Here is a 72,089-nt window from a genome sequence, read left to right as displayed (position 1 = left end):
TTATACTGCATGGATGACTATGGCTGTGCATTATACTACATGGATGACTATGGGGAGTGCATTATACTGCATGTATGACTATGGGGGGTGCATTATACTGCATAGATGACTATGGGCTGTGCATTATACTACATAGATGACTATGGGATGTGCATTATACTGCATGGATGACTATGGCTGTGCATTATACTACATGGATGACTATTGGGATGTGCATTATACTACATGGATGACTATGGGGAGTGCATTATACTGCATGTAGGACTATGGGCTGTGCATTATACTGCATGGATGACTATGGCTGTGCATTATACTACATGGATGACTATGGGGAGTGCATTATACTGCATGTATGACTATGGGGAGTGCATTATACTGCATAGATGACTATGGGCTGTGCATTATACTACATAGATGACTATGGGCTGTGCATTATACTACATGGATGACTATGGGCTGTGCATTATACTACATGGATGACTATGGGATGTGCACTATACTACATGGATGACTATGGGGAGTGCATTATACTGCATGTATGACTATGGGGGGTGCATTATACTGCATAGATGACTATGGGCTGTGCATTATACTACATAGATGACTATGGGATGTGCATTTTACTACATGGATGACTATGGGATGTACATTATACTACATGGATGACTATGGGATGTGCACTATACTACATGGATGACTATGGGGAGTGCATTATACTACATGGATGACTGTGGGCTGTGCATTATACTACATGGATGACTATGGGCTGTGCATTATACTACATGGATGACTATGGGCTGTGCATTATACTACATGGATGACTATGGAGAGTGCATTATACTAAATGGATGACTATGGCCTGTGCATTATACTACATGGATGACTATGGGCTGTGTATTATACTATATGGAGGACTCTGGAGAGTGCATTATACTGCATGGATGACTATGGGCTGTGCATTATACTACATGGATGACTATGGGCTGTGCATTATACTACATGGATGACTATGGGCTGTGCATTATACTACATGGATGACTATGGGCTGTGCATTATACTACATGGATGACTATGGGCTGTGCATTATACTACATGGATGACTATGGGCTGTGCATTATACTACATGGATGACTATGGGGAGTGCATTATACTACATGGATGACTATGGGCTGTGCATTATACTACATGGATGACTATGGGCTGTGCATTATACTACATGGATGATTATGGGCTGTGCATTATACTACATGGATGACTATGGGCTGTGCATTATACTACATGGATAACTATGGGCTGTGCATTATACTACATGGATGACTATGGGCTGTGCATTATACTACATGGATGACTATGGGGAGTGCATTATACTACATGGATGACTATGGGCTGTGCATTATACTACATGGATGACTATGGGCTGTGCATTATACTACATGGATGACTATGGGCTGTGCATTATACTACATGGATGACTATGTGCTGTGCATTATACTACATGGATGACTATGGGCTGTGCATTATACTACATGGATGACTATGGGCTGTGCATTATACTACATGGATGACTATGGGCTGTGCATTATACTACATGAATGACTATGGGCTGTGCATTATACTACATGGATGACTATGGGCTGTGCATTATACTACATGGATGACTATGGGCTGTGCATTATACTACATGGATGACTATGGAGAGTGCATTATACTAAATGGATGACTATGGGCTGTGCATTATACTGCATGGATGACTATGGGCTGTGCATTATACTATATGGAGGACTATGGAGAGTGCATTATACTAAATGAATGACTATGGGCTGTGCATTATACTATATGGAGGACTATGGGCTGTGCATTATGCTACATGAATGACTATGGGCTGTGCATTATACTACATGGATGACTATGGAGAGTGCATTATACTAAATGGATGACTATGGGCTGTGCATTATACTGCATGGATGACTATGGGCTGTGCATTATACTATATGGAGGACTATGGAGAGTGCATTATACTAAATGAATGACTATGGGCTGTGCATTATACTATATGGAGGACTATGAGGAGTGCATTATACTGCATGGATGACTATGGGCTGTGCATTATACTAAATGGATGACTATGGGGAGTGCATTATACTACATGGATGACTATGGGCTGTGCATTATACTACATGGATGACTATGGGCTGTGCATTATACTACATGGATGACTATGGGCTGTGCATTATACTACATGAATGACTATGGGCTGTGCATTATACTACATGGATGACTATGGGCTGTGCATTATACTACATGGATGACTATGGAGAGTGCATTATACTAAATGGAGGACTATGGGGAGTGCATTATACTACATGGATGACTATGGGCTGTGCATTATACTACATGGATGACTATGGGCTGTGCATTATACTACATGGATGACTATGGGCTGTGCATTATACTACATGGATGACTATGGAGAGTGCATTATACTAAATGGAGGACTATGGGGAGTGCATTATACTACATGGATGACTATGGGCTGTGCATTATACTACATGGATGATTATGGGCTGTGCATTATACTACATGGATGACTATGGGCTGTGCATTATACTGCATGGATGACTATGGGCTGTGCATTATACTACATGGATGACTATGGGATGTGCATTATACTACATGGATGACTATGGGGAGTGCATTATACTACATGGATGACTATGAGCTGTGCATTATACTACATGGATGACTATGGGATGTGCATTATACTACATGCATGACTATGGGCTGTGCATTTTACTACATGGATGACTATGGAGAGTGCAATATACTACAAGGATGACTATGGGCTGTGCCTTATACTACATGGATGACTATGGGCTGTGCATTATACTGCATGGATGACTATGGGCTGTGCATTATACTACATGGATGACTATGGGATGTGCATTATACTACATGGATGACTATGGGGAGTGCATTATACTACATGGATGACTATGAGCTGTGCATTATACTGCATGTATGACTATGGCTGTGCATTATACTGCATGTATGACTATGGGCTGTGCATTATACTGCATGTATGACTATGGGCTGTGCATTATACTACATGGATGATTATGGGCTGTGCATTATACTACATGGATGATTATGGGCTGTGCAGTATAATGCATGGATGACTATGGCTGTGCATTATACTACATGGATGACTATGGGCTGTGCAGTATAATGCATGGATGACTATGGCTGTGCATTATACTACATGGATGACTATGGGCTGTGCATTATACTACATCGATGATTATGGGCTGTGCATTATACTACATGGATGATTATGGGCTGTGCATTATACTACATGGATGACTATGGGCTGTGCAATATACTACATGGATGACTATGGAGAGTACAATATACTACATGGATGACTATGGGCTGTGCATTATACTGCATGGATGACTATGGCTGTGCATTATACTACATGGATGACTATGGGGAGTGCATTATACTGCATGGATGACTATGGCTGTGCATTATACTACATGGATGACTATGGGGAGTGCATTATACTGCATGTATGACTATGGGGAGTGCATTATACTGCATAGATGACTATGGGCTGTGCATTATACTACATAGATGACTATGGGCTGTGCATTATACTACATGGATGACTATGGGCTGTGCATTATACTACATGAATGACTATGGGATGTGCACTATACTACATGGATGACTATGGGGAGTGCATTATACTGCATGTATGACTATGGGGGGTGCATTATACTGCATAGATGACTATGGGCTGTGCATTATACTACATGAATGACTATGGGCTATGCATTATACTACATGGATGACTATGCGGAGTGCATTATACTTCATGTATGACTATGGGCTGTGCATTATACTACATGGATGACTATGGGATGTGCATTATACTACATGGAGGACTATGGGCTGTACATTATACTACATGGATGACTATGGGCTGTGCATTATACTAAATGGATGACTATGGGCTGTGCATTATACTGCATGTATGACTATGGGCTGTGCATTATACTATATGGAGGACTATGGAGAGTGCATTATACTAAATGGATGACTATGGACTGTGCATTATACTACATGGATGACTATGGGGAGTGCATTATACTAAATGGATGACTATGGGCTGTGCATTATACTACATGGATGACTATGGGGAGTGCATTATACTACATGGATGACTATGGAGAGTGCATTATACTAAATGGATGACTATGGGCTGTGCATTATACTGCATGGATGACTATGGAGAGTGCAGTATAATGCATGAATGACTATGGCTGTGCATTATACTACATGGATGACTATGGGCTGTGTATTATACTACATGGATGACTATGGGCTGTGCATTATACTAAATGGATGACTATGGGGAGTGCATTATACTATATTGAGGACTATGGAGAGTGCATTATACTAAATGGATGACTATGGGCTGTGTATTATACTACATGCATGACTATGGGCTGTGCATTATACTACATGGATGACTATGGGGAGTGCATTATACTACATGGATGAATATGGGCTGTGCATTATACTACATGGATGACTATGGGCTGTGCATTATACTACATGGATGACTATGGGCTGTGCATTATACTACATGGATGACTATGGGGAGAGCATTATACTACATGGATGACTGTGGGCTGTGCATTATACTACATGGATGACTATGGGCTGCGCATTATACTACATGGATGACTATGGGCTGTGCATTATAGTACATGGATGACTATGGAGAGTGCATTATACTAAATGGATGACTATGGCCTGTGCATTATACTACATGGATGACTATGGGCTGTGTATTATACTATATGGAGGACTATGGAGAGTGCATTATACTGCATGGATGACTATGGGCTGTGCATTATACTACATGGATGATTATGGGCTGTGCATTATACTACATGGATGACTATGGGCTGTGCAATATACTACATGGATGACTATGGAGAGTACAATATACTACATGGATGACTATGGGCTGTGCATTATACTACATGGATGACTATGGGCTGTGCGTTATACTGCATGGATGACTATGGCTGTGCATTATACTACATGGATGACTATGAGGAGTGCATTATACTGCATGGATGACTATGGCTGTGCATTATACTACATGGATGACTATGGGGAGTGCATTATACTGCATGTATGACTATGGGGAGTGCATTATACTGCATAGATGACTATGGGCTGTGCATTATACTACATAGATGACTATGGGCTGTGCATTATACTACATGGATGACTGGGCTGTGCATTATATTACATGGATGACTATGGGATGTGCACTATACTACATGGATGACTATGGGGAGTGCATTATACTGCATGTATGACTATGGGGGGTGCATTATACTGCATAGATGACTATGGGCTGTGCATTATACTACATAGATGACTATGGGATGTGCATTTTACTACATGGATGACTATGGGATGTACATTATACTACATGGATGACTATGGGATGTGCACTATACTACATGGATGACTATGGGGAGTGCATTATACTACATGGATGACTGTGGGCTGTGCATTATACTACATGGATGACTTTGGGCTGTGCATTATACTACATGGATGACTATGGGCTGTGCATTATACTACATGGATGACTATGGGGAGTGCATTATACTACATGGATGACTATGGGCTGTGCATTATACTACATGGATGACTATGGGCTGTGCATTATACTACATGGATGACTATGGGCTGTGCATTATACTACATGGATGACTATGGGCTGTGCATTATACTACATGGATGACTATGGGCTGTGCATTATACTACATGGATGACTATGGGCTGTGCATTATACTACATGGATGACTATGGGCTGTGCATTATACTACATGGATGATTATGGGCTGTGCAGTATAATGCATGGATGACTATGGCTGTGCATTATACTACATGGATGACTATGGGCTGTGCAGTATAATGCATGGATGACTATGGCTGTGCATTATACTACATGGATGACTATGGGCTGTGCATTATACTACATCGATGATTATGGGCTGTGCATTATACTACATGGATGATTATGGGCTGTGCATTATACTACATGGATGACTATGGGCTGTGCAATATACTACATGGATGACTATGGAGAGTACAATATACTACATGGATGACTATGGGCTGTGCATTATACTGCATGGATGACTATGGCTGTGCATTATACTACATGGATGACTATGGGGAGTGCATTATACTGCATGGATGACTATGGCTGTGCATTATACTACATGGATGACTATGGGGAGTGCATTATACTGCATGTATGACTATGGGGAGTGCATTATACTGCATAGATGACTATGGGCTGTGCATTATACTACATAGATGACTATGGGCTGTGCATTATACTACATGGATGACTATGGGCTGTGCATTATACTACATGAATGACTATGGGATGTGCACTATACTACATGGATGACTATGGGGAGTGCATTATACTGCATGTATGACTATGGGGGGTGCATTATACTGCATAGATGACTATGGGCTGTGCATTATACTACATGAATGACTATGGGCTATGCATTATACTACATGGATGACTATGCGGAGTGCATTATACTTCATGTATGACTATGGGCTGTGCATTATACTATATGGATGACTATGGGCTGTGCATTATACTACATGGATGACTATGGGATGTGCATTATACTACATGGAGGACTATGGGATGTGCATTATACTACATGGATGACTATGGGGAGTGCATTATACTACATGGATGACTATGCGGAGTGCATTATACTACATGGATGACTATGGGATGTGCATTATACTACATGGATGACTATGGGATGTGCATTATACTACATGGAGGACTATGGGATGTGCATTATACTACATGGAGGACTATGGGATGTGTATTATACTACATGAATGACTATGGGCTATGCATTATACTACATGGATGACTATGGGATGTGCATTATACTACATGGAGGACTATGGGATGTGTATTATACTACATGAATGACTATGGGCTATGCATTATACTACATGGATGACTATGCGGAGTGCATTATACTACATGGATGACTATGGGCTGTGCATTATACTATATGGATGACTATGGGCTGTGCATTATACTACATGGATGACTATGGGATGTGCATTATACTACATGGATGACTATGGGATGTGCATTATACTACATGGATGACTATGGGGAGTGCATTATACTACATGGATAACTATGCGGAGTGCATTATACTACATGGATGACTATGGGATGTGCATTATACTACATGGATGACTATGGGATGTGCATTATACTACATGGAGGACTATGGGATGTGCATTATACTACATGGATGACTATGGGGAGTGCATTATTCTACATGGATGACTATGGGGAGTGCATTATACTACATGGATGACTATGGGCTGTGCATTATACTACATGGATGACTATGGGCTGTGCATTATACTACATGGATGACTATGGGATGTGCATTATACTACATGGACGACTATGGGCTGTGCATTATACTACATGGATGACTATGGGATGTGCATTATACTACATGCATGACTATGGGATGTGCATTATACTACATGGATGATTACGGGATGTGCATTATACTACATGGATGACTATGGGATGTGCATTATACTACATGGATGACAATGGGGAGTGCATTATACTGCATGTATGACTATGGGCTGTGCATTATACTACATGGATGATTACGGGATGTGCATTATACCACATGTATGACTATGGGCTGTGCATTATACTACATGGATGACTATGGGATGTGCATTATACTACATGGATGACAATGGGGAGTGCATTATACTGCATGTATGACTATGGGCTGTGCATTATACTACATGGATGACTATGGGCTGTGCATTATACTACATGGATGACTATGGAGAGTGCATTATACTACATGGATGATTATGGGATGTGCATTATACTACATGGATGACTATGGGATGTGCATTATACTACATGGATGACTATGGGATGTGCATTATACTACATGGATGACTATGGGATGTGCATTATACTACATGGATGACTATGGGATGTGCATTATACTACATGCATGACTATGGGCTGTGCATTATACTACATGGATGAGTATGGGCTGTGCATTATACTACATGGATGACTATGGGCTGTGCATTATACTACAAGGATGACTATGGGCTGTGCATTATACTACATGGATGACTATGGGCTGTGCATTATACTACAAGGATGACTATGGGCTGTGCATTATACTACATGGATGACTATGGGCTGTGCATTATACTACAAGGATGAATATGGGCGGTGCATTATACTACATGGATGACTATGGGCTGTGCATTATACTACAAGGATGACTATGTACTGTCCATTATACTACATGGATGACTATGTACTGTCCATTATACTACATGGATGACTATGGGCTGTCCATTATACTACATGGATGACTATGGGGAGACCATTATACTACATGGATGACTATGGGCTGTGCATTATACTACAAGGATGACTATGGGCCGAGCATTATACTACATGGATGACTATGGGCTGTGCTTTATACTACATGGACGACTATGGGCTGTGCATTATACTACATGGATGACTATGTGCTGTGTATTATACTACATGGATGACTATGGGCTGTGCATTATACTACATGGATGACTATGGGCTGTGTATTATACTACATGGATGACTATGGGCTGTGCATTATACTACATGGAGGACTATGGGCTGTGCACTATACTACATGGATGACTATGGGCTGTGCATTATACTACATAGATGACTATGGGCTGTGCATTATACTACATGGATGACTGTGGGCTGTGCATTATACTACATGGATGACTATGGGCTGTGCATTATACTACATGGAGTACTATGGGCTGTGCACTATACTACATGGATGACTATGGGCTGTGCATTATACTACATGGATGACTATGGGCTGTGCATTATACTACATGGATGACTATGGGCTGTGCATTATTCTACATGGATGACTATGGGCTGTGCATTATACTACATGGATGACTATGGGCTGTGCATTATACTACATGGATGACTATGGGCTGTGCATTATACTACATGGACGACTATGGGCTGTGCATTATACTACATGGATGACTATGGGCTGTGCATTATACTACATGTAGGACTATGGTCTGTGCACTATACTATATGGATGACTATGGGGAGTGCATTATACTACATGGATGACTATGGGCTGTGAATTATACTACATGTATGACTATGGAGAGTGCATTATACTACAAGGATGACTATGGGCTGTGCACTATACTACATGGATGACTATGGGCTGTGCATTCTACTACATGGATGACTATGGGCTGTGCATTATACTACATGGATGACTATGGGCTGTGCATTATACTACATGGAGGACTATAGGATGTGCATTATACTATATGGATGACTACGGGCTGTGCATTATACTATATGGAGGACAATGGGCTGTGCTTTATACTACATGGAGGACTATGGGCTGTGCATTATACTACATGGATGACTATGGGCTGTGCTTTATACTACATGGAGGACTATGGGCTGTGCATTATACTACATAGATGACTATGGGCTGTGCTTTATACTACATGGAGGACTATGGGCCGCGCATTATACTACATGGAGAACTATGGGCTGTGCATTATACTACAAGAATGATTATGGGCTGTACATTATACTACATGGATGACTATGGGCTGTGCATTATACTACATGGATGACTATGGGCTGTGCACTATACTACATGGATGACTATGGGCTGTGCATTATACTACAAGAATGACTATGGGCTGTGCATTATGCTACATGGATGACTATGGGCTGTGCACTATACTACATGGATGACTATGGGCTGTGCATTATACTACATGGATGACTATGGGCTGTGCATTATACTACATGGATGACTATGGGCTGTGTATTATACTACATGGATGACTATGGGCTGTGTATTATACTACATGGATGACTATGGGCTGTGCATTATGCTACATGGATGACTATGGGCTGTGCACTATACTACATGGATGACTATGGGCTGTGCATTATACTACATGGATGACTATGGGCTGTGCACTATACTACATGGATGACTATGGGCTGTGCATTATACTACATGGAGGACTATGGGCTGTGCATTATACTACATGGAGGACTATGGGCTGTGCATTATACTACATGGATGACTATGGGCTGTGCATTATACCACATGGATGACTATGGGCTGTGCATTATACTACATGGATGACTATGGGCTGTGCATTATACTACATGGAGGACTATGGGCTGTGCACTATACTACATGGATGACTATGGGCTGTGCATTATACTACATAGATGACTATGGGCTGTGCATTATACTACATGGAGGACTATGGGCTGTGCATTATACTACATGGAGGACTATGGGCTGTGCATTATACTACATGGAGGACTATGGGCTGTGCATTATACTACATGGAGGACTATGGGCTGTGCATTATACTACATGGATGACTATGGGCTGTGCATTATACCACATGGATGACTATGGGCTGTGCATTATACTACATGGATGACTATGGGCTGTGCATTATACTACATGGAGGACTATGGGCTGTGCACTATACTACATGGATGACTATGGGCTGTGCATTATACTACATAGATGACTATGGGCTGTGCATTATACTACATGGATGACTATGGGCTGTGCATTATACTACATAGATGACTATGTGCTGTGCATTATACTACATGGATGACTATGGGCTGTGCATTATACTACATGGATGACTATGGGCTGTGCATTATACTACATAGATGACTATGGGCTGTGCATTATACTACATGGATGACTATGGGCTGTGCATTATACTACATGGACGACTATGGGCTGTGCATTATAATACATGGATGACTATGGGCTGTGCATTATACTACATGTAGGACTATGGGCTGTGCATTATACTATATGGAGGGCTATGGGGAGTGCATTATACTACATGGATGACTATGGGCTGTGCATTATACTATATGGAGGGCTATGGGGAGTGCATTATACTACATGGATGACTATGGGCTGTGAATTATACTACATGTATGACTATGGAGAGTGCATTATACTACAAGGATGACTATGGGCTGTGCATTATAATACATGGATGACTATGGGCTGTGCATTATACTACATGTAGGACTATGGGCTGTGCATTATACTACATGTAGGACTATGGGCTGTGCACTATACTACATGGATGACTATGGGCTGTGCATTATACTACATGGATGACTATGGGCTGTGCATTATACTACATGTAGGACTATGGGCTGTGCACTATACTACATGGATGACTATGAGCTGTACATTATACTACATGGATGACTATGGGCTGTGCATTATACTATATGGAGGGCTATGGGGAGTGCATTATACTACATGGATGACTATGGGCTGTGAATTATACTACATGTATGACTATGGAGAGTGCATTATACTAGAAGGATGACTATGGGCTGTGCACTATACTACATGGATGACTATGGGCTGTGCATTATACTACATGGATGACTATGGGCTGTGCATTATACTACATGGATGACTATGGGCTGTGCATTATACTGCATAGAGGACTATGGGGAGTGCATTATACTATATGGATGACTATGGGGAGTGCATTATACTACATGGAGGACTATAGGATGTGCATTATACTATATGGATGACTATGGGGAGTGCATTATACTACATGGATGACTATGGGCTGTGCATTATACTACATAGAGGACTATGGGGAGTGCATTATACTATATGGATGACTATGGGGAGTGCATTATACTACATGGATGAATATGGGCTGTGCTTTATACTACATGGATGACTATGGTCTGTGCATTATACTACAAGGATGACTATGGGCTGTGCATTATACTAATTGGATGACTATGGGCTGTGCATTATACTACAAGAATGATTATGGGCTATACATTATACTACATGGATGACTATGGGCTGTGCATTATACTACATGGAGGACTATGGGCTGTGCATTATACTACAAGGATGACTATGGGCTGTGCATTATACTAAATGGATGACTATGGGCTGTGCATTATACTACAAGAATGATTATGGGCTATACATTATACTACAAGAATGACTATGGGCCGCGCATTATACTACATGGAGAACTATGGGCTGTGCATTATACTACATGGAGGACTATGGGCTGTGCACTATACTACATGGATGACTATGGGCTGTGCATTATACTACATAGAGGACTATGGGGAGTGCATTATACTATATGGATGACTATGGGGAGTGCATTATACTACATGGATGACTATGGGCTGTGCATTATACTACATAGAGGACTATGGGGAGTGCATTATACTATATGGATGACTATGGGGAGTGCATTATACTACATGGATGAATATGGGCTGTGCTTTATACTACATGGATGACTATGGTCTGTGCATTATACTACATGGATGACTATGGGCTGTGCATTATACTGCATAGAGGACTATGGGGAGTGCATTATACTATATGGATGACTATGGGGAGTGCATTATACTACATGGAGGACTATAGGATGTGCATTATACTATATGGATGACTATGGGGAGTGCATTATACTACATGGATGACTATGGGCTGTGCATTATACTACATAGAGGACTATGGGGAGTGCATTATACTATATGGATGACTATGGGGAGTGCATTATACTACATGGATGAATATGGGCTGTGCTTTATACTACATGGATGACTATGGTCTGTGCATTATACTACAAGGATGACTATGGGCTGTGCATTATACTAATTGGATGACTATGGGCTGTGCATTATACTACAAGAATGATTATGGGCTATACATTATACTACATGGATGACTATGGGCTGTGCATTATACTACATGGAGGACTATGGGCTGTGCATTATACTACAAGGATGACTATGGGCTGTGCATTATACTAAATGGATGACTATGGGCTGTGCATTATACTACAAGAATGATTATGGGCTATACATTATACTACAAGAATGACTATGGGCCGCGCATTATACTACATGGATGACTATGGGCTGTGCATTATACTACATGGAGGACTATGGGCTGTGCACTATACTACATGGATGACTATGGGCTGTGCATTATACTACATAGATGACTATGAGCTGTGCATTATACTACATGGATGACTATGGGCTGTGCATTATACTACATAGATGACTATGGGCTGTGCATTATACTACATGGATGACTATGAGCTGTGCATTATACTACATGGATGACTATGGGCTGTGCATTATACTACATAGATGACTATGGGCTGTGCATTATACTACATGGATGACTATGGGCTGTGCATTATACTACATGGACGACTATGGACTGTGCATTATAATACATGGATGACTATGGGCTGTGCATTATACTACATGTAGGACTATGGGCTGTGCATTATACTATATGGAGGGCTATGGGGAGTGCATTATACTACATGGATGACTATGGGCTGTGCATTATACTATATGGAGGGCTATGGGGAGTGCATTATACTACATGGATGACTATGGGCTGTGAATTATACTACATGTATGACTATGGAGAGTGCATTATACTACAAGGATGACTATGGGCTGTGCATTATAATACATGGATGACTATGGGCTGTGCATTATACTACATGTAGGACTATGGGCTGTGCACTATACTACATGGATGACTATGGGCTGTGCATTATAATACATGGATGACTATGGGCTGTGCATTATACTACATGTAGGACTATGGGCTGTGCACTATACTACATGGATGACTATGAGCTGTACATTATACTACATGGATGACTATGGGCTGTGCATTATACTATATGGAGGGCTATGGGGAGTGCATTATACTACATGGATGACTATGGGCTGTGAATTATACTACATGTATGACTATGGAGAGTGCATTATACTACAAGGATGACTATGGGCTGTGCACTATACTACATGGATGACTATGGGCTGTGCATTATACTACATGGATGACTATGGGCTGTGCATTATACTACATGGATGACTATGGGCTGTGCATTATACTGCATAGAGGACTATGGGGAGTGCATTATACTATATGGATGACTATGGGGAGTGCATTATACTACATGGAGGACTATAGGATGTGCATTATACTATATGGATGACTATGGGGAGTGCATTATACTACATGGATGACTATGGGCTGTCCATTATACTACATAGAGGACTATGGGGAGTGCATTATACTATATGGATGACTATGGGGAGTGCATTATACTACATGGATGAATATGGGCTGTGCTTTATACTACATGGATGACTATGGTCTGTGCATTATACTACAAGGATGACTATGGGCTGTGCATTATACTAAATGGATGACTATGGGCTGTGCATTATACTACAAGAATGATTATGGGCTATACATTATACTACATGGATGACTATGTGTTATGTTCTGCTACCAAAGCTAAGGAAAGAGAGGAGATCTGTCCCTACTATAAGACTCAGCTGAATCCCTACGATGTAACAGGGAACCTGATCCTGCGATCAGACCTGCTAAAGTCCTAATCTAGTCTGTACGGAGACCTATAGATTTGGGGAGGGAATCCCTACAAGTACTAAGGACTGGGAGGAATATGGGACACCTCCTAACAGAAATAGCAGCAGACAGACGAACAAACAAAATAGATAGAACCTAGAGGTCCGTAGACCAAGCAAACTAACAGAGTTAGATACAGAGCACAGGCTAGCTAGAAAGTAGATATACAATGAAGTCCAGCAAAGCCAGAAGGGCGGAGCAGGATTAAATAGGCCAACAAGGTCATGTGACCAGCAAAGGAAAAAAAACCTAACAGCAAGGTTCTAACAGTACCCCCCCTTCTAAGAGGATCCTCCGGATCCCCTAGAACCAGGCTTATCAGGAAATCTCCTGTGAAACGCTCTGATAAGTCTGGACGCGGAAACATCATCTGACCTCACCCAAGAGTTATCCTCGGGTCCGAAACCTTTCCAGGCCACAAGATACTGCAAACTACCTCTATACCGTCTAGAGTCAAGGATGCGAGAAATTTCATATTCCCCGTCCTCCACCACCGAAGGAACAGAGGCAGAGGCGTCACCATCCGACACAACAGCTTTTTTTAACAGAGAGACATGAAAGACCGGATTAATTCTCCAGGAGGTAGGAACCTCCAACCTAACAGCAGATTGGTTGACAACCTGAAGCACCTTAAAGGGCCCTACAAACTTGGGACCCAATTTCTTAGAAGGAATCCTCAACCGCAGATTCCTAGAGGACAACCAAACCATGTCACCAACAGCGAACAAAACCTCCTGTCGTTTCCTATCAAAGTAGTCTTTAGATTTTCTGTTGGCCTCCTGAAGATTACCACGCACATCCGTCCAAACTCTTTCCAAATCACCGGAAAAATTCTCCTCCTCAGGCACGGCAGATCCCAACTTGGAGAACGACCCAAACGACGGATGTCTCCCAGAACAACAAAAAAAAGGCGAACAACCAGCAGAAGAAGATGTATGATTGTTCAGAGCAAATTCGGCAAGTGGCAGAAACTCAGACCACCCCTCTTGATTGTCTGCCACAAAACAACGCAAGAACTGCTCAACATCCTGGTTTTTCCTTTCTGTCTGGCCATTAGATTCAGGATGATATCTGGACGAAAACGACAAATGAATTCCCAACCTGTCACAAAAGGCACGCCAAAAACGAGCCACGAACTGAGGACCCCTATCAGAAACAATGTCAGTAGGAACGCCATGAAGTCTGACAATTTCCTTGACAAAGGCCTTAGCGAGAGTTTTAGCGCAGGGCAGTTTGACGAAGGGAACCAAGTGACACATCTTGCTAAAACGGTCCACGACCACCCAGATGACAGTAAAACCCTCAGAGGGGGGAAGGTCAGTTATAAAGTCCATAGCCAAATGTGTCCAAGGAGCACTGGGAACCTCCAAAGGACAAAGCAACCCCGCAGCAGGAGTATGTGAGGACTTAGATCTAGCACATATAGTACATTGGCGCACCCACTTAATGACTTCCTTCTGCCATCCAGGCCACCAAAAACTGCGACCCACCAGTCTCTTGGTCTCAGAGATTCCGGGATGACCTGCCAACCGAGATTCGTGACACTCAACAAACAAATCTCTCCTAAAGGTCCCAGGCACAAACAACCTCCCATGAGGAGTGTTAGATGGGGCATTCTCCTGAGCTTTAAGAATCTCATCTTCCAAAACGGAGTCTAAAGCAGCTATCACAACACCTTCTTGTAAAATGTTTTCCTCTTTCTCAGCACCGACTATGGGAGAAAAACTGCGAGACAAGGCATCCGCCTTAACATTCTTAGTACCAGGGATGTAAGTAACGGAGAAATTAAACCGCGAGAAAAACAGTGCCCACCTAGCCTGACGGGCATTCAGGCGCTTGGCAGCGTCAAGATATATCAGATTTTTATGATCCGTAAGAACCTGAACGGGAAATTCCGCACCTTCCAAGAAGTGGCGCCAGTGTTCAAATGCGAGTTTAATAGCCAATAATTCCCGATTACCAATATCGTAATTCAATTCAGTCTCCGAAAATTTTTTTGAAAAAAATGCACAGGGATGTAATCCATCCCCGTTATCCTGAGACAATACTGCGCCAACCCCCACAGAGGAAGCATCAACCTCAACCAAAAACGGCCTAGTAACATCAGGCTGCATAAGGATGGGAGCAGAGGTGAACCTCTCCTTGAGATACACAAAAGCTTCAATGGCCTCAGAAGACCACTGAACCGCATCAGCACCTTTCCTGGTGAGATCAGTCAGAGGTTTGACAATACTAGAAAAATTTTTTATGAATTTTCTATAGTAATTGGCGAAACCCAAAAACCTCTGTATCGATTTCAAACCAATAGGCCTAGGCCATTCCTGCACAGCCTGAACCTTAACCGGATCCATCTCAAAACCTTTGCTGGAGATAATGTAGCCCAAAAAACTAATTCTCTGTACAGCGAACTCACATTTCTCCAGCTTAGCAAAAAGCGAATTGTCCATTAATAACTGTAATACCTCACGCACGCTCCGCCAATGAGACTCCAGATCTGGCGAATAAATCAAAATGTCATCCAAATACACAACCACATTTTTACCGATCAAAGGTCTAAGGATGTCATTAATCAGATTCTGAAAAAATGCAGGAGCATTAGTAAGACCAAAAGGCATAACCAGATTCTCAAAATGACCCACAGGAGTGTTAAAAGCAGTCTTCCATTCATCACCCTCCTTCATGCGCAACAGATTGTATGCCCCCTTAAGGTCAATTTTAGAGAACCACTTGGCCCCCAATAACTGGTTAAACAGATCAGGAATCAATGGCAGTGGGTAAGGATCGCGTACAGTAATTTTGTTAATCTCACGAAAATCCAGACAAGGACGTAAACCGCCGTCCTTTTTTTTTACAAAAAAAAATCCAACCGCCACAGGAGACTTAGAGGGCCTAATGTGACCGGCGGCCAAACTTGTCTGTATGTATTCCTCCAAAGCCTTCCTCTCAGGAATAGTAAGGTTAAATAAACGACTTTTAGGAAGAGTCGCTCCAGGGACAAATTCAATAGAACAATCATAGTCTCTATGGGGAGGCAAAACCTGCGATTCCTTCTCAGAAAAAACTCTCCAAAAATCCTGAATAGGAACAGGCAATTCTCCCCTATCCAAAGCTGCAATACGCCCGTTACAACACTTGTCATAACATTTATGGCTCCAGGATTTAATTTCACTGGTAGACCAATCCAGTACAGGATTGTGAAATTTTAACCAGGGCAATCCCAATATTACTGGAGAAGGCAAGTTATTCAACACTACCAAATCCAATTTCTCATGGTGAACACCATTAATAGTGAGAGGAAATTCACAGACCTTGAGAGTAATATTCTTCAAAGGGGAGCCATCCACAGAAACCACAGCAATGGGGGATGATAAAGGTTCAGGTTTTAAATTGAGTTTTTCCACGAATCCCCCATCAATAACATTCAGTGTAGACCCGCAATCAAACACCCGAAATTCCATTAATTTTTCCTGAGCAATCGTGGAAGCAGCTAAAAATATACCCTTGGAATTTAAACAGGCAATACGGGCGTGACTGACCATTTTTTTTTTCTTTCTTCATACGAAGCTCACAGCCTTTAATCAAATGACCAGATTTTCCACAATAGAAACACAAGCCTTCTGAAAAACGACGGTGTTTTTCTTGAGAGCGAGGTGCCACCGATCCAATCTCCATCGGTTCACCACTGTTAGTACACACATTCTCATAACCAGAAACTGACATAGCAGAGGATTTGCTCTCATTAACCCTAGCACGCAGTCTTCTGTCCACCCGTATAGCTAATTGCATAGCCTGTTGCAAATCCTCAGGTGTAGGATAAGCAATTAGCAGGTCTTTAACCTTTTCACTGAGCCCAGCAAGAAATAGACTTTTCAGAGCAGAATCGTTCCACCCTGTTTGAGTGGACCAACGACGAAAATGTGTACAATATTTTTCCATATTACCTGATCCTTGTTTTAAACGTCTCAACTCAGTCTCAGCTGATGCCACACGGTCAGGATCATCATATAATAGTCCTAAAGCAGAAAAAAAACTATCCACTGATCTGAAGCATGTATCACTAGGTTGCAAAGAAAAGGCCCACTCCTGAGGCTCTTTGCGCAAAAGTGACATTATGAACCCTACGCGCTGGGATTCATCCCCAGAGGACTTGGGTCTCAAACGAAAATACAATAAGCAAGCATTTTTAAATGAAAAAAATTCTCGATGTTCACCAAAAAATAAATCCGGCAAACATACCTTAGGCTCCAAGAAATATGCTCCAGGACAGTTACTCACGTGCTGACGGAGCTCGGCCACTTCCAGAGAGAGTCCCTGCAGGTGTTTAGCCAAATCCTGAACCGACACCATGATGGAACAAAAAAAAATCTTTCCTTAGAGAATTTACAGGCTGGACTTACTGTTATGTTCTGCTACCAAAGCTAAGGAAAGAGAGGAGATCTGTCCCTACTATAAGACTCAGCTGAATCCCTACGATGTAACAGGGAACCTGATCCTGCGATCAGACCTGCTAAAGTCCTAATCTAGTCTGTACGGAGACCTATAGATTTGGGGAGGGAATCCCTACAAGTACTAAGGACTGGGAGGAATATGGGACACCTCCTAACAGAAATAGTAGCAGACAGACGAACAAACAAAATATATAGAACATAGAGGTCCGTAGACCAAGCAAACTAACAGAGCAAGACACAGAGCACAGGCTAGCTAGAAAGTAGATATACAATGAAGTCCAGCAAAGCCAGAAGGGCGGAGCAGGATTAAATAGGCCAACAAGGTCATGTGACCAGCAAAGGAAAAAAAACCTAACAGCAAGGTTCTAACACTATGGGCTGTGCATTATACTACATGGAGGACTATGGGCTGTGCATTATACTGCAAGGATGACTATGGGCTGTGCATTATACTACATGGATGACTATGGGCTGTGCATTATACTAAATGGATGACTATGGGCTGTGCATTATACTACAAGAATGATTATGGGCTATACATTATACTACAAGAATGACTATGGGCCGCGCATTATACTACATGGAGAACTATGGGCTGTGCATTATACTACATGGATGACTATGGGCTGTGTATTATACTACATGGATGACTATGAGCTGTGCATTATACTACATTGATGACTATGGGCTGTGCATTATACTACATGAATGACTATGGGCTGTGTATTATACTACATTGATGACTATGGGCTATGCATTATACAACATGGATGACTATGGGCTGTGCATTATACTACATGGATGACTATGGGGAGTGCATTATACTGCATGTATGACTATGGGCTGTGCATTATACTACATGGATGAATATGGGCTGTGCATTATACTACAAGGATGACTATAGGCTGTGCACTATACTACATGGATGACTATGGGCTGTGCATTATACTACATGGATGACTATGGAGAGTGCATTATACTACATGGATGACTATGGGCTGTGCAGTATACTACATGGATGACTATGGGCTGTGCACTATACTACATGGATGACTATGAGCTGTGCATTATACCACAAGGATGACTATGGGCCGAGCATTATACTACATGGATGACTATGGGCTGCGCTTTATACTACATGGACGACTATGGGCTGTGCATTATACTATAAGAATGATTATGGGCTGTGCATTATGCTACATGGATGACTATGGGCGCTGCACTATACTACATGGATGACTATGGGCTGTGCATTATACTAAAAGAATGATTATGGGCTATACATTATACTACATGGATGACTATGGGCCCTGCATTATACTATATGGATGACTATGGACTGTGCATTATACTACATGGAGGATTATGGGCTGTGCATTATACCACAAGGATGACTATGGGCCGAGCATTATACTACATGGATGACTATGGGCTGCGCTTTATACTACATGGACGACTATGGGCTGTGCATTATACTACATGGATGACTATGGGCTGTGCATTATACTACATGGATGACTATGGGCTGTGCATTATACTACATGGATGACTATGGGCTGTGCATTATACTACATGGATGACTATGGGGAGTGCATTATACTGCATGTATGACTATGGGCTGTGCATTATACTACATGGATGACTATGGGCTGTGCATTATTCTATATGGATGACTATGGGCTATGCATTATACTATATGGATGACTATGGGCTGTGCATTATTCTATATGGATGTGACGCGCCCCCTGGGCCATATTCTTTAGGGGGAATATCCGGAGCCGGATCAGATGGGGGTTGTAGTCTTCCGAGTGGCTGTGACCCGGTCCGTGCCCAGGGTGTCAAACTCAGTTGTATGTGGCAGTCCTACAGATGTTAATAAGTTCTTAATGTCGACTCCGCCACCCGTTGTATTGCGGTCACTATGGCCGCTGCTGCAGCAGGGTCCGCTGAGGCTGATGGTGTTGGTGCAGCTTTTGATGGTATAACCCCCAACGGGTGGGGTATAGCCTCAGGGGGATCAGGTGCAGAGGATGGGAGTTGTGGTGATGCAGTGTAGACGGCAATCAGAGACAGAGTCGGGTTATGCAGTTTAGGATGTTTACTCACTGCTGATGTTCTGGTCACTCCAGCTTCGAGTGACCTCCCGAGCCGTGCTGCGTCCACCAGGTTCTGGATCCAGCCAACCCCCAAATAAGTCCGGAGCGTGACCCTGAGCTCTCCTTCTGTCCTTTCTCTGGCCGTCCCCACTATTGATCCACCCAGGTCCAGCTCCCTCGGGCCTTCTGTTGGGAGACCCTTGGCCTCGGGTTCCCTGACCCTCCTCGTGGTATGCCTTCGTGGTGGATGTGGTGGGTGGCCGTGGCAAACGCTGCCCACGGTCTCCGGTCTCTGGCTGGGGAGTGTTTTTGCCCCCACCAGCTTGGGTTCCGGTACCCTGTGCCGACTCTTCACCCGGGGATTTAATTTGGGTTCTTGGAGTCCTTTTCTTCTGTTTCCCCCTCTGGGTCTCTCTCTCTCCTCTCTCACTCTGGGTCTCTCTTCTTCTCCGCTCGCTGACTTTCTCTCTGCAACTGACCCTGTTCTTAGTTGGTGCCCACCTTATATACACCCTCTATGTGTGAGCTCAGGTGACCAGCACCCAATGAGCTCCTATCTTTACCCAGGCTGCTCCCCCTATCTGCCCCTACACTACTTGGGATGTACCACCCCCCTCCCACTCCAGCCAGGAACAGACTCGGTCGTACCTGCACATTTCTAAGTGGGAGTACCGTCGGTCTGCTCCTCGGAAATGGGATGTGTGTAGTGCATGCAGCCTACCGAGCTCAGTTCCACACTCCATCCTTACCCGGGAGTGGAATATCACACCTCTGGGTTGAGGTGCAATACCCCTGTAGCAGCCGAATCCTCAGGGTGCTACATTCCCCCCTGGTAAATCACAGCACGTCCTCGGGCTGTAAGAACAAAACACCAAAACATACAATTTTTTTTTTTTTCATAAACATCATAATAAAACATTATATAAAACAACATATATTAGCAACATCATAAAACTTTTCATATAAAACTTTCTCGTAGTCACTTCTTGCTTCTAGCTCCTCCTCCGGACACTGTGCAACGTGTGCCCGGGAAAAGTGCAACAGTCTTTGGAACTCGTGGCTTTCCTATAAAACCAGTAGGGGCGCCTTAGGACGCGCAACTATATACAGGGGAAGGTGGCCGCTCTCAGTCCTCGGCCAGGTATTAGGGAGGAATGACCGCTCTCAGTCCTCGGTCAGTGGGATTTAAGGGTTAAACGGGTAAACAGTTCAATTCTCTGGTCCCAACGGGGACTACATTAGCAACAGTAACAGTTCACTGTGCCCCGACGGGCAACTATATACAGCTTCTACTCTGCTGTACTCAACGACGGCGTCCTCCTGCTCTTTCTTTGTGGACAGTTTCAGTTTCAGACCCATCCGGGTCCTCTTGTTCTTCCTCCTCACACCGCAGCTCTTCCTCCGCCAGGCGATGCACATGGAGGGCGTAGGGTCCTTTGGCACACTTGTGCCGGGTGAAGGTGACCTCGTCCCCGATGTAAAGGTCACGACCTCTGTGTCCCTCCGGTAGGTGGGACTCAACGTCTCTCCTGGTCACGAAGACGTCACCTGGGGTGCGGTGGTCTCGGATGAAGCCCCACCCATGCTGCATGTTAAACTTAATCACAGTCCCGGTGGTGCGGGGACTATGCGCTGCACGGGGGTCTCTCCTGGCCCGGCTCTTCTGCTCCGCGCTCCTTACTTGAGCTTGCTGTTCCCGGACCCGCCTCTCTCTCCGCTCCCTCTCGAAGACCTCGAGTTGTTGGCGGCAGCACTCAGCACGCTCCGCTGCAGCTGCCCGAGTCTCCTGAGTGAACCCCATGAGATCTTCTCCGGTGGGGTCCCACTCAAACTGCGCTTCTGCTAGCGGGGGCGAGATCCTCTTGACGGGCTTTGGAGCCGGGATCAGGGGTTCATCCAGGGGTCTCTCTCTCCGGAGTCGGGGATGGTGAAACTCCGGTGGCCATATAAATGGCTGCCCATCCGGGCACGTATGCTGGGCGTACAGGTCCTCTCCCAGATGCGGCACTCTTGGTCTTATGGGCGCGGTGGTGTTAGCGCCCGGGTTGTCCGGGCCTTGCGGCCAGGCCTGGGGTATCTGGAAGGTGAAGGGCACCGTAAGGACGGCGGCGCCCTGGGCTACTTGGCCCTGTGACCAGGCCGGGGGCTCCGCGGAGGTAGGGGGCGCTGTTGGTATTGCGGCGCCCGGGGGTACTAGGCCTTGCGACCAGGCTGGTGGTACTTCCTGCTTGGTCACGCTCGGGGTCGAGGCGTGTGACGTCACAGGGGTCGCGGCTCCCATTTGAGGCCTAGTCTGCGGCGATGACGTTGCAGCGACGGGCACGGCAGGATAGACTTCGGGCTCTGCGACGGGGAGCTGGGGCAGGTACGCGGTTTCCCGGTCTGGGGTATAGACGTCCCCTTTACCTGCCTCCACTCGTTCGGCTCCCTTCTCGGCGCCGTCTCCGGCCTTCAGTCCTCCCGCGCCATCCTCAGAGGCGGTCTGTTTCCTCGTCTCGGGTGGCGTGCTCCGCTGACAGGTCTCGGTCTGCTGGGCCATCTCACGGCTCCACTCCGCCAACGTCTCTCGCTGCACCCGGGCCATCCTCCTTGCGAGGCCCTCCAGAGCGGTCTGTGCACACTCCCGGTCTCGGGGGAGCTGTGCTAGGACCTCCACTAGGCCTAGTGGGGTCGTTGTTTCCAGCAGGCTCCTGACCAACGGGTCGGTGCTGCTCTGCTCTCCTTCCGTTGTCTCCAGCAGGCTCCTGGCCAACGGGCCGGTGCTGCTCTGCTCTTCCTCCTCTGTTTCTAGCAGGCTCCTGGCCAACGGGCCGGTGCTGCTCTGCTTTCTCGCCATCTCCGGGTAAGCTCCTCCGATATTCTTCTCCAGGCTTCTTGCCTCCGGGTGCGCTCTCTCCAGACTGCTCCAAGCGACACCCATCTTTGCTCTCTCCTTTCGTCTCCTCCCCCTTCGAGGGCGGTCCCGGGGCCACTTGGTGACTGTCAGCTCCAGGGGCTGTTCTTTCACGCTGACAGACACCTCTAGCATCACAGTCTCTGTTGGTGGGGGCGGTTTCCACTTTTGGCGCCATTTTCGGTCCTGGCCCACGATGGGAGGTGGCCTCTTGCCACCCTCTGGCACGCCCATAATGGCGTCCGCTCTTCCAAGGCGGGAAACCTTTGGAAATGGCGGGAATCGCTTCCCAGTGGCGGGAAACTCTGCAGATGGCGGGAAAAAGCTGTTAATGGCGGACAACCGGCGGGAATCGACTGGTGATGGGGTCCGATGGCGGGGACCCTCCGGAACCGGCAGGAGACTTCTTTTTGAGGTAAACTCGTTCTTTTCTTCAGGCACGCAGTACCCGGGTGTTGCGGGCACGTAATCCTGCCGACTACGCCAAAGTTGGCGCGCCCCCTGGGCCATATTCTTTAGGGGGAATATCCGGAGCCGGATCAGATGGGGGTTGTAGTCTTCCGAGTGGCTGTGACCCGGTCCGTGCCCAGGGTGTCAAACTCAGTTGTATGTGGCAGTCCTACAGATGTTAATAAGTTCTTAATGTCGACTACGCCACCCGTTGTATTGCGGTCACTATGGCCGCCGCTGCAGCAGGGTCCGCTGAGGCTGATGGTGTAGGTGCAGCTTTTGATGGTATAACCCCCAACGGGTGGGGTATAGCCTCAGGGGGATCAGGTGCAGAGGATGGGAGTTGTGGTGATGCAGTGTAGACGGCAATCAGAGACAGAGTCGGGTTATGCAGTTTAGGATGTTTACTCACTGCTGATGTTCTGGTCACTCCAGCTTCGAGTGACCTCCCGAGCCGTGCTGCGTCCACCAGGTTCTGGATCCAGCCAACCCCCAAATAAGTCCGGAGCGTGACCCTGAGCTCTCCTTCTGTCCTTTCTCTGGCCGTCCCCACTATTGATCCACCCAGGTCCAGCTCCCTCGGGCCTTCTGTTGGGAGACCCTTGGCCTCGGGTTCCCTGACCCTCCTCGTGGTATGCCTTCGTGGTGGATGTGGTGGGTGGCCGTGGCAAACGCTGCCCACGGTCTCCGGTCTCTGGCTGGGGTGTGTTTTTGCCCCCACCAGCTTGGGTTCCGGTACCCTGTGCCGACTCTTCACCCGGGGATTTAATTTGGGTTCTTGGAGTCCTTTTCTTCTGTTTCCCCCTCTGGGTCTCTCTCTCTCCTCTCTCACTCTGGGTCTCTCTTCTCCTCCGCTCGCTGACTTTCTCTCTGCAACTGACCCTGTTCTTAGTTGGTGCCCACCTTATATACACCCTCTATGTGTGAGCTCAGGTGACCAGCACCCAATGAGCTCCTATCTTTACCCAGGCTGCTCCCCCTATCTGCCCCTACACTACTTGGGATGTACCACCCCCCTCCCACTCCAGCCAGGAACAGACTCGGTCGTACCTGCACATTTCTAAGTGGGAGTACAGTCGGTCTGCTCCTCGGAAATGGGATGTGTGTAGTGCATGCAGCCTACCGAGCTCAGTTCCACATTCCATCCTTACCCGGGAGTGGAATATCACACCTCTGGGTTGAAGTGCAATACCCCTGTAGCAGCCGAATCCTCAGGGTGCTACAGATGACTATGGGCTGTGCATTATACTATATGGATGACTATGGGCTGTGCATTATTCTATATGGATGACTATGGGCTGTGCATTATACTACATGGATGACTATGGGCTGTGCATTATACTATATGGATGACTATGGGCTGTGCATTATACTACATGGATGACTATGGGCTGTGCATTATACTACAAGAATGACTATGGGCTATACATTACACTACATGGATGACTATAGGCTATACATTATACTACATGGATGACTATGGGCTGTGCATTATACTACATGGATGACTATGGGCTATACATTATACTGCATGCATGACTATGGGCTGTACATTATACTACATGGATGACTATGGGCTGTGCTTTATACTACATGGATGACTATGGGCTGTGCATTATACTACATGGATGACTATGGGCTGTGCTTTATACTACATGGATGACTATGGACTGTGCATTATACTACATGGATGACTATGGGATGTGCTTTATACTACATGGATGACTATGGGCTGTGTATTATACTACATGGATGACTATGGGCTGTGCTTTATACTACATGGATGACTATGGGCTGTGCATTATACTACATGGATGACTATGGGCTGTGCTTTATACTACATGGATGACTATGGGCTGTGTATTATACTACATGGATGACTATGGGCTGTGCATTATACTACATGGATGACTATGGGCTGTGTATTATACTACATGGATGACTATGGGCTGTGCTTTATACTACATGGATGACTATGGGCTGTGCATTATACTACATGGATGACTATGGGCTGTGCATTATACTACATGGATGACTATGGACTGTGCATTATACTACATGGATGACTATGGGCTGTGCATTATACTACATGGATGACTATGGGCTGTGTATTATACTACATGGATGACTATGGGCTGTGCATTATACTACATGGATGACTATGGGCTGTGCATTATACTACATGGATGACTATGGGCTGTGCATTATACTACATGGATGACTATGGGCTGCGCTTTATACTACATGGACGACTATGGGCTGTGCATTATACTACATGGATGACTATGGGCTGTGCATTATACTACATGGATGACTATGGGCTGTGCATTATACTACATGGATGTCTATGGGCTGTGTATTATACTACATTGATGACTATGGGCTGTGCATTATACTACATGCATGACTATGGGCTGTGCATTATACTACATGGATGACTATGGGCTGTGCATTATACTACATGGATGACTATGGGCTGTGCATTATACTACATGGACGACTATGGGCTGCGCTTTATACTACATGGACGACTATGGGCTGTGCATTATACTACATGGATGACTATGGGCTGTGCATTATACTACATGGATGACTATGGGCTGTGCATTATACTACATGGACGACTATGGGCTGCGCTTTATACTACATGGACGACTATGGGCTGTGCATTATACTACATGGATGACTATGGGATGTGCATTATACTACATGGATGACTATGGGCTGTGTATTATACTACATGGATGACTATGGGCTGTGCATTATACTACATGCATGACTATGGGCTGTGCATTATACTACATGGATGACTATGGGCTGTGCATTATACTACATGGATGACTATGGGCTGTGCATTATACTACATGCATGACTATGGTATGTGCATTATACTACATTGATGACTATGGGATGTGCATTATACTACATGGATGACTATGGGCTGTGCATTATACTACATGGATGACTATGGGCTGTGTATTATACTACATTGATGACTATGGGCTGTGCATTATACTACATGCATGACTATGGGCTGTGCATTATACTGCATGGATGACTATGGGCTGTGCATTATACTACATGGATGACTATGGACTGTGCATTATACTACATGGATGACTATGGGCTGTGTATTATACTACATGGATGACCATGGGATGTGCATTATACTACAAGGATGACTATGTACTGTGTATTATACTACATGGATGACTATGGGCTGTGCTTTATACTACATGCATGACTATGGGCTGTGCATTATACTACATGGATGACTATGGGCTGTGCATTATACTACATGGATGACTATGGGCTGTGCATTATACTACATGCATGACTATGGGCTGTGCATTATACTACATGGATGACTATGGGCTGTGCATTATACTACATGGATGACTATGGGCTGTGCATTATACTACATGGATGACTATGGGATGTGCATTATACTACAAGGATGACTATGTACTGTGCATTATACTACATGGATGACTATGGGCTGTGCTTTATACTACATGCATGACTATGGGCTGTGCATTATACTACATGGATGACTATGGGCTGTGCATTATACTACATGGATGACTATGGGCTGTGCATTATACTACATGGATGACTATGGGCTGTGCATTATACTACATGGATGACTATGGGCTGTGCATTATACTACATGGATGACTATGGGCTGTGCATTATACTACATGGATGACTATGGGCTGTGTATTATACTACATGGATGACTATGGGCTGTGTATTATACTACATGGATGACTATGGGCTGTGCATTATACTACATGGATGACTATGGGATGTGCATTATACTACAAGGATGACTATGTACTGTGCATTATACTACATGGATGACTATGGGCTGTGCTTTATACTACATGCATGACTATGGGCTGTGCATTATACTACATGGATGACTATGGGCTGTGCATTATACTACATGGATGACTATGGGCTATGCATTATACTACATGGATGACTATGGGCTGTGCATTATACTACATGGATGACTATGGGATGTGCATTATACTACATGTATGACTATGGGCTGTGCTTTATACTACATGGATGACTATGGGCTGTGTATTATACTACATGTATGACTATGGGCTGTGCATTATACTACATGGATGACTATGGCCTGTGCATTATACTACATGGATGACTATGGGCTGTTCCTTATACTACATGGATGACTATGGGCTGTGCATTATACTACATGGATGACTATGGGATGTGCATTATACTACAAGGATGACTATGTACTGTGCATTATACTACATGGATGACTATGGGATGTGCATTATACTACAAGGATGACTATGTACTGTGCATTATACTACATGGATGACTTTGGGCTGTGCATTATACTACGTGGATGACTATGGGCTGTGCATTATACTACATGGATGACTATGGGCTGTGCATTATACTACATGGATGACTATGGGCTATGCATTATACTACATGCATGACTATGGTATGTGCATTATACTACATGGATGACTATGGGATGTGCATTATACTACATGGATGACTATGGGCTGTGCATTATACTACATGGATGACTATGGGCTATGCATTATACTACATGCATGACTATGGTATGTGCATTATACTACATGGATGACTATGGGATGTGCATTATACTACATGTATAACTATGGGCTGTGCATTATACTACATGGATGACTATGGGATGTGCATTATACTACAAGGATGACTATGTACTGTGCATTATACTACATGGATGACTATGGGCTGTGCATTATACTACATGGATGACTTTGGGCTGTGCATTATACTACGTGGATGACTATGGGCTGTGCATTATACTACATGGATGACTATGGGCTGTGCATTATACTACATGGATGACTATGGGCTATGCATTATACTACATGCATGACTATGGTATGTGCATTATACTACATGGATGACTATGGGCTGTGCTTTATACTACATGGATGACTATGGGCTGTGCATTATACTACATGGATGACTATGGGCTATGCATTATACTACATGGATGACTATGGGCTGTGCATTATACTACATGGATGACTATGGGATGTGCATTATACTACATGGATGACTATGGGATGTGCATTATACTACATGGATGACTATGGGCTGTGCTTTATACTACATGGATGACTGTGGGCTATGCATTATACTACATGGATGACTATGGGCTGTGCATTATACTACATGGATGACTATGGGATGTGCATTATACTACATGGATGACTATGGGATGTGCATTATACTACATGGATGACTATGGGATGTGCATTATACTACATGGATGACTATGGGCTGTGCATTATACTACATGGATGACTATGGGCTATGCATTATACTACATGCATGACTATGGTATGTGCATTATACTACATGGATGACTATGGGATGTGCATTATACTATATGTATGACTATGGGCTCTGCTTTATACTACATGGATGACTATGGGCTGTGCATTATACTACATGGATGACTATGGGCTATGCATTATACTACATGGATGACTATGGGCTGTGCATTATACTACATGGATGACTATGGGATGTGCATTATACTACATGGATGACTATGGGATGTGCATTATACTACATGGATGACTATGGGCTGTGCATTATACTACATGGATGACTATGGGCTGTGCTTTATACTACATGCATGACTATGGGCTATGCATTATACTACATGGATGACTATGGGCTGTGCATTATACTACATGGATGACTATGGTATGTGCATTATACTACATGGATGACTATGGGCTGTGCTTTATACTACATGCATGACTATGGGCAGTGCATTATACTACATGGATGACTATGGTATGTGCATTATACTACATGGATGACTATGGTATGTGCATTATACTACATGGATGACTATGGGCTGTGCATTATACTACATGGATGACTATGGGCTGTGCTTTATACTACATGCATGACTGTGGGCTGTGCATTATACTACATGGATGACTATGGGCTGTGCATTATACTACATGGATGACTATGGGCTGTGCATTATACTACATGGATGACTATGGGATGTGCATTATACTACATGGATGACTATGGGCTGTGCTTTATACTACATGCATGACTGTGGGCTGTGCATTATACTACATGGATGAATATGGGCTGTGCATTATACTACATGGATGACTATGGGCTGTGCATTATACTACATGGATGACTATGGTATGTGCATTATACTACATGGATGACTATGGGCTGTGCATTATACTACATGGATGACTATGGGCTGTGCTTTATACTACATGCATGACTGTGGGCTGTGCATTATACTACATGGATGACTATGGGCTGTGCATTATACTACATGGATGACTATGGGCTGTGCATTATACTACATGGATGACTATGGGCTGTGCATTATACTATATGGATGACTATGGGCTGTCCATTAGACTATATGAATGACTATGGGCTGTGCTTTATACTACATGGATGACTATGGGCTGTGCATTATACTACATGGATGACTATGGTATGTGCATTATAATACATTGATGACTATGGGCTGTGCATTATACCACAAGGATGACTATGGGCTGTGCATTATACTACATGGATGACTATGGTATGTGCATTATACTACATGGATGACTATGGTATGTGCATTATACTACATGGATGACTATGGTATGTGCATTATACTACATGGATGACTGTGGGCTGTGCATTATACTACATGGATGACTATGGGCTGTGCATTATACTACATGGATTACTATGGGCTGTGCATTATACTACATGGATGACTATGGGGAGTGCATTATACTACATGTATGACTATGGGCTGTGCATTATACTATATGGATGACTATGGGCTGTGCATTATACTATATGGATGACTATGGGCTGTGCATTATACTATATGGATGACTATGGGCTGTGCATTATACTATATGGATGACTATGGGCTGTGCATTATACTATATGGATGGCTATGAGCTGTGCATTAAACTACAAGAATGACTATGGGCTATAAATTATACTACATGGATGACTATGGGCTGTGCATTATACTACATGGATGACTATGGGCTGTGCATTATACTACATGGATGACTATGAGCTGTACATTATACTACATGGATGACTATGGGCTGTACATTATACTACATGGATGACTATGGGCTGTGTATTATACTACATGGATGACTATGAGCTGTGCATTATACTACATGGATGACTATGGGCTGTGCATTATACTACATGGATGACTATGGGCTGTGCATTATACTACAAGGACGACTATGGGCTGTGCATTATACTACATGGATGACTATGTACTGTGCATTATACTACATGGATGACTATGGGCTGTGCATTATACTACATGGATGACAATGGGCTGTGTATTATACTACATGGATGACTATGGGGAGTGCATTATACTACATGTATGACTATGGGAAGTGCATTATACTATATGGAGGGCTATGGGGAGTGCATTATACTACATGTATGACTATGGGATGTGCATTATACTACATGGAGGACTATGGGCTGTGCATTATACTACATGGATGACTATAGGGAGTGCATTATACTACATGTATGACTATGGGCTGTGCATTATACTATATGGAGGGCTATGGGGAGTGCATTATACTACATGTATGACTATGGGCTGTGCATTATACTACATGGAGGACTATGGCCTGTGCATTATACTACATGGATGTCTATGGAAAGTACATTATACTACATGGATGACTATGGGCTGTGTATTATACTACATGGATGACTATGGGCTGTGCATTATACTACATGGAGGACTATGGGCTTTGCATTATACTTCATGGAGGACTATGGGCTGTTCATTATATTACATGGATGACTATGGAGAGTGCATTATACTTCATGGAGTACTATGGGCTGTTCATTATATTTCATGGATGACTATGGGATGTGCATTATACTACATGGATGACTATGGAGAGTGCATTATACTTCATGGAGGACTATGGGCTGTTCATTATATTTCATTGATGACTATGGGATGTGCATTATACTACATGGATGACTATGAAGAGTGCATTATACTGCATGGATGACTATGGGCTGTGCATTATACTACATGGATGACTTTGGGATGTGCATTATACTACATGGATGACTATGGGCTGTGCATTATACTACATGGATGACTATGGGCTGTGCATTATACTACATGGATGACTATGGGATGTGCATTATACTGCATGTATGACTATGGGCTGTGCATTATACTATATGGATGTCTATGGGCTGTACATTATACTACATGGATGACTATGGGCTGTACATTATACTACATGGATGACTATGAGCTGTGCATTATAATACATGGATGACTATGTACTGTGCATTATACTACATGGATGACTATGGGCTGTGCATTATTCTACATGGATGACTATGGGCTGTGCATTATACTACATGGATGACTATGGGCTGTGTATTATACTACATGGATGACTATGGGCTGTACATTATACTACATGGATGACTATGGGCTGTACATTATACTACATGGATGACTATGAGCTGTGCATTATACTACATGGATGACTATGTACTGTGCATTATACTACATGGATGACTATGGGCTGTGCATTATACTACAAGGATGACTATGGACTGTGCATTATACTACATGGATGACTATGGGCTGTGCATTATACTACATGGATGACTATGTACTGTGCATTATACTACATGGATGACTATGTACTGTGCATTATACTACATGGATGACTATGGGCTGTGCATTATACTACATGGATGACTATGGACTGTGCATTATACTACATGGATGACTATGGGCTGTGCATTATACTACATGGATGACTATGGGCTGCGCATTATACTACATGGATGACTATGGGGAGAGAATTTTACTATATGGAGGACTATGGGGAGTGTATTATACTATATGGAGGACAATGGGGAGTGCATTATACTATATGGAGGACTATGGGGAGTGCATTATACGATATGGATGACTATGAGCTGTACAATATACTACATGGATGACTATGGGCTGTGCCTTATACTACATGGATGACTATGGGCTGTGCATTATACTACATGGATGACTATGGGCTGTGCATTATACTACATGGATGACTATGTACTGTGCATTATACTACATGGATGACCATGGGCTGTGCATTATACTACATGGATGACTATGGGCTGTGTATTATACTACATGGATGACTATGGGCTGTGCATTATACTACATGGATGACTATGGTATGTGCATTATACTACATGGATGACTGTGGGCTGTGCATTATACTACATGGATGACTATGGGCTGTGCATTATACTACATGGATTACTATGGGCTGTGCATTATACTACATGGATGACTATGGGCTGTGCATTATACTATATGGATGACTATGGGCTGTGCATTATACTATATGGATGACTATGGGCTGTGCATTATACTATATGGATGACTATGGGCTGTGCATTATACTATATGGATGACTATGGGCTGTGCATTATACTATATGGATGGCTATGAGCTGTGCATTAAACTACAAGAATGACTATGGGCTATAAATTATACTACATGGATGACTATGGGCTGTGCATTATACTACATGGATGACTATGGGCTGTGCATTATACTACATGGATGACTATGAGCTGTACATTATACTACATGGATGACTATGGGCTGTACATTATACTACATGGATGACTATGGGCTGTGTATTATACTACATGGATGACTATGAGCTGTGCATTATACTACATGGATGACTATGGGCTGTGCATTATACTACATGGATGACTATGGGCTGTGCATTATACTACAAGGACGACTATGGGCTGTGCATTATACTACATGGATGACTATGTACTGTGCATTATACTACATGGATGACTATGGGCTGTGCATTATACTACATGGATGACAATGGGCTGTGTATTATACTACATGGATGACTATGGGGAGTGCATTATACTACATGTATGACTATGGGAAGTGCATTATACTATATGGAGGGCTATGGGGAGTGCATTATACTACATGTATGACTATGGGATGTGCATTATACTACATGGAGGACTATGGGCTGTGCATTATACTACATGGATGACTATAGGGAGTGCATTATACTACATGTATGACTATGGGCTGTGCATTATACTATATGGAGGGCTATGGGGAGTGCATTATACTACATGTATGACTATGGGCTGTGCATTATACTACATGGAGGACTATGGCCTGTGCATTATACTACATGGATGTCTATGGAAAGTACATTATACTACATGGATGACTATGGGCTGTGTATTATACTACATGGATGACTATGGGCTGTGCATTATACTACATGGAGGACTATGGGCTTTGCATTATACTTCATGGAGGACTATGGGCTGTTCATTATATTACATGGATGACTATGGAGAGTGCATTATACTTCATGGAGTACTATGGGCTGTTCATTATATTTCATGGATGACTATGGGATGTGCATTATACTACATGGATGACTATGGAGAGTGCATTATACTTCATGGAGGACTATGGGCTGTTCATTATATTTCATTGATGACTATGGGATGTGCATTATACTACATGGATGACTATGAAGAGTGCATTATACTGCATGGATGACTATGGGCTGTGCATTATACTACATGGATGACTTTGGGATGTGCATTATACTACATGGATGACTATGGGCTGTGCATTATACTACATGGATGACTATGGGCTGTGCATTATACTACATGGATGACTATGGGATGTGCATTATACTGCATGTATGACTATGGGCTGTGCATTATACTATATGGATGTCTATGGGCTGTACATTATACTACATGGATGACTATGGGCTGTACATTATACTACATGGATGACTATGAGCTGTGCATTATAATACATGGATGACTATGTACTGTGCATTATACTACATGGATGACTATGGGCTGTGCATTATTCTACATGGATGACTATGGGCTGTGCATTATACTACATGGATGACTATGGGCTGTGTATTATACTACATGGATGACTATGGGCTGTACATTATACTACATGGATGACTATGGGCTGTACATTATACTACATGGATGACTATGAGCTGTGCATTATACTACATGGATGACTATGTACTGTGCATTATACTACATGGATGACTATGGGCTGTGCATTATACTACAAGGATGACTATGGACTGTGCATTATACTACATGGATGACTATGGGCTGTGCATTATACTACATGGATGACTATGTACTGTGCATTATACTACATGGATGACTATGTACTGTGCATTATACTACATGGATGACTATGGGCTGTGCATTATACTACATGGATGACTATGGACTGTGCATTATACTACATGGATGACTATGGGCTGTGCATTATACTACATGGATGACTATGGGCTGCGCATTATACTACATGGATGACTATGGGGAGAGAATTTTACTATATGGAGGACTATGGGGAGTGTATTATACTATATGGAGGACAATGGGGAGTGCATTATACTATATGGAGGACTATGGGGAGTGCATTATACGATATGGATGACTATGAGCTGTACAATATACTACATGGATGACTATGGGCTGTGCCTTATACTACATGGATGACTATGGGCTGTGCATTATACTACATGGATGACTATGGGCTGTGCATTATACTACATGGATGACTATGTACTGTGCATTATACTACATGGATGACCATGGGCTGTGCATTATACTACATGGATGACTATGGGCTGTGTATTATACTACATGGATGACTATGGGCTGTGCATTATACTACATGGAGGGCTATGGGGAGTGCATTATACTACATGTATGACTATGTACTGTGCATTATACTACATGGATGACTATGGGCTGTGTATTATACTACATGGATGACTATGGGCTGTGCATTATACTACATGGATGACTATGGGGAATGAATTTTACTATATGGAGGACTATGGGGAGTGTATTATACTATATGGAGGACAATGGGGAGTGCATTATACTATATGGAGGACTATGGGGAGTGCATTATACGATATGGATGACTATGAGCTGTACAATATACTACATGGATGACTATGGGCTGTGCCTTATACTACATGGATGACTATGGGCTGTGCTTTATACTACATGGAAGACTATGGGCTGTGCATTATACTACATGGATGACTATGGACTGTGCATTATACTACATGGATGACTATGGACTGTGCAATATACTACATGGATGACTATGGGCTGTGCTTTATACTACATGGATGACTATGGGCTGTGTATTATACTACATGGATGACTATGGGCTGTGCATTATACTACATGGATGACTATGGGCTGTGCATTATACTACATGGATGACTATGGGCTGTGTATTATACTACATGGATGACTATGGGCTGTGCATTATACTACATGGATGACTATGGGCTGTGCATTATACTACATGGATGACTATGGGCTGTGTATTATACTACATTGATGACTATGGGCTGTGCATTATACTACATGGATGACTATGGGCTGTGCATTATACTACATGGATGACTATGGGCTGTGCATTATACTACATGAATGACTATGGGCTGCGCTTTATACTACATGGACGACTATGGGCTGTGCATTATACTACATGGATGACTATGGGCTGTGCATTATACTACATGGATGACTATGGGCTGTGCATTATACTACATGGATGACTATGGGCTGTGTATTATACTACATTGATGACTATGGGCTGTGCATTATACTACATGCATGACTATGGTATGGGCAATATACTACATTGATGACTATGAGCTGTGCATTATACTACATGGATGACTATGGGCTGTGCATTATACTACATGCATGACTATGGGCTGTGCATTATACTACATGCATGACTATGGGCTGTGCATTATACTACATGCATGACTATGGGCTGTGCATTATACTACATGGATGACTATGGGATGTGCATTATACTACATGGATGACTATGAGCTGTACATTATACTACATGGATGACTATGAGCTGTACATTATACTACATTGATGACTATGAGCTGTGCATTATACTACATGGATGACTATGTACTGTGCATTATACTACATGGACGACTATGGGCTGTGCATTATACTACATGGATGACTATGGGCTGTGCATTATACTACATGCATGACTATGGGCTGTGCATTATACTACATGGATGACTATGGGCTGTGCATTATAATACTTGGATGACTATCGGCTGTGCTTTATACTACATGCATGACTATGGGCTGTGCATTATACTACATGGATGACTATGGGCTGTGCATTATACTACATGGATGACTATGGGATGTGCATTACACTACATGGATGACTATGAGCTGTACATTATACTACATGGATGACTATGAGCTGTACATTATACTACATGGATGACTATGGGATGTGCATTATACTACATGGATGACTATGGGATGTGCATTATACTACATGGATGACTATGAGCTGTGCATTATACTACATGGATGACTATGGGATGTGCATTATACTACAAGGATGACTATATACTGAGCATTATACTACATGGATGACTATGGGCTGTGCATTATACTACATGGATGACTATGGGCTGTGCATTATACTACATGGATGACTATGAGCTGTACAATATACTACATGGATGACTATGAGCTGTACATTATACTACATGGATGACTATGGGCTGTGCATTATACTACATGGATGACTATGGGCTGTGCATTATACTACATGGATGACTATGAGCTGTACATTATACTACATGGATGACTATGGGATGTGCATTATACTACAAGGATGACTATGTACTGTGCATTATACTACATGGATGACTATGGGCTGTGCTTTATACTACATGGATGACTATGGGCTGTGCATTATACTACATGGATGACTATGGGCTGTGCATTATACTACATGGATGACTATGGGCTGTGCATTATACTACATGGATGACTATGTACTGTGCATTATACTACATGGATGACTATGGGCTGTGCATTATACTACATGGATGACTATGGGCTGTGCTTTATACTACATGGATGACTATGTACTGTGCATTATACTACATGGATGACTATGGGCTGTGCATTATACTACATGGATGACTATGGGCTGTGCATTATACTACATGGATGACTATGGGCTTTGCTTTATACTATATGGATGACTATGGGCTGTGCATTATACTACATGCATGACTGTGGTATGTGCATTATACTATATGGATGACTATGGGCTGTGCATTATACTACATGCATGACTATGGGCTGTGCTTTATACTATATGGATGACTATGGGCTGTGCATTATACTATATGCATGACTATGGTATGTGCATTATATTATATGGATGACTATGAGCTGTGCATTATACTACATGGATGACTATGGGCTGTGCTTTATACTACATGCATGACTATGGGCTGTGCATTATACTACATGGATGGCTATGGGCTGTGCATTATACTACATGGATGACTATGGGATGTGCATTATACTACATGGATGACTATGGGCTGTGCTTTATACTACATGGATGACTATGGGCTGTGCATTATACTATATGGATGACTATGGGCTGTGCATTATACTACATGCATGACTATGGTATGTGCATTATACTACATGTATGACTATGGGCTATGCATTATACTACATGGATGACTATGGGCTGTGCATTATACTACATGGATGACTATGGGCTGTGCATTATACTACATGGATGACTATGGGCTGTGCTTTATACTACATGCATGACTATGGTATGTGCATTATACTACATGGATGACTATGGGATGTGCATTATACTACATGGATGACTATGGGATGTGCATTATACTACATGGATGACTATGGGCTGTGCATTATACTACATGGATGACTATGGGCTGTGCTTTATACTACATGGATGACTATGGTATGTGCATTATACTATATGGATGACTATGGGCTGTGCATTATACTACATGCATGACTATGGTATGTGCATTATACTACATGTATGACTATGGGCTATGCATTATACTACATGGATGACTATGGGCTGTGCATTATACTATATGGATGACTATGGGCTGTGCATTATACTACATGCATGACTATGGTATGTGCATTATACTATATGGATGACTATGGGCTGTGCATTATACTACATGGATGACTATGGGATGTGCATTTTACTACATGGATGACTATGGGCTGTGCTTTATACTACATGGATGACTATGGGCTGTGCATTATACTGTATGGATGACTATGGGCTGTGCATTATACTGTATGGATGACTATGGGCTGTGCATTATACTACATGGATGACTATGGGCTGTGCATTATACTACATGGATGACTATGGGCTGTGCATTATACTACATGGATGACTATGGGCTGTGCTTTATACTACATGCATGACTATGGGCTGTGCATTATACTACATGGATGACTATGGGCTGTGCATTATACTACATGGATGACTATGGCCTGTGCATTATACTACATGGATGACTATGGCCTGTGCATTATACTACATGGATGACTATGGGCTGTGCTTTATACTACATGCATGACTATGGGCTGTGCATTATACTACATGGATGACTATGGGCTGTGCATTATACTACATGGATGACTATGGGCTGTGCATTATACTACATGGATGACTATGGGCTGTGCATTATACTACATGGATGACTATGGGCTGTGCATTATACTATATGGATGACTATGGGCTGTGCATTATACTACATGGATGACTATGGGCTGTGCATTATACTACATGGATGACTATGGTATGTGCATTATACTACATTGATGACTATGGGCTGTGCTTTATACTACATGGATGACTATGGGCTGTGCATTATACTACATGGATGACTATGGGCGGTGCATTTTACTACATGGATGACTATGGGATGTCCATTATACTACATTGATGACTATGGTATGTGCATTATACTACATGGATGACTATGGTATGTGCATTATACTACATGGATGACTGTGGGCTGTGCATTATACTACATGGATGACTATGGGCTGTGCATTATACTACATGGATTACTATGGGCTGTGCTTTATACTACATGGATGACTATGGGGAGTGCATTATACTGCATGTATGACTATGGGCTGTGCTTTATACTACATGGATGACTATGGGCTGTGCATTATACTATATGGATGACTATGGGCTGTGCATTATACTATATGGATGACTATGGGCTGTGCATTATACTACATGGATTACTATGGGCTGTGCTTTATACTACATGGATGACTATGGGCTGTGCATTATACTACATGGATTACTATGGGCTGTGCTTTATACTACATGGATGACTATGGGGAGTGCATTATACTGCATGTATGACTATGGGCTGTGCTTTATACTACAAGAATGACTATGGGCTGTGCATTATACTACATGGATGACTATGGAGAGTGCAGTATACTGCATGGATGACTATGGGCTGTGCATTATACTACATGGATGACTATGGGCTGTGCATTATACTACATGTATGACTATGGGCTGTGCTTTATACTACATGGATGACTATGGGCTGTGCATTATACTATATGGATGACTATGGGCTGTGCATTATACTATATGGATGACTATGGGCTGTGCATTATACTACATGGATGACTATGGGGAGTGCATTATACTGCATGTATGACTATGGGCTGTGCTTTATACTACATGGATGACTATGGGCTGTGCATTATACTATATGGATGACTATGGGCTGTGCATTATACTACATGGATTACTATGGGCTGTGCATTATACTACATGGATGACTATGGGGAGTGCATTATACTGCATGTATGACTATGGGCTGTGCTTTATACTACATGGATGACTATGGGCTGTGCATTATACTATATGGATGACTATGGGCTGTGCATTATACTATATGGATGACTATGGGCTGTGCATAATACTACAAGAATGACTATGGGCTGTGCATTATACTACATGGATGACTATGGAGAGTGCAGTATACTGCATGGATGACTATGGGCTGTGCATTATACTACATGGATGACTATGGGCTGTGCATTATACTACATGGATGACTATGGGATGTGCATTATGCTACATGGATGACTATGGGCTGTACATTATACTACATGGATGACTATGGGCTGTGCATTATACTACATGGATGACTATGGGCTGTGCATTATACTACATGGATGACTATGGGCTGTGCATTATACTACATGGATGACTATGGGCTGTGCATTATACTCCATGGATGACTATGGGATGTGCATTATACTACATGGATGACTATGGGCTGTGCATTATACTACATGGATGACTATGGGCTGTGCATTATACTACATGGATGACTATGGGCTGTGCATTATACTCCATGGATGACTATGGGATGTGCATTATACTACATGGATGACTATGGGCTGTGCATTATACTACATGGATGACTATGGGCTGTGCATTATACTACATTGATGACTATGGGCTGTGCATTATGCTACATGAATGACTATGGACTGTGTATTATACTACATGGATGACTATGGGCTGTGCATTATACTACATGGATGACTATGGGCTGTGCATTATACTACATTGATGACTATGGGCTGTGCATTATACTACATGAATGACTATGGGCTGTGCATTATACTACATGGATGACTATGGGCTGTGCATTATACTACATGGATGACTATGGGCTGTGCATTATACTATATGGATGACTATGGGCTGTGCATTATACTACATGAATGACTATGGGATGTGCATTATACTATATGGATGACTATGGGCTGTGTATTATACTACATGGATGACTATGGGATGTGCATTATACTATATGGATGACTATGGGATGTGCATTATACTATATGGATGACTATGGGCTGTGCATTATACTACATGGATGACTATGGGCTGTGTATTATACTACATGGATGACTATGGGATGTGCATTATACTATATGGATGACTATGGGCTGTGCATTATACTACATGGATGACTATGGGCTGTGCATTATACTACATGGAGAACTATGGGCTGTGCATTATACTACAAGGATGACTATGGGCTGTGCTTTATACTACATGGATGACTATGGGCTGTGCATTATACTATATGGATGACTATGGGCTGTGCATTATACTACATGTATGATTATGGGCTGTGCATTATACTACATGGATGACTATGGGCTGTGCATTATACTACATGTATGATTATGGGCTGTGCATTATACTACATGGATGACTATGGGCTGTGCATTATACTACATGGATGACTATGGGCTGTGCATTATACTACATGGATGACTATGGGGAGTGCATTATACTATATGGATGACTATGGGCTGTGCATTATACTACATGCATGACTATGGGGAGTGCATTATACTATATGGATGACTATGGGCTGTGCATTATACTACATGCATGACTATGGTATGTTTATTATACTACATGGATGACTATGGGCTGTGCTTTATACTACATGGATGACTATGGGCTGTGCATTATACTACATGGATGACTATGGGCTGTGCATTATACTATATGGATGACTATGGGCTGTGCATTATACTACATGCATGACTATGGTATGTTTATTATACTACATGGATGACTATGGGCTGTGCTTTATACTACATGGATGACTATGGGCTGTGCATTATACTACATGGATGACTATGGGCTGTGCATTATACTACATGGATGACTATGGGCTGTGCATTATACTACATGGATCACTATGGGCTGTGCATTATACTACATGGATGACTATGGGGAGTGCATTATACTGCATGTATGACTATGGGCTGTGCATTATACTACATGGATGACTATGGGCCGAGCATTATACTACATGGATGACTATGGGCTGCGCTTTATACTACATGGACGACTATGGTCTGTGCATTATACTACATGGATGACTATGGGCTGTGCATTATACTACATGGATGACTATGGGCTGTGCATTATACTACATGGATCACTATGGGCTGTGCATTATACTACATGGATGACTATGGGGAGTGCATTATACTGCATGTATGACTATGGGCTGTGCATTATACTACATGGATGACTATGGGCTGTGCATTATACTACATTGATGACTATGGGCTGTGCATTATACTACATGAATGACTATGGGCTCTGTATTATACTACATGGATGACTATGGGCTGTGCATTATACTACATGGATGACTATGGGCTGTGCATTATACTACATGGATGACTATGAGCTGTGCATTATACTACTTTGATGACTATGGGCTGTGCATTATACTACATGAATGACTATGGGCTGTGTATTATACTACATTGATGACTATGGGCTATGCATTATACTACATGGAGGACTATGGGCTGTGCATTATACTACATGGATGACTATGGGGAGTGCATTATACTGCATGTATGACTATGGGCTGTGCATTATACTACATGAATGACTATGGGCTGTGCATTATACTACATGGAGGACTATGGGCTGTGCATTATACTACATGGATGACTATGGGCTGTGCATTATACTACATGGATGACTATGGGCTGTGTATTATACTACATTGATGACTATGGGCTGTGCATTATACTACATGGATGACTATGGGCTGTGCATTATACTACATGGAGGACTATGGGCTGTGCATTATACTACATGAATGACTATGGGCTGCGCTTTATACTACATGGACGACTATGGGCTGTGCATTATACTACATGGATGACTATGGGCTGTGCATTATACTACATGGATGACTATGGGCTGTGCATTATACTACATGGATGACTATGGGCTGTGTATTATACTACATTGATGACTATGGGCTGTGCATTATACTACATGCATGACTATGGGCTGTGCATTATACTACATGCATGACTATGGGCTGTGCATTATACTACATGGATGACTATGGGATGTGCATTATACTACATGGATGACTATGAGCTGTACATTATACTACATTGATGACTATGAGCTGTGCATTATACTACATGGATGACTATGAGCTGTACATTATACTACATTGATGACTATGAGCTGTGCATTATACTACATGGATGACTATGGGCTGTACATTATACTACATTGATGACTATGAGCTGTGCATTATACTACATGGACGACTATGGGCTGTGCATTATACTACATGGATGACTATGGGCTGTGCATTATACTACATGCATGACTATGGGCTGTGCATTATACTACATGGATGACTATGGGCTGTGCATTATACTACATGGATGACTATGGGCTGTGCTTTACACTACATGCATGACTATGGGCTGTGCATTATACTACATGCATGACTATGGGCTGTGCATTATACTACATGGATGACTATGGGCTGTGCATTATACTACATGGATGACTATGGGCTGTGCATTATACTACATGCATGACTATGGGCTGTGCATTATACTACATGGATGACTATGGGCTGTGCATTATACTACATGGATGACTATGGGCTGTGCATTATACTACATGGATGACTATGGGATGTGCATTATACTACATGGATGACTATGAGCTGTACATTATACTACATGGATGACTATGGGATGTGCATTATACTACATGGATGACTATGGGATGTGCATTATACTACATGGATGACTATGGCTGTGCATTATACTACATGGATGACTATGGGATGTGCATTATACTACAAGGATGACTATGTACTGTGCATTATACTACATGGATGACTATGGGCTGTGCTTTATACTACATGGATGACTATGGGCTGTGCATTATACTACATGGATGACTATGGGCTGTGCATTATACTACATGGATGACTATGGGCTGTGCATTATACTACATGGATGACTATGTACTGTGCATTATACTACATGGATGACTATGGGCTGTGCATTATACTACATGGATGACTATGGGCTGTGCATTATACTACATGGATGACTATGGGCTTTGCTTTATACTACATGGATGACTATGTACTGTGCATTATACTACATGGATGACTATGGGCTGTGCTTTATACTACATGGATGACTATGTACTGTGCATTATACTACATGGATGACTATGGGCTGTGCATTATACTACATGGATGACTATGGGCTGTGCATTATACTACATGGATGACTATGGGCTTTGCTTTATACTATATGGATGACTATGGGCTGTGCATTATACTACATGCATGACTGTGGTTTGTGCATTATACTATATGGATGACTATGGGCTGTGCATTATACTACATGCATGACTATGGGCTGTGCTTTATACTATATGGATGACTATGGGCTGTGCATTATACTACATGCATGACTATGGTATGTGCATTATATTATATGGATGACTATGAGCTGTGCATTATACTACATGGATGACTATGGGCTGTGCATTATACTACATAGATGGCTATGGGCTGTGCTTTATACTACATGGATGACTATGGTATGTGCATTATACTATATGGATGACTATGGGCTGTGCATTATACTACATGCATGACTATGGGCTGTGCATTATACTACATGGATGACTATGGGCTGTGCATTATACTACATGCATGACTATGGGCTGTGCATTATACTACATGGATGACTATGGTATGTGCATTATACTACATGGATGGCTATGGGCTGTGCATTATACTACATGGATGACTATGGGATGTGCATTATACTACATGGATGACTATGGTATGTGCATTATACTATATGGATGACTATCGGCTGTGCATTATACTACATGCATGACTATGGTATGTGCATTATACTATATGGATGACTATGGGCTGTGCATTATACTACATGCATGACTATGGTATGTGCATTATACTACATGTATGACTATGGGCTATGCATTATACTACATGGATGACTATGGGCTGTGCATTATACTATATGGATGACTATGGGCTGTGCATTATACTACATGCATGACTATGGTATGTGCATTATACTATATGGATGACTATGGGCTGTGCATTATACTACATGGATGACTATGGGCTGTGCTTTATACTACATGGATGACTATGGGCTGTGCATTATACTGTATGGATGACTATGGGCTGTGCATTATACTGTATGGATGACTATGGGCTGTGCATTATACTACATGGATGACTATGGGCTGTGCATTATACTACATGGATGACTATGGGCTGTGCTTTATACTACATGGATGACTATGGGCTGTGCATTATACTGTATGGATGACTATGGGATGTGCATTTTACTACATGGATGACTATGGGCTGTGCTTTATACTACATGGATGACTATGGGCTGTGCATTATACTACATGGATGACTATGGGCTGTGCATTATACTACATGGATGACTATGGCCTGTGCATTATACTACATGGATAACTATGGAGAGTGCATTATACTACATGGATGACTATGGGATGTGCATTTTACTACATGGATGACTATGGGCTGTGCTTTATACTACATGGATGACTATGGGCTGTGCATTATACTGTATGGATGACTATGGGCTGTGCATTATACTGTATGGATGACTATGGGCTGTGCATTATACTACATGGATGACTATGGGCTGTGCATTATACTACATGGATGACTATGGGCTGTGCATTATACTACATGGATGACTATGGGCTGTGCTTTATACTACATGCATGACTATGGGCTGTGCATTATACTACATGGATGACTATGGGCTGTGCATTATACTACATGGATGACTATGGCCTGTGCATTATACTACATGGATGACTATGGCCTGTGCATTATACTACATGGATGACTATGGGCTGTGCTTTATACTACATGCATGACTATGGGCTGTGCATTATACTACATGGATGACTATGGGCTGTGCATTATACTACATGGATGACTATGGGCTGTGCATTATACTACATGGATGACTATGGGCTGTGCATTATACTACATGGATGACTATGGGCTGTGCATTATACTATATGGATGACTATGGGCTGTGCATTATACTACATGGATGACTATGGGCTGAGCATTATACTACATGGATGACTATGGGCTGTGCATTATACTACATGGATGACTATGGGCGGTGCATTATACTACATGGATGACTATGGGATGTCCATTATACTACATGGATGACTATGGGCTGTGCATTATACTACATGGATGACTATGGTATGTGCATTATACTACATGGATGACTGTGGGCTGTGCATTATACTACATGGATGACTATGGGCTGTGCATTATACTACATGGATTACTATGGGCTGTGCATTATACTACATGGATGACTATGGGGAGTGCATTATACTGCATGTATGACTATGGGCTGTGCTTTATACTACATGGATGACTATGGGCTGTGCATTATACTATATGGATGACTATGGGCTGTGCATTATACTATATGGATGACTATGGGCTGTGCATTATACTATATGGATGACTATGGGCTGTGCATTATACTATATGGATGACTATGGGCTGTGCATTATACTACATGGATTACTATGGGCTGTGCATTATACTACATGGATGACTATGGGGAGTGCATTATACTGCATGTATGACTATGGGCTGTGCTTTATACTACATGGATGACTATGGGCTGTGCATTATACTATATGGATGACTATGGGCTGTGCATTATACTATATGGATGACTATGAGCTGTGCATTATACTACTGTATGACTATGGGATGTGCATTATACTACAAGAATGACTATGGGCTGTGCATTATACTACATGGATGACTATGGAGAGTGCAGTATACTGCATGGATGACTATGGGCTGTGCATTATACTACATGGATGACTATGGGCTGTGCATTATACTACATGGATGACTATGGGATGTGCATTATGCTACATGGATGACTATGGGCTGTACATTATACTACATGGATGACTATGGGCTGTGCATTATACTACATGGATGACTATGGGCTGTGCATTATACTACATGGATGACTATGGGCTGTGCATTATACTCCATGGATGACTATGGGATGTGCATTATACTACATGGATGACTATGGGCTGTGCATTATACTACATGGATGACTATGGGCTGTGCATTATACTACATTGATGACTATGGGATGTGCATTATACTACATGAATGACTATGGGCTGTGTATTATACTACATGGATGACTATGGGCTGTGCATTATACTACATGGATGACTATGGGCTGTGCATTATACTACATTGATGACTATGGGCTGTGCATTATACTACATGAATGACTATGGGCTGTGTATTATACTACATTGATGACTATGGGCTGTGCATTATACTACATGAATGACTATGGGCTGTGTATTATACTACATGGATGACTATGGGCTGTGTATTATACTACATGGATGACTATGGGATGTGCATTATACTATATGGATGACTATGGGCTGTGCATTATACTACATGAATGACTATGGGCTGTGCTTTATACTACATGGAGAACTATGGGCTGTGCTTTATACTACATGGATGACTATGGGCTGTGCATTATACTACATGGATGACTATGGGCTGTGCATTATACTATATGGATGACTATGGGCTGTGCATTATACTACATGTATGATTATGGGCTGTGCATTATACTACATGGATGACTATGGGCTGTGCATTATACTACATGGATGACTATGGGCTGTGCATTATACTACATGGATGACTATGGGGAGTGCATTATACTATATGGATGACTATGGGCTGTGCATTATACTACATGCATGACTATGGTATGTTTATTATACTACATGGATGACTATGGGCTGTGCTTTATACTACATGGATGACTATGGGCTGTGCATTATACTACATGGATGACTATGGGCTGTGCATTATACTATATGGATGACTATGGGCTGTGCATTATACTACATGCATGACTATGGTATGTTTATTATACTACATGGATGACTATGGGCTGTGCTTTATACTACATGGATGACTATGAGCTGTGCATTATACTACATGGATGACTATGGGCTGTGCATTATACTACATGGATGACTATGGGCTGTGCATTATACTACATGGATCACTATGGGCTGTGCATTATACTACATGGATGACTATGGGGAGTGCATTATACTGCATGTATGACTATGGGCTGTGCATTATACTACATGGATGACTATGGGCCGAGCATTATACTACATGGATGACTATGGGCTGCGCTTTATACTACATGGACGACTATGGGCTGTGCATTATACTACATGGATGACTATGGGCTGTGCATTATACTACATGGATGACTATGGGCTGTGTATTATACTACATGGATCACTATGGGCTGTGCATTATACTACATGGATGACTATGGGGAGTGCATTATACTGCATGTATGACTATGGGCTGTGCATTATACTACATGGATGACTATGGGCTGTGCATTATACTACATTGATGACTATGGGCTGTGCATTATACTACATGAATGACTATGGGCTGTGTATTATACTACATGGATGACTATGGGCTGTGCATTATACTACATGGATGACTATGGGCTGTGCATTATACTACATGGATGACTATGAGCTGTGCATTATACTACATTGATGACTATGGGCTGTGCATTATACTACATGAATGACTATGGGCTGTGTATTATACTACATTGATGACTATGGGCTATGCATTATACTACATGGATGACTATGGGCTGTGCATTATACTACATGGATGACTATGGGGAGTGCATTATACTGCATGTATGACTATGGGCTGTGCATTATACTACATGGATGACTATGGGATGTCCATTATACTACATTGATGACTATGGTATGTGCATTATACTACATGGATGACTATGGTATGTGCATTATACTACATGGATGACTGTGGGCTGTGCATTATACTACATGGATGACTATGGGCTGTGCATTATACTACATGGATTACTATGGGCTGTGCATTATACTACATGGATGACTATGGGGAGTGCATTATACTGCATGTATGACTATGGGCTGTGCTTTATACTACATGGATGACTATGGGCTGTGCATTATACTATATGGATGACTATGGGCTGTGCATTATACTATATGGATGACTATGGGCTGTGCATTATACTACATGGATGGCTATGAGCTGTGCATTATACTACATGTATGACTATGGGATGTGCATTATACTACAAGAATGACTATGGGCTGTGCATTATACTACATGGATGACTATGGAGAGTGCAGTATACTGCATGGATGACTATGGGCTGTGCATTATACTACATGGATGACTATGGGCTGTGCATTATACTACATGGATGACTATGGGATGTGCATTATGCTACATGGATGACTATGGGCTGTACATTATACTACATGGATGACTATGGGCTGTGCATTATACTACATGGATGACTATGGGCTGTGCATTATACTACATGGATGACTATGGGCTGTGCATTATACTCCATGGATGACTATGGGATGTGCATTATACTACATGGATGACTATGGGCTGTGCATTATACTACATGGATGACTATGGGCTGTGCATTATACTACATTGATGACTATGGGATGTGCATTATACTACATGAATGACTATGGGCTGTGTATTATACTACATGGATGACTATGGGCTGTGCATTATACTACATGGATGACTATGGGCTGTGCATTATACTACATTGATGACTATGGGCTGTGCATTATACTACATGAATGACTATGGGCTGTGTATTATACTACATTGATGACTATGGGCTGTGCATTATACTACATGAATGACTATGGGCTGTGTATTATACTACATGGATGACTATGGGCTGTGTATTATACTACATGGATGACTATGGGATGTGCATTATACTATATGGATGACTATGGGCTGTGCATTATACTACATGAATGACTATGGGCTGTGCTTTATACTACATGGAGAACTATGGGCTGTGCTTTATACTACATGGATGACTATGGGCTGTGCATTATACTACATGGATGACTATGGGCTGTGCATTATACTATATGGATGACTATGGGCTGTGCATTATACTACATGTATGATTATGGGCTGTGCATTATACTACATGGATGACTATGGGCTGTGCATTATACTACATGGATGACTATGGGCTGTGCATTATACTACATGGATGACTATGGGGAGTGCATTATACTATATGGATGACTATGGGCTGTGCATTATACTACATGCATGACTATGGTATGTTTATTATACTACATGGATGACTATGGGCTGTGCTTTATACTACATGGATGACTATGGGCTGTGCATTATACTACATGGATGACTATGGGCTGTGCATTATACTATATGGATGACTATGGGCTGTGCATTATACTACATGCATGACTATGGTATGTTTATTATACTACATGGATGACTATGGGCTGTGCTTTATACTACATGGATGACTATGAGCTGTGCATTATACTACATGGATGACTATGGGCTGTGCATTATACTACATGGATGACTATGGGCTGTGCATTATACTACATGGATCACTATGGGCTGTGCATTATACTACATGGATGACTATGGGGAGTGCATTATACTGCATGTATGACTATGGGCTGTGCATTATACTACATGGATGACTATGGGCCGAGCATTATACTACATGGATGACTATGGGCTGCGCTTTATACTACATGGACGACTATGGGCTGTGCATTATACTACATGGATGACTATGGGCTGTGCATTATACTACATGGATGACTATGGGCTGTGTATTATACTACATGGATCACTATGGGCTGTGCATTATACTACATGGATGACTATGGGGAGTGCATTATACTGCATGTATGACTATGGGCTGTGCATTATACTACATGGATGACTATGGGCTGTGCATTATACTACATTGATGACTATGGGCTGTGCATTATACTACATGAATGACTATGGGCTGTGTATTATACTACATGGATGACTATGGGCTGTGCATTATACTACATGGATGACTATGGGCTGTGCATTATACTACATGGATGACTATGAGCTGTGCATTATACTACATTGATGACTATGGGCTGTGCATTATACTACATGAATGACTATGGGCTGTGTATTATACTACATTGATGACTATGGGCTATGCATTATACTACATGGATGACTATGGGCTGTGCATTATACTACATGGATGACTATGGGGAGTGCATTATACTGCATGTATGACTATGGGCTGTGCATTATACTACATGGATGACTATGGGCTGTGCATTATACTATATGGATGACTATGGGCTGTGCATTATACTATATGGATGACTATGGGCTATGCATTATACTATATGGATGACTATGGGCTGTGCATTATACTATATGGATGACTATGGGCTATGCATTATACTACATGGATGACTATGGGGAGTGCATTATACTGCATGTATGACTATGGGCTGTGCATTATACAACATGGATGACTATGGGCCGAGCATTATACTACATGGATGACTATGGGCTGCGCTTTATACTACATGGACGACTATGGGCTGTGCATTATACTACATGGATGACTATGGGCTGTGCATTATACTACATGGATGACTATGGGCTGTGCATTATACTACATGGATCACTATGGGCTGTGCATTATACTACATGGATGACTATGGGGAGTGCATTATACTGCATGTATGACTATGGGCTGTGCATTATACTACATGGATGACTATGGGCTGTGTATTATACTACATTGATGACTATGGGCTGTGCATTATACTACATGAATGACTATGGGCTGTGTATTATACTACATGGATGACTATGGGCTGTGCATTATACTACATGGATGACTATGGGCTGTGCATTATACTACATGGATGACTATGAGCTGTGCATTATACTACATTGATGACTATGGGCTGTGCATTATACTACATGAATGACTATGGGCTGTGTATTATACTACATTGATGACAATGGGCTATGCATTATACAACATGGATGACTATGGGCTGTGCATTATACTACATGGATGACTATGGGGAGTGCATTATACTGCATGTATGACTATGGGCTGTGCATTATACTACATGGATGACTATGGGCTGTGCATTATACTATATGGATGACTATTGGCTGTGCATTATACTATATGGATGACTATGGGCTATGCATTATACTATATGGATGACTATGGGCTGTGCATTATACTATATGGATGACTATGGGCTATGCATTATACTATATGGATGACTATGGGCTGTGCATTATACTACATGGATGACTATGGGCTGTGCATTATACTATATGGATGACTATGGGCTGTGCATTATACTACATGGATGACTATGGGCTGTGCATTATACTACATGGATGACTATGAGCTGTGCATTATACTACATGGATGACTATGGGCTATACATTACACTACATGGATGACTATGGGCTATACATTATACTACATGGATGACTATGGGCTGTGCATTATACTACATGGATGACTATGGGCTATACATTATACTACATGGATGACTATGGGCTGTACTTTATACTACATGGAGGACTATGGGCTGTGCATTATACTACAAGGATGACTATGGGCTGTGCATTATACTACATGGATGATTATGGGCTGTGCATTATACTACATGGATGACTATGGGCTGTGCATTATACTATATGGAGGGCTAGGGGGAGTTCATTATACTACATGGAGGACTATGGACTGTGCATTATACTGCATTTTTGACTATGGGCTGTGCATTATACTACATGGATGACTATGGGGAGTGCATTATACTACATGGATGACTATGGGCTGTGTATTATACTACATGGATGACTATGGGCTGTGCATTATACTACATGGAGGACTATGGGCTTTGCATTATACTTCATGGAGGACTATGGGCTGCTCATTATATTACATGGATGACTATGGGGAGTGCATTATACTACATGGATGACTATGGGCTGTGCATCATACTACATGGATGACTATGGAGAGTGCATTATACTGCATGGATGACTATGGGCTGTGCATTATACTACATGGATGACTATGGGATGTGCATTATACTACATGGATGACTATGGGCTGTGCATTATACTGCATGTATGACTATGGAGAGTGCATTATACTTCATGGAGGACTATGGGCTGTTCATTATATTTCATGGATGACTATGGGATGTGCATTATACTACATGGATGACTATGGGCTGTGCATCATACTACATGGATGACTATGGAGAGTGCATTATACTACATGGATGACTATGGGCTGTGCATTATACTACATGGATGACTTTGGGATGTGCATTATACTACATGGATGACTATTTGCTCTGCATTATACTACATGGATGACTATGGGGAGTGCATTATACTATATGGATGACTATGGGCTGTGTATTATACTACATGGATGACTATGGGATGTGCATTATACTACTATAGATGACTATGGGATGTGCACTATACTACATGGACGACTATGGGGAGTGCATTATACTACATGGATGACTATGGGGAGTGCATTATACTACATGGACGACTATGGGGAGTGCATTATACTACATGGATGACTATGGCATGTGCATTATACTACATGTATATCTATGGGCTGTGCATTATGCTACATGGATGACTATGGGCTGTGCATTATACTACATGTATGACTATGGGGAGTGCATTATACTACATGGATGACTATGGGGAGTGAATTATATTACGTGCATGACTATGGCATGTGCATTATACTACATGGATGACTATGGGCTGTGCATTATACTACATGGATGACTATGGGCTGCGCTTTATACTACATGGACGACTATGGGCTGTGCATTATACTACATGGATGACTATGGGCTGTGTATTATACTACATGGATGACTATGGGCTGTGCATTATACTACATGGATGACTATGGGCCGAGCATTATACTACATGGATGACTATGGGCTGTGCATTATACTACATGGATGACTATGGGCAGTGCATTATACTATATGGAGGGCTATGGGGAGTGCATTATACTACACGGAGGACTATGGGCTGTGCATTATACTATATGGAGGACTATAAGCTGTGCATTATACTACATGGAGGACTATGGGGAGTGCATTATACTACATGGATGACTATGGGCTGTGTATTAAACTACATGGATGACTATGGGCTGTGCATTATACTACATGGAGGACTATGGGCTTTGCATTATACTTCATGGAGGACTATGGGCTGTTCATTATATTACATGGATGAGTATGGGGAGTGCATTATACTACATGGATGACTATGGGCTGTGCATTATACTACATGGATGACTATGGAGAGTGCATTATACTGCATGGATGACTATGGGCTGTCCATCATACTACATGGATGACTATGGAGAGTGCATTATACTGCATGGATGACTATGGGCTGTGCATCATACTACATGGATGACTATGGAGAGTGCATTATACTGCATGGATGACTATGGGCTGTGCATTATACTACATGTATGACTATGGAGAGAGCATTATACTACATGTAGGACTATGGGCTGTGCATTATACTACATGGATGACTATGAACTGTGCATATACTACATGGATGACTATGGGATGTGCAGTATACTACATGGATGACTATGTACTGTGCATTATACTACATGTATGACTATGCGCTGTGCATTATACTACATGGATGACTATGTACTGTGCTTTATACTACATGTAGGACTATGGGCTGTCTATTATACTACATGGATGACTATGGGCTGTGCATTATACTACATGGATGACTATGTACTGTGCATTATACTACATGGATGACTATGGGCTGTGCATTATACTACATTGATGACTATGGGCTGTGCATTATACTGCATGGATGACTATGGGCTGCGCTTTATACTACATGGACGACTATGGGATGTGTATTATACTACATGGATGACTATGGGCTGTGCATTATACTACATGGATGACTATGGGCTGTGCATTATACTACATGGATGACTATGGGCTGTGCATTATACTACATGGATGACTGTGAGATGTGCAGTATACTACATGGTTGACTATGGGCTGTGCATTATACTACATGGATGACTATGAGCTGTGCATTATACTACATGGATGACTATGAGATGTGCATTATACTACAAGGATGACTATGGGCTGTGCATTATACTACATGGATGACTATAGGCTGTGCATTATACTACATGGATGACTATGGGCTGTGCATTATACTACATGGATGACTATGAGATGTGCATTATACTACAAGGATGACTATGGGCTGTGCATTATACTACATGGATGACTATAGGCTGTGCATTATACTACATGGATGACTATGGGCTGTGCATTATACTACATGGATGACTATGGGCTGTGCATTATACTACATGGATGACTATGGGCTGTGCATTATACTACATGGATGACTATGAGATGTGCATTATACTACAAGGATGACTATGGGCTGTGCATTATACTACATGGATGACTATAGGCTGTGCATTATACTACATGGATGACTATGGTCTGTGCATTATACTACATGGATGACTATGGGCTGTGCATTATACTACATGGATGACTATGGGATGTGCAGTATACTACATGGTTGACTATGGGCTGTGCATTATACTACATGGATGACTATGGGCTGTGCATTATACTACATGGATGACTATGGGCTGTGTATTATACTACATTGATGACTATGGGCTGTGCATTATACTACATGCATGACTATGGTATGGGCATTATACTACATTGATGACTATGAGCTGTGCATTATACTACATGGATGACTATGGGCTGTGCATTATACTACATGCATGACTATGGGCTGTGCATTATACTACATGCATGACTATGGGCTGTGCATTATACTACATGCATGACTATGGGCTGTGCATTATACTACATGGATGACTATGGGATGTGCATTATACTACATGGATGACTATGAGCTGTACATTATACTACATGGATGACTATGAGCTGTACATTATACTACATTGATGACTATGAGCTGTGCATTATACTACATGGATGACTATGGGCTGTGCATTATACTACATGGACGACTATGGGCTGTGCAGTATACTACATGGTTGACTATGGGCTGTGCATTATACTACATGGATGACTATGGGCTGTGCATTATACTACATGGATGACTATGGGCTGTGTATTATACTACATTGATGACTATGGGCTGTGCATTATACTACATGCATGACTATGGTATGGGCATTATACTACATTGATGACTATGAGCTGTGCATTATACTACATGGATGACTATGGGCTGTGCATTATACTACATGCATGACTATGGGCTGTGCATTATACTACATGCATGACTATGGGCTGTGCATTATACTACATGCATGACTATGGGCTGTGCATTATACTACATGGATGACTATGGGATGTGCATTATACTACATGGATGACTATGAGCTGTACATTATACTACATGGATGACTATGAGCTGTACATTATACTACATTGATGACTATGAGCTGTGCATTATACTACATGGATGACTATGGGCTGTGCATTATACTACATGGACGACTATGGGCTGTGCATTATACAACATGGATGACTATGGGCTGTGCATTATACTACATGCATGACTATGGGCTGTGCATTATACTACATGGATGACTATGGGCTGTGCATTATACTACATGGATGACTATGGGCTGTGCTTTATACTACATGCATGACTATGGGCTGTGCATTATACTACATGGATGACTATGGGCTGTGCATTATACTACATGGATGACTATGGGATGTGCATTATACTACATGGATGACTATGAGCTGTACATTATACTACATGGATGACTATGAGCTGTACATTATACTACATGGATGACTATGGGATGTGCATTATACTACATGGATGACTATGGGATGTGCATTATACTACATGGATGACTATGAGCTGTACATTATACTACATGGATGACTATGGGATGTGCATTATACTATATGGATGACTATGGGATGTGCATTATACTACAAGGATGACTATATACTGAGCATTATACTACATGGATGACTATGGGCTGTGCATTATACTACATGGATGACTATGGGCTGTGCATTATACTACATGGATGACTATGAGCTGTACAATATACTACATAGATGACTATGGGATGTGCATTATACTACATGGATGACTATGGGCTGTGCATTATACTACATGGATGACTATGAGCTGTACATTATACTACATGGATGACTATGGGATGTGCATTATACTACATGGATGACTATGGGATGTGCATTATACTACATGGATGACTATGGGATGTGCATTATACTACATGGATGACTATGGGATGTGCATTATACTACAAGGATGACTATGTACTGTGCATTATACTACATGGATGACTATGGGCTGTGCTTTATACTACATGGATGACTATGGGCTGTGCATTATACTACATGGATGACTATGGGCTGTGCATTATACTACATGGATGACTATGGGCTGTGCATTATACTACATGGATGACTATGTACTGTGCATTATACTACATGGATGACTATGGGCTGTGCATTATACTACATGGATGACTATGGGCTGTGCATTATACTACAAGGATGACTATGGGCTGTGCTTTATACTACATGGATGACTATGGGCTGTGCATTATACTACATGGATGACTATGGGATGTGCATTATACTACATGGATGACTATGGGCTGTGCATTATACTACAAGGATGACTATGGGCTGTGCATTATACTACATGGATGACTGTGGGCTGTGCTTTATACTACATGGAGGACTATAGGCTGTGCATTATACTACATGGATGACTATGGGCTGTGCATTATACTACATGGATGACTATGGGATGTGCATTATACTACATGGATGACTATGGGCTGTGCATTATACTACAAAGATGACTATGGGCTGTGCATTATACTACATGGATGACTATGGGGAGTGCATTATACTGCATGTATGACTATGGGCTGTGCATTATACTATATGGATGACTATGGGCTGTGCATTATACTGCATGGATGATTATGGGCTGTGCATTATACTACATGGATGACTATGGGCTGTGCATTATACTACAAGGATGACTATGGGATGTGCATTATACTACATGGATGACTATGGGCTGTGCATTATACTACAAGGATGACTATGGGATGTGCATTATACTACATGGAGGACTATGGGGAGTGCATTATACTGCATGTATGACTATGGGCTGAGCATTATACTACATGGATGACTATGGGGAGTGCATTATACTGCATGTATGACTATGGGCTGTGCGTTATACTACAAGAATGACTATGGGCTATACATTATACTACATGGATGACTATGGGCTGTGCATTATACTACATGGATGACTATGGGGAGTGCATTATACTGCATGTATGACTATGGGCTGTGCATTATACTACAAGAATGACTATGGGATGTGCATTATACTACATGGATGACTATGGGCTGTGCATTATACTACAAGGATGACTATGGGCTGTGCATTATACTACATGGATGACTATGGGGAGTGCATTATACTGCATGTATGACTATGGGCTGAGCATTATACTACATGGATGACTATGGGGAGTGCATTATACTGCATGTATGACTATGGGCTGTGCGTTATACTACAAGAATGACTATGGGCTATACATTATACTACATGGATGACTATGGGCTGTGCATTATACTACATGGATGACTATGGGGAGTGCATTATACTGCATGTATGACTATGGGCTGTGCATTATACTACAAGAATGACTATGGGCTGTGTATTATACTACATGGATGACTATGGGGAGTGCATTATACTACATGGATGACTATGGGCTGTGTATTATACTACATGGATGACTATGGGCTGTGCATTATACTACATGGAGGACTATGGGCTTTGCATTATACTTCATGGAGGACTATGTGCTGTTCATTTTATTACATGGATAACTATGGGGAGTGCATTATACTACATGGATGACTATGGAGAGTGCATTATACTGCATGTATGACTATGGAGAGTGCATTATACTTCATGGAGGACGATGGGCTGTTCATTATATTACATGGATGACTATGGGATGTGCATTATACTACAAGGATGACTATGGGCTGTGCATTATACTACATGGATGACTATGGGGAGTGCATTATACTGCATGTATGACTATGGGCTGTGCATTATACTACATGGATGACTATGGGGAGTGCATTATACTGCATGTATGACTATGGGCTGTGCGTTATACTACAAGAATGACTATGGGCTATACATTATACTACATGGATGACTATGGGCTGTGCATTATACTACATGGATGACTATGGGGAGTGCATTATACTGCATGTATGACTATGGGCTGTGCATTATACTACAAGAATGACTATGGGCTGTGTATTATACTACATGGATGACTATGGGGAGTGCATTATACTACATGGATGACTATGGGCTGTGTATTATACTACATGGATGACTATGGGCTGTGCATTATACTACATGGAGGACTATGGGCTTTGCATTATACTTCATGGAGGACTATGGGCTGTTCATTTTATTGCATGGATGACTATGGGGAGTGCATTATACTACATGGATGACTATGGAGAGTGCATTATACTGCATGTATGACTATGGAGAGTGCATTATACTTAATGGAGGACTATGGGCTGTTCATTATATTACATGGATGACTATGGGATGTGCATCATACTACATGGATGACTATGGGCTGTGCATTATACTGCATGGATGACTATGGGCTGTGCATTATACTACATGGATGACTAAGGGATGTTCATTATACTACATGGATGACTATGGGCTGTGCATTATACTGCATGTATGACTATGGGCTGTACATTATACTACATGGATGACTATGGGCTGTGTATTATACTACATGGATGACTATGGGATGTGCATTATACTACATGGATGACTATGGGCTGTGTATTATACTACATGGATGACTATGGGATGTGCATTATACTACATGGATGACTATGGGCTGTGCATTATACTACATGGATGACTATGGGCTGTGCATTATACTACATGGATGACTATGGGATGTGCATCATACTACATGGATGACTATGGGCTGTGCATTATACTACATGGATGACTATGGGCTGTGCATTATACTACATGGATGACTATGGGCTGTGCATTATACTGCATGGATGACTATGGGCTGTGCATTATACTACATGGATGACTATGGGATGTGCATTATACTACATGGATGACTATGGGATGTGCATTATACTACATGGATGACTATGGGCTGTGCATTATACTGCATGTATGACTATGGAGAGTGCATTATACTTCATGGATGACTATGGGCTGTGCAATATACTACATGGATTACTGTGGGCTGTGCATTATACTACATGGATGACTATGGGCTGTTCATTATATTACATGGATGACTATGGAGAGTGCATTATACTGCATGGATGACTATGGGCTGTGCATTATACTACATGGATGACTATGGAGAGTGCACTATACTGCATGTATGACTATGGAGAGTGCATTATACTTCATGGAGGACTATGGGCTGTTCATTATATTACATGGATGACTATGGGCTGTGCATCATACTACATGGATGACTATGGAGAGTGCATTATACTGCATGGATGACTGTGGGCTGTGCATTATACTACATGGATGACTATGGGATGTGCATTATACTACATGGATGACTATGGGCTGTGCATTATACTACATGGATGACTATGGGCTCTGCATTATACTACATGGATGACTATGAGGAGTGCATTATACTATATGGATGACTATGGGCTGTGCATTATACTACATGGATGACTATGGGATGTGCATTATACTACTATGGATGACTATGGGATGTGCATTATACTACGTGCATGACTATGGGCTGTGCATTATACTACATGTATGACTATGGAGAGTGCATTATACTACATGGATGACTATGGGGAGTGCATTATACTACATGGATGACTATGGGGAGTGAATTATATTACGTGCATGACTATGGCATGTGCATTATACTACATGGATGACTATGGGCTGTGCATTATACTACATGTATGGACTATGGGCTGTGCATTATACTACATGGATGACTATGGGCTGTGCATTATACTACATGGATGACTATGGGGAGTGCATTATACTACATGGATGACTATGGGCTGTGCATTATACTACATGGATGACTATGGGCTGTGCATTATACTACATGGATGACTATGGGCTGTGCATTATACTACTTGGATGACTATGGGATGTGCATTATACTACATGGATGACTATGGGCTGTGCATTATACTACATGGATGACTATGGGATGTGCAGTATACTACATGGTTGACTATGGGCTGTGCATTATACTACATGGATGACTATGGGCTGTACATAATACTACATGGATGATTATGGGCTGTGCATTATACTACATGGATGACTATGGGCTGTGCATTATACTACATGGAGGACTATGGGCTGTGCATTATACTACAAGGATGACTATGGGCTGTGCATTATACTACATGGATGACTATGGGCTGTGCATTATACTACATGCATGACTATGGGATGTGCATTATACTACATGGATGACTATGGGCTGTGCATTATACTACAAGGATGACTATGGGCTGTGCATTATACTACATGGATGACTATGGGGAGTGCATTATGCTGCATGTATGACTATGGGCTGTGCATTATACTACATGGATGACTATGGGCTGTGCGTTATACTACAAGAATGACTATGGGCTATACATTATACTACATGGATGACTATGGGATGTGCATTATACTACATGGATGACTATGGGCTGTGCATTATACTACAAGGATGACTATGGGCTGTGCATTATACTACATGGATGACTATGGGGAGTGCATTATACTGCATGTATGACTATGGGCTGTGCGTTATACTACAAGAATGACTATGGGCTATACATTATACTACATGGATGACCATGGGCTGTGCATTATACTACATGGAGGACTATGGGCTGTGCACTATACTACATGGATGACTATGGGCTGTGCATTATACTACAAGAATGACTATTGGCCGAGCATTATACTACATGGATGACTATGGGCTGCGCTTTATACTACATGGACGACTATTGGCTGTGCATTATACTACATGGATGACTATGGGCTGTGCATTATACTACATGGATGACTATGGGCTGTGCATTATACTACATGGATGACTATGGGCTGTGCATTATTCTACATGGATGACTATGGGCTGTACATTATACTACATGGATGACTATGGGCTGTGCATTATACTACATGGATGACTATGGGCTGTGCATTATACTACATGGATGACTATGGGCTGTACATTATACTACATGGATGACTATGGGCTGTGCATTATACTACATGGATGACTATGGGCTGTGCATTATACTACATGGATGACTATGGGCTGTGCATTATACTACATGGATGACTATGTACTGTGCATTATACTACATGGATGACTATGGGCTGTGCATTATACTACATGGATGACTATGGGCTGTGCATTATACTACATGGAGGACTATGGGCTTTGCATTATACTTCATGGAGGACTATGGGCTGTACATTATATTACATGGATGACTATGGGGAGTGCATTATACTACATGGATGACTATGGGCTGTGCATTATACTACATGGATGACTGTGGGCTGTGCATTATACTACATGGATGACTGTGGGCTGTGCATTATACTACATGGATGACTATGGGATGTGCATTATACTACATGGATGACTATGGGCTGTGCATTATACTGCATGTATGACTGTGGAGAGTGCATTATACTTCATGGATGACTATGGGCTGTGCATTATACTACATGGATGACTGTGGGCTGTGCATTATACTACATGGATGACTATGGGCTGTGCATTATACTGCATGTATGACTATGGAGAGTGCATTATACTTCATGGATGACTATGGGCTGTGCATTATACTACATGGATGACTATGGGCTGTGCATTATACTGCATGTATGACTATGGAGAGTGCATTATACTACATGGATGACTGTGGGCTGTGCATTATACTACATGGATGACTGTGGGCTGTGCATTATACTACATGGATGACTATGGGATGTGCATTATACTACATGGATGACTATGGGCTGTGCATTATACTGCATGTATGACTACGGAGAGTGCATTATACTACATGGATGACTGTGGGCTGTGCATTATATTACATGGATGACTATGGAGAGTGCATTATACTGCATGGATGACTATGGGCTGTGCATTATACTACATGGATGACTATGGAGAGTGCATTATACTTCATGGAGGACTATGGGCTGTTCATTATATTACATGGATGATTATGGGATGTGCATTATACTACATGGATGACTATGGGCTGTGCATCATACTACATGGATGACTATGGAGAGTGCATTATACTGCATGTATGACTATGGAGAGTGAATTATACTTCATGGAGGACTATGGGCTGTTCATTATATTACATGGATGACTATGGGATGTGCATTATACTACATGGATGACTATGGGCTGTGTATCATACTACATGGATGACTATGGAGAGTGCATTATACTGCATGGATGACTATGGGCTGTGTATTATACTACATGGATGACTATGGGATGTGCATTATACTACATGGATGACTATGGGCTGTGCATTATACTACATGGATGACTATGGGCTCTGCATTATACTACATGGATGACTATGGGGAGTGCATTATACTATATGGATGACTATGGGCTGTGCATTATACTACATGGATGACTATGGGATGTGCATTATACTACTATGGATGACTATGGGATGTGCATTATACTACGTGCATGACTATGGGCTGTGCATTATACTACATGTATGACTATGGAGAGTGCATTATACTACATGGATGACTATGGGGAGTGCATTATACTACATGGATGACTATGGGGAGTAAATTATATTACGTGCATGACTATGGCATGTGCATTATACTACATGGATGACTATGGGCTGTGCATTATATTACATGTATGGACTATGGGCTGTGCATTATCCTGCATGTATGACTATGGGCTGTGTATTATACTTTATAGATGACTATGGGCTGTGCATTATACTACATGGATGACTATGGGCGGTACATTATACTACATGGATGACTATGGGCTGTGCATTATACTACATGGATGACTATGGGCTGTGTATTATACTTAATAGATGACTATGGGCTGTGCATTATACTACAGGGATGACTATGGGCGGTACATTATAGTACATGGATGACTATGGGCGGTACATTATACTACATGGATGACTATGGGCGGTGCATTATACTGCATGGATGACTATGGGCTGTGCATTATACTACATGGATGACTATGAGCTGTGCATTATACTACATGGATGACTATGGGCTGTGCATTATACTACATGTATGACTATGGGCTGTGCATTATACTACATGTATGACTATGGGCTGTGCATTATACTACATGGATGACTATGGGATGTGCATTATACTACATGGATGACTATGGGCTGTGCATTATACTACATGGATGACTATGGGATGTGCATTATACTACATGGAGGACTATGGGCTGTGCATTATACTACATGGATGACTATGGGCTGTGCATTATACTACATGTATGACTATGGGCCGAGCATTATACTACATGGATGACTATGGGCTGTGCATTATACTACATGGATGACTATGTACTGTGCATTATACTACATGGATGACTATGAAGAGTGCATTATACTACATGGATGACTATGGGCTGTGCATTATACTACATGGATGACTATGGGCTGTGCATTATACTACATGGATGACTATGGGCTGTGCATTATACTACATGGATGACTATGGGCTGTGCATTATACTACATGGATGACTATGGGCTGTGCATTATACTACATGGAGGACTATGGGGAGTGCATTATACTACATGGAGGACTATGGGGAGTGCATTATACTATATGGAGGACTATGGGATGTGCATTATACTACACGTATGACTATGGGCTGTGCATTATACTACATGTATGACTATGGGCTGTGCATTATACTACATGGATGACTATGGGCTGTGCATTATACTATATGGATGACTATGGGCCGTGCATTATACTACATGGATGACTATGGGCTGTGCATTATACTACATGGATGACTATGGGCTGTGCATTATACTACATGGATGACTATGGGCTGTGCATTATACTACATGGATGACTATGGGCTGTGCATTATACTACATGGAGGACTATGGGGAGTGCATTATACTACATGGAGGACTATGGGGAGTGCATTATACTATATGGAGGACTATGGGATGTGCATTATACTACACGTATGACTATGGGCTGTGCATTATACTACATGTATGACTATGGGCTGTGCATTATACTACATGGATGACTATGGGCTGTGCATTATACTACATGGATGACTATGGGCTGTGCATTATACTATATGGATGACTATGGGCTGTGCATTATACTACATGTATGACTATGGGCTGTGCATTATACTACATGGATGACTATGGGCTGTGCATTATACTACATGTATGACTATGGGCTGTGCATTATACTACATGGATGACTATGGGCTGTGCATTATACTACATGGATGACTATGGGCTGTGCATTATACTACATGTATGACTATGGGCCGAGCATTATACTACATGGATGACTATGGGCTGTGCTTTATACTACATGGATGACTATGGGCTGTGCATTATACTACATGGATGACTATGGGCTGTGCATTATACTACATGGATGACTATGGGCTGTGCATTATACTACATGGATGACTATGGGCTGTGCATTATACTACATGGATGACTATGGGCTGTGTATTATACTACATGTATGACTATGGGATGTGCATTATACTACATGGATGACTATGTACTGTGCATTATACTACATGGATGACTATGAAGAGTGCATTATACTACATGGATGACTATGGGCTGTGCATTATACTACATGGATGACTATGGGCTGTGCATTATACTATATGGATGACTATGGGCTGTGCATTATACTACATGGATGACTATGGAGAGTGCATTATACTACATGTATGACTATGGGCTGTGCCTTATACTATATGGATGACTATGGGCTGTGCATTATACTACATGGATGACTATGGAGAGTGCATTATACTACATGGATGACTATGGGATGTGCATTATACTACATGGATGACTATGGGCTGTGCATTATACTACATGGATGACTATGGGCTGTGCATTATACTACATGGATGACTATGGGCTGTGCATTATACTACATGGATGACTATGTGCTGTGCTTTATACTACATGGATGACTATTGGGAGTGCATTATACTATATGGATGACTATGGGCTGTGCATTATACTACATGGATGACTATAGGATGTGCATTATACTGCTATGGATGACTATGGGATGTGCATTATACTACGTGCATGACTATGGGCTGTGCATTATACTACATGGTTGACTATGGGCTGTGCATTATACTACATGTATGACCATGGAGAGTGCATTATACTACATGGATGACTATGGGGAGTGCATTATACTATATGGATGACTATGGGCTGTGCATTATACTACATGGATGACTATGGGCTGTGCATTATACTACATGGATGACTATGGGATGTGCATTATACTGCTATGGATGACTATGGGATGTGCATTATACTACGTGCATGACTATGGGCTGTGCATTATACTACATGGTTGACTATGGGCTGTGCATTATACTACATGTATGACTATGGAGAGTGCATTATACTACATGGATGACTATGGGGAGTGCATTATACTACATGGATGACTATGGGGAGTGAATTATATTACGTGCATGACTATGGCATGTGCATTATACTACATGTATATCTATGGGCTGTGCATTATTTCACATGGTTGACTATGGGCTTTGCATTATACTACATGGATGACTATGGGCTGTGCATAATACTACATGGATGACTATGGGCTGTGCATTATACTGCATGTATGACTATGGGCTGTGCATTATACTACATGGATGACTATGGGCTGTGCATTATACTACATGGATGACTATGGGCGGTGCATTATACTACATGGATGACTATGGGCTGTGTATTATACTACATGGATGACTATGGGCTGTGCATTATACTATATGGATGACTATGGGCTGTGCATTATACTACATGTAGGACTATGTACTGTGCATTATACTACATGGATGACTGAGGGGAGTGCATTATACTACATGGTTGACTATGGCATGTGCATTATACTACATGGATGACTATGGGCTGTGCATTATACTACATGTATAACTATGGGATGTGCGTTATACTACATGGATGACTATGGGCTGTACATTATACTACATGGATGACTATGGAGAGTGCATTATACTACATGTAGGACTATGGGCTGTGCATTATACTACATGGATGACTATGGAGAGTGCATTATACTACATAGAGGACTATGGGGAGTGCATTATACTACATGGATGACTATGGGCTGTGCATTATACTACATGTATGACTATGGGCTGTGCCTTATACTATATGGATGACTATGGGCTGTGCATTATACTACATGGATGACTATGGGCTGTGCATTATACTACATGGATGACTATGAGCTGTGCATTATACTACATGGATGACTATGGGCTGTGCCTTATACTATATGGATGACTATGGGCTGTGCATTATACTACATGGATGACTATGGGCTGTGCATTATACTACATGGATGACTATGGGCTGTGCATTATACTACATGGATGACTATGGGCTGTGCATTATACTACATGGATGACTATGGGATGTGCATTATACTACATGGATGACTATGGAGAGTGCATTATACTACATGTAGGACTATGGGCTGTGCATTATATTACATGGATGACTATGGGCTGTGCATTATACTACATGTATAACTATGGGATGTGCATTATACTACATGGATGACTATGGGCTGTGCCTTATACTATATGGATGACTATGGGCTGTGCATTATACTACATGGATGACTATGGGCTGTGCATTATACTACATGGATGACTATGGGCTGTGCATTATACTACATGGATGACTATGGGATGTGCATTATACTACATGGATGACTATGGAGAGTGCATTATACTACATGTAGGACTATGGGCTGTGCATTATATTACATGGATGACTATGGGCTGTGCATTATACTACATGGATGACAATGGGATGTGCATTATACTACATGGATGACTATGGAGAGTGCATTATACTACATGTAGGACTATGGGCTGTGCATTATATTACATGGATGACTATGGGCTGTGCATTATATTACATGGATGACTATGGGCTGTGCCTTATACTATATGGATGACTATGGGCTGTGCATTATACTACATGGATGACTATGGGCTGTGCATTATACTACATGGATGACTATGGGCTGTGCATTATACTACATGGATGACTATGGGATGTGCATTATACTACATGGATGACTATGGAGAGTGCATTATACTACATGTAGGACTATGGGCTGTGCATTATATTACATGGATGACTATGGGCTGTGCATTATACTACATGTATAACTATGGGATGTGCATTATGCTACATGGATGACTATGGGCTGTGCATTATACTACATGGATGACTATGGGCTGTGCATTATACTACATGTATAACTATGGGATGTGCGTTATACTACATGGATGACTATGGGCTGTGCATTATACTACATGGATGTTTATGGGCTGTGCATTATACTACATGGATGAATATGGGCTGTGCATTATACTACATGGATGACTATGGGCTGTGCATTATACTACATGGATGACTATGGGCTGTGCATTATACTACATGTAGGACTATGGGCTGTGCATTATACTACATGGATGACTATGGACTGTGCATTATACTACATGGATGACTATGGAGAGTGCATTATACTACATGGATGACTATGGAGAGTGCATTATACTACATGTAGGACTATGGGCTATACATTATACTACATGGATGACTATGGGCTGTGCATTATACTACATGGATGACTATGAGCTGTGCACTATACTACATGGATGACTATGGGCTGTGCATTATACTACATGGATGACTATGGGCTGTGCATTATACTACATGGATGACTATGGGCTGTGCATTATACTACATGGATGACTATGGGCTGTGCATTATACTACATGGATGACTATGGGATGTGCATTATACTACATGGATGACTATGGAGAGTGCATTAAACTACATGTAGGACTATGGGCTGTGCATTATATTACATGTATGACTATGGGATGTGCATTATGCTACATGGATGACTATGGGCTGTGCATTATACTACATGGATGACTATGGGCTGTGCATTATACTACATGTATAACTATGGGATGTGCGTTATACTACATGGATGACTATGGGCTGTGCATTATACTATATGGATGACTATGGACTGTGCATTATACTACATGGATGAATATGGGCTGTGCATTATACTACATGGAGGACTATGGGCTGTGCATTATACTACATGTAGGACTATGGGCTGTGCATTATACTACATGAATGACTATGGGCTGTGCATTATACTACATGGATGACTATGGGCTGTGCATTATACTACATGGAGGACTATGGGCTGTGCATTATACTACATGGAGGACTATGGGCTGTGCATTATACTACATGGAGGACTATGGGCTGTGCATTATACTACATGGATGACTATGGACTGTGCATTATACTACATGTATAACTATGGGCTGTGCATTATACTAGATGGATGACTATGGACTGTGCATTATACTACATGGATGACTATGGGGAGTGCATTATACTACATGGATGACTATGGGCTGTGCATTATACTACATGTATGACTATGGGCTGTGCATTATACTATATGGATGACTATGGGCTGTGCATTATACTACATGGATGACTATGGGCTGTGCATTATACTGCATGGATGACTATGGGCTGTGCATTATACTACATGTATGACTATGGGCTGTGCATTATACTATATGGATGACTATGGGCTGTGCATTATACTACATGGATGACTATGGGCTGTGCATTATACTACATGGATGACTATGGGCTGTGCATTATACTACATGGATGACTATGGGATGTGCATTATACTACATGGATGACTATGGAGAGTGCATTAAACTACATGTAGGACTATGGGCTGTGCATTATACTACATGGATGACTATGGGCTGTGCATTATACTACATGTATAACTATGGGATGTGCGTTATACTACATGGATGACTATGGGCTGTGCATTATA

Source organism: Phyllobates terribilis, unplaced genomic scaffold (assembly GCF_046119375.1).
Source record: "Phyllobates terribilis strain yellow unplaced genomic scaffold, ASM4611937v1 Scaffold_10__3_contigs__length_209671492, whole genome shotgun sequence".
Classification (NCBI taxonomy): Eukaryota; Metazoa; Chordata; class Amphibia; order Anura; family Dendrobatidae; genus Phyllobates; species Phyllobates terribilis.
Note: the sequence above shows the minus strand (reverse complement) of the source record.